This window comes from Tasmannia lanceolata, unplaced genomic scaffold, assembly GCF_043159265.1.
Source record: "Tasmannia lanceolata isolate RefF3 unplaced genomic scaffold, GAP_Taslan_0.1 ptg000015l, whole genome shotgun sequence".
NCBI lineage: Eukaryota > Viridiplantae > Streptophyta > Magnoliopsida > Canellales > Winteraceae > Tasmannia > Tasmannia lanceolata.
In genome coordinates this window covers 41516507-41586580 of record NW_027518692.1, presented here as the reverse complement: position 1 = coordinate 41586580, position 70074 = coordinate 41516507, and the positions used below count along the sequence as shown (strand labels likewise).

Below are 70074 nucleotides of genomic sequence, written 5' to 3'. Positions count from 1 at the left end.
TCTTTGAGGCCATATAGAGCATGGTTCAACCGGGCCACCTATTGATTGTAGCAATTTAAGGGAATTGTTACCAGCATAACTATATTTTGATATTTGCACAAACCTAGCTGTCTTTTCTTTTTTAATTGGCTCGTGAGAGCATTTTGAGAAATGTAATAATCTTTTGACAGTTCTTTAAATGCTAAAAGACAAGATGGGTAAGAGAAAATATCAAAATTTGGTTGTGCTGATATCATTTTCCTTGTGAGTATGGTTTGAATGATTGCTAGTTTAATGACATGACTGGAAGTCTCTAAAATATCAACCCCCTCATTCTAGTTCGCAGCCTTTTGCAACCAAGCAGACATTTTATCTTTCCAAGGACCCGTAATCCTTCAAAATGTTTTTGGCCCATTTACATCCTACTAGATTCATATGATATTATGATTTCATGTATTTCTTTTTGCAGGAGCATCAATCACTTCTTGCATCGCAGCCTTTCATTTTGGATCTGCTTAATCATGGATGAGGAAAGAGAATAATACTTCGGATTGGATCTGCTTAGTATGAACGACAACTTTGTCAGTGGGTGGTGGAGTTGAAATTAGCATGGGAGTGGTGGGATTATCAAGGTCTTGATGACTAATTGTTTTCCCAATAGGCTGATTACAATTGTCAACCAACGCTATAACAAGATTATCTCGACCCTCCATCATAGGAGCACCCATCTTATCATGATGGTGATCGTTCATTGGATCACTTTGGAGCTCTCATCCCCTTTACGGTAATGTGGGAGATTTGGTTGGAAAGGAATGCGCGGACTTTTGAGGAAAAGTCTTCATCATCTTTTATGCTAGATTGGAAGATCAGATCCAATGTGGCTAATTGGGCTTGACAAAATAGAGCCTTTTGGGGCTACTCTTCAGATTTCATTTTGAGGAATTGGAAGACGATCATGATGGGTTCTATTCCAAAGGAAAAGTGGTTAGTGACTTGGATATGTGTGTTAGAGATAGTAATGGTGACATCATCTAGATGTTTTCTGGGCCGGTAATAACGCACTCTACTGAAGCGGAGGTTCGTGCTCTTCACTTACGCATGAGCTTATTTAGGGATCAAATGGAAGCCAAGATGGAGGTAGAAGGGGATTCTTCAAATTTCATTTCTTGGGTTCAAGGCAAAAGCATTGGTCCATGGAGATTAGCTAAGTTTCTGGATGATATTAGTTCTATGATCAAATTTCCTTTCTTTTGTTCATGTTCCTAGGAGTGCCAATGATCTAGTGGATCGGCTCGCTAAATACGGAGCATTGAGGGAGTCTTTTTATTCCAGCTCCACTCTCCCCTCTACTCTCCCCTCTGATGTGAATATGTAATCTCATATTTTATCATAATATAGTCATCTTTCTTTAATAAAAAAGTAAAAATAAACATAAGCCGCAAGATGAATATCGAGATTTAACTTGGTTTGGTGTATATGCCTATGTCCACACAAATATGCAATCCACAACCCTTTTCCTTGCCCTCTCAATAAACACTGCATAAAAAGAGTTATCGAGAAAAAAAGCTGAGAAACACCTCTCTCTCTCTCTCTCTCTCTCACACACACACACACACCCAACCCTGTAGCCGACACAACTTGATTGTGTGATGATGAATATTTTTTATGCCTAGGTTTTCCTAAAAACCTAAAGAGTCTTCTCATTTTTAGCTTTCCAACAGCAACCTATTTTAGGTAATAGTTACATCAGAAACTGTTAACAGATCTTGATTCCCTAAGTTTCTTCTTCTAGCACTATACAATATCTTGCTGAAATTAGGATATTTAATTGTTTGTAATTATGTAAACTAATTGATTGTAATTATATATATATATATATATATATATATATATATATATATATATATATTGATTTATTGTAATTACCTTATTCCAGTAGCCAAAACAAGAGCAGCTCGAACTTTATACAATGGAAATTCTGCAGCCTTGCAAGGCAAGCAGCTCTGCCGTCAAATGTCTCCTTGCTATTCCTCTTCCTCTCTTACTGTTCTTCTTAGTCTTCTTTCTTCATGTTGGAATTTTGAACTCAAAATTTTGGAGGGAAGATTCCAATAAAGAATCTCCCTCTTGCTATTGAAACCTCTTGTCTTTTAGTCGTGCCTTGAGACTTGAACCCAAAACCAAATGTGTTTGTGAGTGGGATTGAAATCCAATGCAAGGTTTTTGAGTCCCACATTGGAAAGTTGAAGAGACTTTTGCCTTCATATAAGAGGTAGTGTGGAGACAAATGCTTGGTCCTTTTATAAACAGATTCTTAATTGTGTCCTATAAGTTTATTACCATTTTGTGACCTTTGTAGTGAGGTTTGTCTTCTCCAAACAACCACAAGAAGTGACTGTTGGAGAGAGACGTTTCCACTTTGTTTTGGGGCCTTTCTTCTCTATAAAAAAAAGTGTTGTTCCGCCCAAACACACAACACAACGCACTGTTTTACAAAAGAAACATACATATTTATAGAGAAATATTCTAGTTTACAAAAAACCGCTTTCTCCTTTAACTTTTCTCATGTTCCCACCTTCATCTTTCATTCCATGTCTGAGCACAGTCCTAAAGTAGTTCGATGTTGATCAGTAAGCGAGTGCACGTCTACTGGAGCCTGTCAGGGTTATTTTATCTTGGAGTGTCGATTCGCAGATCCCTGTTGCACGGCTGGGGGCTAATACGATTCTTAACGATAGTGACCAAGAAGGCACGACTCAGCCGTTCTTCCTTCTTCCTTCAACAATCAAATTTTCAAAGGGGTTTTATCTTCAAATCGATAAGTACAATATGCCTTCACAACTTCATTTTTATTCTGATTTTCAACCGTACCAAAGATCAGTTCGCTTTATTATTTAATTATTTTTTTAATACTTCTTACAAAAACAAGGCAACTTGAAAATTTTTGCAGTTGCACCATCTGTCTCATCAGTCGGATTCAACCGATCATTAAACATAGAGATAACATGCAAGAATCATGGAGCGGAGTCGTTGTATCCTGGATGCATACGTTGGAGACTCATTTGTACCTTCGATTCATCGATATTTTCCTTTCTTCATTCTTAGGGGCCGTTTGGATACGCGGATTTTAGAATCCGGGATTTTTTCAAAAAATGTAGCTAAGAAACAAGAGAAGAAGCATACCAGCCGTCGTTTTCACTCGTTTTTGACTTCTTGCCCTTCTTTCCGTCAGCAAGAGAGAAGCAGATCCTCCCATATTTCTAGGTTTTAGAAATCTCAGGATGCAAAAGAGATTTTTAAAACCTGAATTTCTCACTTAAAATCAAAGAAACGTTGTCGGGACAACATACAACAGCTTGATAATGAACCCTCTTTTACACTGTTTTCAAACTAAAAACCTGGATTCTAAAATCCGCGTATTTAAATAGGCCCTTAATATTTCTATTATTGATGATTCGGTCTCTTTGTTCTACTATTTTTAATGTCATTTTATTAGTGTAATCTGAAATCTCAATGCATGTTTTTCACTAACACCTCCGACACCATATTGGCTTGCTGAGAGAACCCAAACTCCAATGAGGTTTTTAACGGCGATGACATTTCTTCCTAAAGGAATTAGCTAGGCAATTTCACAGAAAACCATTTCACATCTCACTTTTGCAGGAGAGAACAGCCACACACTCACTTTTGAGCAGATTTTGTCTTATTCATCTGAGGTGGCTGATCTCTCTTGCAAAAGTTAGCCGCGCAAAATTGCCTAGCAAATCTCTCCTTAAAAATATTATACCTCAAGTAAAGGTATTATTAGGGATTTACTAGGGACTTTCACGGTAAGGCATTTCGTGGGTGGCTGTTGCACGAGAGAGCTAGTCTCGTGCAACAGCCAGCCGGGAAATGCCTTTGCAAAGTCCCTAGCGAATCCCTTATTATTCTTTTTATCATCGTGGAAACACTGATTTGGAACTCTACATTTGTATCATTTCTACGGTCAAGATTGAGAAGCACAATATTCTTGTTATCATTCTGGGGCACAAAATCTATAATTATTTTTAAAGCGTTGAAGCTCTCTTTAAATAATTGAATTTATTTTAATTATTCACTTTGGAAAAGACAAAGGTCTAATTGGTCAAGCAAAAAGTCCTTGAAGAATTATATAAAAAAAAAAAACATTTTAAAATCATCACTTTCTTTTTCACCTTTGCAAGGTAAGATTACACTAACAAATGTTATTTTATTGAGTAGCCAGCCCTACTAGAATTGGAGCCATGTGCCCTAGTCCTTAGGAGGGTTATAGGATATATGGGTTGGATCCCAACTTACCCACATGTAAAAACAAAAGCACCACAGACCCTTACTTTGATATTGGCACTTTTGTTTTACACTTAATTGACCAGATAATTTTTTTTTTAGCTCTATTCTATATTACTTGGTTCTGTCAATACCATGCTGTACCATACATAATACAGTTCATTGCAGTATGCCAAAACTAACGAACGAGTGAGAAAGAGATATTTTATTTGGTGTGAAAGCATGAAGTCCAGTAAATTATTTTCAGAAAGTAGAATGGGGCTGACTTCTTAGGTTGATCCAAGCAGTTTATTTGATGCGTAAACAGGTTGTACCTTGTAAATCAGGATGATTCTAACCCATCTAACCCTCCGATCTTTAATGGGAATGTACATTATAAAAAACTCTACCGATCGAAGGGTTAGAACCAACCTATGGAGCTGATTTAAGTGGGGTGCAAACTATTTACATTGTGGCCCATCAAAAAATGGTTTGGATCATCCTAAGAAGTGGGCCCTTCTGAAAAAATAGCTTCACTTGTACACATTTTATAACGGGAAATGATATCAGCACAACCACATTTTAATAATTGCACAAATCTAGCTTGTCGTTTCTTTTTTAATTGGCTCGTGAGAGCTTTCTTGGAACTGTAATAACCTTTGACAGCTCTTTATATAATAAAAGACAAGATGAGTTAGTGCTAATATCAAAACATAGTTATGATGATTTCATTTCCCAATATAAAATCCGCCAAGAAAGATATTTGACTTGATGCCTCTTGTCCACTTTGAACTTTCATATTTCCATGTGTATGTTTAGAGTATCTACTTCTAAAGTTACATGAATATAGGCATGTGAGAAGGATTTCAATGGTTATCCTAAACATAGTTATAGATAGTCCAAGAGTGAACCAAATAGGCCCACCCATAACGGACGAACTAGGTGACACAAGTACTTAACAATTTCAAAAGACACTAACAATGAATTTAATAATGTGAGGAGTGTGATGCCAGAGCAGGACAATAGAGACGTCTGGAATCATGATGTGGGAAAGTAAACATGCATTTACATAAAAGGTTAATGTATGTGGTTCTTTGTGTAGTAAAAAATGTTTTTTAATTGTTTAATGTAAAAAGCAATAGCAATTTGGCACGCTATGCAAAAGGGAGATGATTTTTTCACCCCTCCTGTACGAGGGATGCGCCCCCCTTTAATGTGAATTGTGGGCAACTTTAATGCCTTTTGAAGTCAAAAACATGTTACAAGTGGGGCGCATCCCTCATACGGAGGGGTGAAAAAATATCGCCCTATGCAAAATTGTATGTGTAGAAAAAAAGGTCATCTAAACCTACCCGTTAGAACATATTACAAATTTCTCCTTCTGTAGTACTTAATTTGATTGCATCACTTTCTAATAAAAAAGATCGTAGAAACTGACTTTCTTACCGGTCTGAGAAATGAAAATTCACTTTCTCTTTCTTGGTTCTATTCAGTGTTACAAAAGCTGGGATGGTTTAGGAGTTTTGCTTGGTTTTTTTGGTGCTACATCATCAAAACCCTTTGTTGTTCAGTTGCCGTGTAGCATTGAAATCTCTGAATGAATACTGTTAGGTACCTTACCAATACATTAAAAGCTCTAGAGCTAATGGAACGCATTAGGAAAGGCCCTTTAAATGTGTCCAATACCAAGATGGGTCCCACGTAGTTCCACACCTAGGAAGCCCCCACTCAAGACCATAACATTTCACAATGTTTCTGCATTTGCTATCCCTCAGCAACCTACTCTGCGACGGCTTTCACTCTAGCCTTTTTTTTTTTTTTTTTTTTCAGGTAGCCCTTTCTACAGGTCGTCCCTATCCGGTGGCTCACTTTTTGGCAACTTCACTATGTCAACTTTCACTCTGGCTTTTTATCATGTAGCCCTTTCCAGATAGTCTTCTGCACAAACACATGTTGCCCCTTCTGTGACTCAAACACAGGACACGATGGCTGCTCTGATATCAAATGATAGGTATCATACCAATACGCCAAAAGCTCTAGCTGATGGAATGTGTTAGGCAAGGCCCTTTAAACCTATCCCATACCAGGCTGGATCCCACCTAGTCTCATGCCTAGGCGGCCCCCTCACTCAAGGACGTAGCAAATACTACCAGGGATATCTTCTAGCTGTCTCCTTGTCTAATGGTATGGCATCTTAGGAAACTCCCAACAAAATCCAAACAAAAAACCATCAATAATGCTTAGATTTTCTTTAGTATTATGCTTTTACTCTCTCTTCACTCGATATTGGTAATGACTCCCGTACCACAGCTCTACAAAAATAATTCAACCAAAGGGACAAAATTTATTCCGGTGTCTTCTCCCTTTTTCCTTTTTTTTTTTGGGCTATACCACCCGCCTTTTGTGTTCATTCTTAGGAAATGAAAAAGGGTCAAACAATTGTCCAGATTTTCTTGGACGAGCAGAGTGATTGGACATTTAGGCTCTGATTGTGACAACTTATAGTGAGGGCCCCATCAGAAACGAACAGGGCCTGAAGGTTGTATTCTTTTATTGGGGCCCATTGATGGTAGATGGAATGGGCCCCACAAAAGGTAAGTTAGGTCACTGCTCATTGCGGCAATACTCACTTTGCTTAGCTATTAGGGCATATTTGTTTGAGTAAATCAATTAAGCTTCCATTGTTGGAAAATAATGAGAGCCACGTCTCTTAGGGGGAGAGTAGCTACTTATCCCTTCATCTTTTTTAACAATTATTTCTAAAACAATCCTACGCATTTAGATTACATTCCAAATATCTTGCAGAAAGTCACATGTATGATAAAAGGCAATTTTTGGATCCCACAAGAGAAAATAGGTCGTATGTAATAGTGAAATCAAGACCATTTAACTTTCAGATTGAAATCAACGGATCTGATCACGTAGATGAGGCGGAAGTGGGGCCTTTATACATTGATTTGATTATTACCTTTTTGTTTTCTTCTGCAAGGTGAATGTCACGTGCCTTTTCAACTCGGCCTCTAAAAAAGAAAGGAGCTTTTTCGTATACAAACGACATACTTAGAAGTTAGAACCCCTCAACCTCAAGTAGTTAAATACCAGACTTAAGGGCTCCATCTTACTCGTGCCGTAAGCCAAGGGATCATCCCGATCGTTGTAAGCCACCTAATCCAACGATTGGAAAATTTGGGCATAAACCAAAACATAATAATATCAGGGAATTGTTAGTTGCACTCCTACTTTTCAATAATGGCACTCTTTTCATCTAGTTACTCTTTTCTAATGTGCTAATTATAGTTCAGAAATGGAAAAAATTGTAGGTAAACCAATGACTAGGCGTCACGTGCAAGTATCAATTCCGGGACCACTATAATTGTAGTGGGTCCCCACTGAAACGAATAAGTGTCATTTGCCGGGTGCCAGGTGCCAAGTGCCAAGTGCCTCAGGGAAATAATATGTGCATTCCCTATCAATAACAGCTCTCTTTCCTTTTGCTACTCTTTTCTAATGTGGAAATGTGGAATTAAAGGTTGCTATATGACTCCCCAAAAGCTATCACCGACCCTCTTAAAAGTGTTTCATAAATTTCAAACTGTATCAATAATAAGGCTACTCATATTCTCACTACCATGATTTGATAATTACACTAATTCTCCTTGTCTTTTATTATATAAGTATATAACCGGCTGACAAAGTTTATTACAATTCTAAAAAAAGCGATTATATTTTCATGTTAGAAAATTGATGTGCAAATCTATAATTTAGGATTCGAGAATACCTTATAATAAATTAACTTCACAACTTGAAGACAGAGATCAATAATACTATTTTCTGCAATAATAATTTGTAAAAAAAAAAGAGAAATCATTAGATCACTTATCGAGTTGAGGCACGAAGAATCTTCGCTGTCCTTAAGGCAAATCTCGCCCCCCTATGACGAATCAACGGTGCAGATGGGCGTCTTGGCGTATGCCTCCAGGATACAACAACTCTCGCTTCAGAGGTGTGCACTCACGCAGCCCGGATGCCTAAGAACTCGCTTATATTTGCCAAAAGCCTTGAGCAGAAAACCAGAGAGAAAGCCAGAGAAGAGAAAGAGCAGAAGAAGAATCTGTCAATGATGTCTTTCTATTTTCTCTAAAAACCGATTTTATAGAAATGTAATCAATACGTTAGGATGAAACGTCGCACTTTTTTAGTGTGTGACGGTCACTAAACAACGATTAAGAAATCTCAAACGGTAAAAAAGAGTTAAAACAAAATAAATAAATTCTTGACCGTTAAAAGGAAAAATAAATAATGGAAAAAGAAAAGCCTTAGGTCAACGCGCACGACCGGCCGGTGCACGTGTGTGGTAAGATCAAAAGCCCACTGGACCCAAGTGGGCGATCCGTGCGCGTAGGATCCCCATGACCTCTTGCTCATTCACAAGGCTAAGAGAGTGAAAGTATATATATGGCCATTCTCATCCTCTCACACTTCCCATCTAGGACTAAAGTTTTCTCATGACTTTAGTCTTTTTGGAGGGAAGCCCAAAAAAACATACATATAATGACTAAAACACCAAATTGTAAGTTTGAATTACAAAAAGACTTTTTTTCACATAAAAAGCCAACATTCACCCCCTGCATTACTCATACGCTCCCCTTATAAGATGATTTGACGTGAAAAGCGGACAACTTTAACGCTTAATGCAGGGAGGGTGGGCAACTTGAACACGTAAATCATCTTATAAGAGGAGCGCATGCATAATGCAGGGGACTGAAATTATCATCTATAGGGCAATTAAAGTTAGTGCAATTATCAAAAGAGGGAAAAGTTTTTTTTGCCTCCCTGAGCTTATTGGAAACGGTAATAACCATTGCATCTGTTTAAATTATAAAAGACAGGGCGAGTTAGTGCAATTATCAAAGCACGCTAGTGCCAACATCCCTAACGAAAAAACAGAAAGACGCATTCGCCAATCAATTCCGAAACAGGGAGATTCCAGTCATTTCAGCCCCAACAGTACGGACCGGCCCTTCTCCACACGAACCTCACCCACGGTAGCAAGTTAACCGGTCATGTGGGCCCACAACCAGTCCTTTGCACCTTATACCTGGAAAAAGGCCTCACCACCTCAGAAACAGTGACATATCATATCTCTCTTCCGTGTTTATCAAGATAAAACCCTAACCCCCTCTCTCTCTCTCTCTCTCAAACCTTGAGAAAAAAGAGAAAAAGCAAACCCATTTTCCCATCCAAAATGAAGAATCTCTACACAAAAAGCAAAGGTAAAATCTACCCATCTCCCTCTTCATCATCCTCTCACCCTTCAGACGTTCTCTCTATCCTAAACCTTCTCCCATCTACCATCCTAACCCTAGCTTGTGTTCTTGGTTCAGATGACAAAGAGGTTTTAGCCTACCTTATTCTCCGTTCCATAGAAACCCCATCTCTCCAAGAAAAAAAGTGCAAAAATCCCCACAAAAAACCCCTTTTAGACTGTGGCTGTTTCAACTGTTACACTAGTTTTTGGACTCGTTGGGATTCTTCACCTAACCATGATTTAATCCACCAAGCTATTGAAGCCTTTGAAGACCATTTGACCAATACAGAAAAACCCAAAAAAAACCCAACCGGAAAAACCAAGAAAAAGGACCGGAGTCTCGCCACCGGTAACTCGGAGAAGAAGAAAAGTTCGCCGGAGAAGGAGACTAAGAAACCGGAGAAGGAGAACGAGGAGGCGAAAGAAGAAGAGAAAGGTGGAGTTGAGGAGGTGACCGGATACTGGCTGGAACCGGTCGCACCCGTGCAAGAGCTACCGGTAGGAAACAACGGTGGTTTGGTGAAGGACGTGATGGGTTTATTAAATTCCCGTTTGTGGAGCCTTTGGAATCCGAATGCATAAAGGAAGTGCTAAAGAAAGCATCAAATATATATATCATGGGATTGGTAGGTTTTATTCGAACTCTCGAATATATTTTTATTCCTTCTTTTTGAACTTTTTTTTCTTGCAATAGAAATCCGAAATCGTCACCTTTTTTTTAGTTTTTTTATTTTATTTTTGGGTTAGTGCATGTTTTGATAATCGAGCTAACTCATTTTGTCTTTTGTTATTTAAGCTGCTGTCAAAAGTTAGTACTGTTCCCAAAAACTATCACAAGCTAATTAAAAATGAAAGGACAAGCTAAGTTTGTGCAACTGTTAAAGCATGGTAGTGCCAATATCATTATAGTTTTTTGTTCGAATCATATGTCACGTCTTGACGGGTGTCACCGTAGAGAGTGTGTCTGACGAAAGGCGGTGGAAATATCAATTCCCAAGAATTATTTAGAAATTTTAAGGGGAAAAATATTCTTGGTAAGCGTTGATAATCTGGGAAGGTAGCATTTGAGGATGCTTGACCTATATGGACCAAATGACGAGAATGGCCTTCGAAAGTTTGCCGAGTGTTTGAGATAAATTGATGGATATTTTGGTAAATTTATGATGAGGGGCATTTGTTTATCTTCTTTTATTTTTGTTTAGTTTAATTAAGTTGGATTATTTGAATTTGGTAGGGTCTTTTAGGGAACAGTGGCATTGAAGGCATGTACCCTTTTCGATTGCCTCGTAGAGGTTATTGGGAATTGTAAATGCCAAGGACGAAAAAACTAGGGGTGTATGTAACAAAACTACAGGTTCAGATATCAGCTGCTTATTAGCTAAATTGACTCTCTCTCTCTCTCTCTCTCTCTCTTTTTTTTTTTACTAAAGACACTCCCTCTTTCTCTTTTGCTTTTGCTATTGCTATTGCTATTGCTATTGCTATTGCTAGTTCTTCCAAAAAACAAGGGATCAACATCCAAAATCGGAGTAAGAGTTTAATAAAGTGAGAAGTGCCGTTATCAAAAGTTAAAACACGGAGTAAGTGCATCTGATTTTAGTGTCTATTAAAGAGCCTTGTAAAGTTTGGAGGGTTAGGATCATCATATGGAATTGATCTTCAAAAGGATGGCCTAGTTAGGTCGGAGTCCAATAAATCGAATGATTTTGATCACCAAGAATGCGGGGTCCACTCTCTTTTTAAAAATATTTAGACGGCTTATAAAATCAGTATTCTTTATAGGAGTTTAATATGCTACATTACTTTCCAAAAAGAATCGTGAGGCCTAGTTCATAGGATGATCCAAACCCTTCATTTTCTTTGCCACATTGTAATTAGGACGTCCACGGTAGATCATCGCCATAGGGTGTTCCTTACCCTCTCTTCTATATAGAGGTTTGTATAATGTGGAGATTTTATACGGTGCCCGATCGGTTGGATCAAGTATGAAAGGGCAGATGCCCTGCTAGTGTATGTGCCCGAGCAGAGCAGGCACCATATAATTTCTCATATGATGTACCGTCTCTCTGTTAATTGGAGGGTTAGGATAATCATATGAAACCACATAATTAAAAAAGGATAATCAAATGAAAATAATCCATGCTTGTGGCTCAAGAAATGAACGGTTTGAATCATCCTCTGGACTGGGCCCCACTTGTACTTGTATTTTATTTTTTTGAAAAATACAAGACTTCACACGCACACAGCATATAAAATCTCTCCTTGTAGATACAGTGGGGCCCGCATGGTTTGAAGATCAAACCCGTTATGCTATGTTTGGTTGCCGGGTTTTTTTTGTGCCTGGGAGTTTTGTGGGAGAGTAAGTTAAATTTTGGTCCCATCCCATGTTTGGTTGCCTTTTAGCACTAGGTTTATTTTAATCCCACTCTTGTAATGATTACTTGTGGGGTGAATTTTTTATCCCACTTTTGTAATGATTGCCTTTTCATCCCATCCCAAGATAACCCCAGGAACAAAAATAAACTCAGGAACCAAAAATAAGCTTGAGAAGAATTTTTTTCTACCCAACAGTTCAAGCAACCAAACAAAGGTTTTTTTTTCTCCCACCATATCTCCCAGGGTATTTTTTTCTCCCACATAACCAAACATGGGATTTTTATTTTACCAGGATACTTCCAGGACTTTTTTTTTCCCACCTATCTCCCAGGGTATTTTTTTCTCCCACATAACTCCCAGGAACAAAAAAAACCCGGCAACCAAACAGAGCATTAATTATCTGGGCCCCATGTAGATAAGCTATCTCCCAAAATTCATCTACATGGAGATGATTTTGGGGGCAAAGCCTATTGAAGTTAGGGTTCGAAAAAGAATGGGTTTTGTCATTAAACTATGCGGGTCCCACTGCATTATTTGAAAAATGTTTACACCTGCATCCGGACACCGTATACCAACTCAGCCAGTTGGAATAGATGAATAGGTGGGGCCCATTACGTCCATTCTCCGATCCATGAGTTCGAATTTTCTAGCCCAAGAGAGTGCGTCTAACGCGAGACGCCACGTAGGATATTTGGGTCTTGTCACAAACATCCAACACCGATAATTGCATGGCTGTGAGCTTGTTCTTTTTGTTTCTTGTTGCAGTATCGGTGTGTATTGGCCTCACAAAGCTTACCCATCTCTATCCCTCCTTGTTTTGTTTTGGCTAACAACTCACCTTCTCTCTCTCTCTCTCTCTCTCTCTCTCTCTCTCTCAAGGATTTACTGAAATAAAACTCAAGAAATGAAAAATGTTTTGAGAATATTTCTGGGCAGAAATCTGAGGGATGATTGATAGATTAAGGGCCTAAGATTATCATATTACTTAAGTTTCAAAGGCCCGTAAAAGCACATTCCTTCTAGAATTTTCTAATGTAAAACAAATTTCCTAAATTAGAGAGGTTTTTTTATATTTTTAATATTAACTATTTTTTAGGAAAATAGAATAAATGAGGTTATAAACTTGCAACTTTTAAAAAATTAGCTGGAAATGATTTGAGTTAGTTAAAAATTTGTAAGTTGTATGTGGCCAAATATTTGAGGTAGTTTAGGAGGTGTTTCGATCTAGGAAACAATTATGGAAAAAAGTTTTTAATTGTAGGGTCTAGTAGGTTTGTAATTTCCCTTGAAAACTGGAGAATTTATGATTTTTGAAGAATTTTTCATGGGAAATAAATTTATCAGAATTGGGAGATTCATTTTAGATAGAATAGTTTTTCTTAAGAAAATTCAAAGCATCAAAACAGAAGCAAAAAACATGAAAGTTCAAGGCCAAATATTATTTATTTTCAATCTCAAGCAAAACCTTGAAAATCAATTGATATTCCTAAAAAAATGCTTGTTATTGTTACCATTGCCCCCATATATTCACTCAAAACTCTTACAACCCTCGCTCGAGAAGCAATTTTATCCACAGAAGTAGAGAAAAAGCTTTTAATGTACTTCAAACTCTTTGAATGACCTTCACACACGACCAAAGTTGTTCTAAGGCTCTTTGTGTGACGGCTGTAAATAGGAGGCGTGGGAGAGAGAGAGAGAGAGAGAGAGAGAGAGAGATTCTTCTCGGGTTTTCTTGGATTACTCTCATGTACAGTCTTGTTTAAGAGGGCAAGGAAAGGGATTCAGTTAACTTGTTCGAGGGTTAATCCTGTTATAATCTTTGTATATTGTTTTCTCGTAGTGGAAGTGTTGGGGTTCCACGCATAAGCAAACAGTCCCACATTGGATAAGTGAAATGGATGGGGATGGGCTATTAGGGAATGGGCACCCTCCCTCTAACGGCTAGCTTTTAGGGCTGAGTTCTACCCGGTTAAGTTCCCTATCAAATGGTATCAAAGCTCAGGACGTGGTAACCCCGGTTGCCTCCAAAGACGGGAATCTCCCTCGAAGAAGATCTCGGAAACCCTGGTGTAGTATCTCGTGGTTCCCATGTTGCTACCGCCTTGGATGGGCGAGATTGTCCACGTTGCTTCCGCATGGATGGAGAGATTGTTGAGGTTCCACGTATGCAAATAGTCCCACATCAAATAAGTGAAATGGATGGGTATGGGTTATAAGGGAATGGGTAGCCTCCCTCTAAGGGCCAGCTTTTAGGGGTGAGTGATTTTGTTCTTGTTGTTTCTTGTTTTAGTTTTATCACGTTAGATATTATATGCTCTACTCAAAATATCCCTAATGTGTAATCTGCAGGTGAAAAATTGAAAGATATTTCCGTAAAATAGCAACACATACGGATATCAGACACTGCGTCAGACTTTTTTGGTGATGTCCAGGTCTTATCAGATTAATTAATTAAAGGAAAATTTGTTATGAAAATACAAAGTTATAGTTATATTGTTAAGTAAGGGTAGAGTTGCCGAATTTGTAAAAGAGGGGTTGTCAGATTTTTAAAAGACTGAAATACCCCTCTTTAGTTTTACTTTTACTGACCCATTATTTTTACTTTTTAAAAGTCAGGTTTGAGAGGAATTTGCTAGTCACCTTCGCCGATTCCACTTGCTCGGCCTGTGGCCCGTCCTGATGCAAAGATTTGAAGAAGTAAATCGGTGAAAAGGTCGCTAGCAAAAGTAGAAAAAACTATAGTAATCATTACGGTTTATTAGACCTGCTATAGGAGTGGTAAGTTTTAAATGAAAAATTACCGAAAAATGGTAATAAAGAAGGAAAATTACAAACAAAATATGACAATTACCAAAAAAACTAATCATGAAAAGTTATAAACTTATGACAATTACAGAAAAATTAAAACACTACTGTATTTGTGTTTTGATGGGGGCACTCTCGCTTTATGAAAAGTACGGTATGTCCCGCGGATGATCCAAACTGTCCATTAGATGGGCTACAGCCTAAATAGGTTGTGCCCCAAAAATTCATTTCCATAGGTTGATCCTAACCCTCTGATCTGAATGCTAGAGGGTTGATCCTAACCCTCTATAGATCGGAGGGTTAGGATCAACCTATATAAATAACTTTTGGGGTATAATCCATTTAGGCTGTGGTCCATCTAATGGACGGTTTGGATCATCCTACGACGTGGGCCACACCGTACTTTTAATAAAGTGAGAGTGCCCTCATCAAAATACAGTAGTGCTGATAACATTTCCCAAATTAAATTTGCCGAGAATTTCTCCCCTTTTTCCTTCAAATTGGAGAAATTTCTCTGGCGAGTTTTGAGGCTGCCACGTCACCGACAAGCGACAAAAATCCACGGCGGTCAAACACCCCATTTTGTTTAAATATCCTACCAAACACACTCGGGCGAATTACTAGAATTACATTCGCTGCTATTTCTCTCAGAATAAGAGAACCAAACAGAGCATTAGGGAACCACATTTTTCACCCCGCAACTACTAGGGAATCACATATTATAAGCCGAAACCACTACGGAACCACATTTTCTATGGCGGAACCATTACGGAACCACATTTTATACCTCGAAACCATTAGGGAACCACATTTTTCAACCCGGAACCACTAGGGAACCACATTTTTCACAACGGAACAAGTAGGGAACCACATTTTATAAGCCGAAACCACTACGGAACCACATTTTCTACGTCGGAACCATTACAGAACCACATTTTTCACCCCGAAACCATTAGGGAACCACAGTTTTCACCCCGGAACCACTTGGGAACCACATTTTATAAGCCGTAACCACTACGGAACCACATTTTTCACCCCGAAATCATTACTGAACCACCTTTTTCACCCCGGAACCCCGAAGGATGCCTATTTTATAAGCCGAAACCACTACGGAACCACATTTTCTACGTCGGAACCATTACGGAACCACATTTTTCACCCCGAAACCATTACTGAACCACTTTTTTCACCCCGGAACCCCGAAGGATGCCTATTTTATAAGCCGAAACCACTACGGAACCACATTTTCTACGTCGGAACCATTACGGAAACACATTTTTCACCTCGAAACCATTAGGGAACCACATTTTTCACCCCGCAACCACTAGGGAAGCACATTTTATAAGCCGAAACCACTAGGGAACCACATTTTCTATGGCGGAACCATTACGGAACCACATTTTATACCTCGAAACCATTAGGGAACCACATTTTTCAACCCGGAACCAGTAGGGATGCCCATTTTATAAGTCGAAACCACTACGGAACCACATTTTCTAAGTCGGAACCATCACGGAACCACATTTTTCACCCCGAAACCATTAGGGAACCACATTTTTCACAACGGAACCGGTAGGTAAGCACATTTTATAAGCCGAAACCACTAGGGAACCACATTTTCTATGGCGGAACCATTACGGAACCACAGTTTATACCTCGAAACCATTAGAGAACCACATTTTCAACCCGGAACCAGTAGGGATGCCCATTTTATAAGCCGAAACCACTACGGAACCACATTTTCTAACTCGGAACCATTACGGAAACACATTTTTCACCCCGAAACCATTACGGAACCACATTTTTCACCCCGCAACCATTAGGGAAGCACATTTTATAAGCCGAAACCACTACGGAACCACATTTTCTATGGCGAAACCATTACGGAACCACATTTTATACCTCGAAACCATTAGGGAACCACATTTTTCAACCCGAGACCACTAGGGAACCACATTTTTCACCCCGAAACCATTATGGAACCACATGTTTCACAACGGAACCAGTAGGGAACCACATTTTGTAAGCCGAAACCAATACGAAACCACATTTTCTATGTCGGAACCATTACATTACTACATTTTTCCCCCGAAACCATTAGGGAACCACATTTTCACCCCGGAACCACTAGGGAACCACATTTTATAAGCCGAAACCAGTACGGAACCACATATTGTACGTCGGAACCATTACAGAACTACATTTTTCACCCGAAACCATTAGGGAACCACAGTTTTCACCTTGGAACCACTAGGGAACCACATTTTATAAGCCGAAACCAGTACGGAACCACATTTTCTACGTCGGAACCATTACAAAACTACATTTTTCACCCCGAAACCATTAGGGAACCACAGTTTTCACCCCATTAGGGAACCACATTTTCTATGGCGGAACCATTACGGAACCACATTTTATATGGCGGAACCATTACGGAACCAAGGCCTAAGTAATAGTTCCAATAAGTTTTAAACACAAATGATAGGTCTATGATGACTTTTAAAACCACTAAAATACTGTAATAATATATCAAACACTAGTTCGACTATTGGAACTACAATTTTCAGTCTTGGAACCACTATGTAACCTCTCGAAACCACTAAATTGTGGTTCCAAGGCCTATGTAATGGTTCCAATATGTTCCAAACACTAATGATACAGTCATGATCCCTTTCACAACTAATAAAGTACTCATACAATATACCAACCACTTGGGAACCATAATTTACAGTAATGAAACCACTATTTAACGTCCGAGAAACCACTAAATTGTGGTTCCGAAGCCTAACTATTGGTTCCAAGAGTCCAACTATACATACGAATCCAATCAGGCTTCTCTCTACACACACAGAGAGAGAGAGAGTTATAGAGAGAGAGAGAGAGAGTTACAGAGAGAGAGAGAGAGATAAACATGGTAATATCCAAACAAATAAGCTGCTAGACCATGAGAATATGAAAAAACCTCACAAATAACATGAAAAAAATGAAAACCCAAGAAATCATGAAAACATGAAAACAAAAGAATATGTAAACCCTTTTCAACTAGAGGAGAATGGCCATACTTGGAGTTTGATTATCAACCAAGAAGAAATAATGGTGTTTTCTTCCCAAACGACTGTCTGTTATTCACGTTGGACGAGCTACCAAGGTTTCCAACAATGGTGGTATTTCACGTTGGAACTTCATTTGGGAAGAAGAAAGAAAAAGAGAAGGTGGTAGGTGAAATAGCATAGGGAAAATGGTGTTTTCTTCCCAAATGACTTTCTGTTATTCACGTTCTCAACCTACCAAGGTATCCAACAATGGTGGTATTTCACGTTGGAACTCCATTTGGGAAGAAGAAAGAAAAAGAGAAGGTGGTAGGTGAAATAGCATAGGGAAAAGAGCTTCTCAAAAGGGTGGGAAAAACCAAGGGGTATATATGTCCTAAAGACAAAATTTCGTACCCTGACAGCCCCTTTCCTATAATTTTGAAAACTCTACCCTTACTTCACAATATTTTGAAATCTTTGCATTTTCGTCAGAAATTTTCCTTAATTAAAAGCTATGCCTTTATCTCCATGAGACACTTCAAGGGACCCACATCATCTGTCTATATCGCACCTACACATTCCTTTTTTTGGTGTGTGTTGATGACGTAGGATGTCCCCACCCCCTTCGGGAGTAGGACTAGTCCCTATGGATACATGCAACGACCCACTCCCCACGTGTATCAGGTAAGTCGGGGGCGGGATTCGAACACTCGTCAACAGGGAGCAAACCCGTGACCTTATGCCGAAGAGCCAACACCTCGGCGAGTCACACATTCTTTTGACAAGCCTAAAACAAAATGTACTATAAAATTGGAGGGAATTGGTATATGCACCCCCTTTTTTTTCTTATAAACCTTGTCTTACACATTTCCTAATTAGCTATAAGGGGTGCTCTAAATCAACTTGGATGCTAGGAAAGATAAGTATTTTTGGAATTATCACAAAGGATGAGTGACTTGGGAAAAAAAAAAGGAAGGAAAAAGGGTATTTTAAGGATTCTACCATGGGAGTCCAAACGAAAGGGGCACCCTCTATCTTCCTCCTATTTCTTCCCATTGTGGTCTTCCATGAGTCCTCCTTGGGGTTTAAGGATTATATTTCTTATGCTTTGAAATTATCTTTTCACTTCTCATGTTGGTAAATTAGCTATAGGAGTTATTTCTTTTCTCTTTACATGTAACCCGTCTCTAATATAAAATGAGAGTATCTGAGCGTGAAGTTTAACTTCAGAAAAAATATATAAAAAATTTAATGACCACGCTTTGGAAGCAAAAATTGAAATAAAGACTTAGTGGAATATTCCTTAGTCTTTGTGATTTCTTAGCTGAGAAGGAAAAGTTTGTAACCCTAAATAAAAATGGTGAAACTCTTCTCCTGTGTAAACGTAGGGGCACTGTTAATTGAACCATGTAAATCTTGTGTTCTTATCATTTTGTGATTGTGTTTCTCTCATCTAATCTCGCTGTTTTGCTTCACATCAAGCGCGATACTATTTGAGAAAGTATTTCTCGATCGGTTTTCTACCATCTCCTTCTCCTATTATTTTTCTTTTTGGTGTTGCATACCTGAACTTTTCGTTTCGAATTATTGGATATCCTTCGTTCACGTCAAATTCCTAAAGGGTGATTAGGGACTCCATTTCCTTCTGAAGTATAGTTGTACATTTCTTTCCCTCTACTCTCAGCATTTCTCTTACGCCTGTCTTTCTCTACTCGAAATACTCTAAAACACAAACCAAGTAAAGAAAACAATCTTTACAATCTTGGGAGAAATCCCATTTGGTATACAAAACAAATTGCCCTCACAAGAAAAGTTAAAACATATCACAAAGAAAAACTAACATGACCCATTGATTCTTACCATTGCTTTCTTATTGACTATATTTTACAAGGAAGCTGAAATTTGCACCCGCCATGTTTTGTTATCGGAACCCTTCTCTTAGAGAAGCTTAAAATAAAGAGTGGAAGTATCAAAACAAAGAGGGGTGTAGAACAAGTTCCTTTCACAAATGGTTCGTTGTCCTCCTCTTTCATTGCTACCATATACAATTTAAAAAGGAGGGGTTGAGATTAGTTGAGAGAATTTATTGTGCTTCTGATGACTAAAGTGTGTATTTAATTTATTTTTTGCTGTGATGAGTAAGCAACAAAGACAAAGGATTCCATTTCTTCACAGGAAATGGAATCTAAGAGGGGATTTCAACCTTTTTGCTCTCAACAATGGGTTCTTCCTTTTTAAATTCTTTAGCGTGGGACTACTAAGCAAATCATTTCCTCTGTCTTTGTTTTTTTATATTTTTTATTGGGTAAGCTGGGGTTAGGCAGGACCCCGACTAGATATATTAAAAAAGACAACGAAAGAGATTACATGAAGCTCGAGAACAAACCATTGGAGCTTAAGCTTTTGGAGAAGTTGGTAAGTTAACAGGGTGGAGGCGTGACGAGGGATGAGAGATAGCATACAAAACACCCTAAAAGCTAGTGAAAAGAAAATACTTTCTAAAATTGGTTTTTCGTTTTCCTGGTTTTTAGGAGCGTTTCATGTTATCCGCACTCCCACCCTCTCGAGTCTCTCCATCTCCTGCACATCTCTCACAGCAGGGCCCACAAATATTCCATGGAATACCTTTTCATGGTTTCCAAACATGCGCTAAATGTCTTTGGCGACGGATTTTGCGACAGTTATCTATCCATGCATCACTAATTTTGGATAAATCATGACGGATAATAAATGCCGCTAATTTATTTATTTTACAAAAAAAGTAATTAATTTTTCCATACGGATATAACTGTCATGAAAAAAACCGTCGCTATGAAGGACTTTTAGCGACAAGTTTTTCCATCTCGAATTTTATTTTCAACCGATTATAGAGACAGAAATGGATTGTCAACTAATTAGTGATGGAAAAACTTTCACTAATTGTTTTTTTTTTTCAATATTTTTCCCTTATGGAGTACCTGTTACATCTACACAATCATATTTTTAAAATTAAAATAACTGTAAAAAACACATTTGATTACTAATACATCCGCTTGATCATGTTTTCAAAATCTGAAACCTAATCACGTGGAAATTAGTATCTAAGTCTACCACTTAATTTCAAATACAATAAGATCAATTCAAGCTCATAATTAAATATTACTGTTCCAAATGTTTATATCTGTGATTTGTGGACACAGACACGGAGTGTCAGACACGGCAAACCACCAATTTAATCTAGCTCTCTTCGCTCTCCAGTATACAATGAAAAAGAGAGATTGATATAATACAATGAATATAGTATTGGGACAAGAGTCTATTTAGGGGAGGGGATATAACAACAAATATTAGTTAAATAAGAGTTTATAATAAAAGAAAAGTTAATAACAATAAAAGCGATAAACATAATATTCAATAATAAAACAGAATATTAAACTTGACACGGCACAAAAACATGTCTTCACATGCACATTCAGTTTAACACAAGTACATTTAAAAGTGTCTAAAGGAGTGTGGACACACAAGTCGTGTCAGACATGGCATGACACGTGTGTCGACAATAAATTCAAAGTGTCAGCTAAATCATAGGTTTATATGTTTCTTTGGTCCGTTAAGCAGATTGTGAGTTTGATTAAATGAAAATTGCATCGAAAACTGGATGTTGAGAGAGTTTAAAATGATGAGCCTATTGCTAAAACTAAACTTACATCAACCCTACTCTCTCTCTCTCTCTCTCTCACACACACACACACACACGAATGTAATAAAACTTGTTGTCAATATGAAGTCCCATGTATAAAGATATGAACTGGGTTGTCCTAACTATGGCTGTCTTGATTTTCAAGCTATATTTTAACCAACACAACTACGGCATTGATTCTAATAGATTCATCAGTCTTTGTAGCTGAGCAGAGTACACAAGGCAGAACTCCTACAGTTGGTCTGAGCATGTGACATGCATTGTTGTGCTTTGTCCAAGTTGCAAAGCAAGCAGCATAGGGAACAGGCATTTGGTGGCAGGGACTAAGGGAGAGCTAGAAGCTTTAGCAATAGCGTCAGTAACAACCAGAGTACAGGCACTGTTTGGGAGTTCATGGCATCCTTCCTGTTGTGAAATGTTGTATTCCAGTTTCACTAGGATAGGTTTTAGGCTTTAAGAAACTGTCAGTGCTTTTAGGTTTTAGAAAAATTGAGTATAAAACTATCCCTCCCATTTCTAGAGTAGGATGGATCTCCTCTAAATACCCCTTTTAGCATAGTAAAGAGAAGATAGAAGCAGAAAATGCAACCTTTCCCATTGTTGCTGGGGCAAAGGAAACTGTTCTGCAATCAAGCAAAAATAGGCAAAGTTTATCCTTGCAAGCAACATGTGGAGTCGATGTGATTGAATACATTTAAGTGACATTTGGGAGATTGCTGGTAATATTTTTGTGGTCAATTGGGTATTTTTTTTCAGCATATCCAAACATGCCCAAGCTGTAAAAGTAGTTTATACTTGCAAGTTGCAACATGCTTCCAAACAGCTTATTATTGAACTATTCAATATAGTAAGGAGACACGCACTGCAACTATATTGCCGTCTAAATTTTAGACTTAAATTGGCTTTCGGCATAGCTCAGTCTTTTGGAACAAACTTGCCTCAAAAAGTATATAGCTCCAAAATCTTCAGAAAGCTAACCTTTACCAGTTTGATTGTTACCATTTCTTCACGTGAAACTATATCCCCGATCCCTTGTTTTGATAATGCTACTCTTCACTTTGTAACACTCTGATCTATGACGAAAAATTAAAAAGGGCAAAGGGCAATGTAGGGCGAGGGCTGGGTTGGGGCCAAACCTTGCCCAACCCAACGTGGCATTACCTCAACCTAATCGAGCCAACCCAAGCCTCGGGTCAACCCTAACCCAACCCCGCCTCTAAATCTTGCAACTCTAACCCAACCCATCTAATCTGATTTCCAAAATCGGGTCAGGTTGGCTGGTTGGTTGGCGTTGGCTTGCGGCAAAAAAAATAAATATAAAAGAAATATAAAAGAAATAAAAGAAACCATGAGCCTAAGATTTTGAAAATTACAATAAAATTGGGGGTAAGGGGTCAGGTCGAGTTGCCCAAGGCCTCAACCCTAACCCAACCCGAAGCTAAATTGAGTTGGCTTTTCCCAACCCTAACCCAACCCAACCCGGGCTGAAATCAGGTTGAACCCATCGGGTTCGGGTGGAGCCCAACCTGAGTTGCCCCCCTAATCTCAATCTGTCAATAGTTTGGTCAATGCAAAGTAGTCTGAAGGAAAACAATCAACAATAAATCATATCTATGGTACACAATTTTTTTTGGAAGCCATTTTAAACCCCCATTTATTTTTCTTTTCCTTTCCTTCATTGAATCCCTTCCAAGTATGTGTAAAGTTCAGCTTGATACAACACCAAGCAAATCATATGCTAATGTCGATAAAAGAAACTAATAATCTACAAAAATTCAGTGCCCAGTCCTACCATATCCTATTTACTGGAGCACTCTGTGAGGGAATGCAAAAAGCAAAAATATGACAATATTCCCACCTGAAATAGGATAGGAAAACCAATACAAAATCAATGAGAATGTATTTGGTAGGGTCTAGCCGGCTTAACTGCTATTTGAAGTTGGATGTAGCGCTGTGGGTTCTTGTAAGAAAGGACGTGCCTAGGCCAGAAATGTTCCATCCAAACAGACCCGAACTTGAAGAATTTGAAGAACCAGATGAAGACCCACTGGCTACTGGTTCTTTTGCGAAACGGGTTCCATTTGAATCAAAATCAGTTCCCTTGATTGGACTTGAAATTCCTTGTACCTCCTGCAACAAGTAGCGAGTGTTGGTAAAGAAAGATAAAATTAGTTTAAAGAATGGGAAATGATATCAGCACAACCATCCTTTAATAATTGCATAAACACAGTTTGTCTTTTCCTTTTTAGTTGGTTTGTAAGAGCTTTTCGGGAGCTGTAATAACCCTTGACAGCTGTTTAAATAATAAACGACAAGATGGTTTAGTGCAATTATAAAAATATAGTTGTGCTGATATCATTTCCCTAAAGAATTCATGAGGAGCTGAGCAGAACCTTTAGGCCCGATGCTGAAACTGCTGTCTGCAAAACTCGTGAAACCTGCCGGAATGAAAATCAGTCATATGCTACTATTTGTGGTTTATGAAAATTTGTTTACCAAATATATGGAATTTACAAACCCTCGGAGTTTCACTGGCAACGGGAGATGATGGTTCCAATAGTTGAACAGAAGGTGGCATAGATAAAGTCTGCAACAGTTGCAAGAAACAAATGAGAAACTGGAGAATAGGAAATAGCGGCTAAAAAGAGCACGAGCAAATGCTGGGGACTTACCCTGGATGCGGATGCGATCCTTGGAGGAGGGAGAGGAGATTCAATAGCTGGCTTGGAATAACTAGATAGTGATGCCTATGGAGTTCAAAAATAGAAAGTCAGAAGGAAAAAAAAAAGAAGCCTACAAGAGCTTTCTTAGTCCCAAAAATTCGGCTAACTGTACATCATAACATCTCTCTTATTTAATGAAATCAAGCAAACTAAAATCAACCATCAGACTACAAACGATAAACTAATTTTGGAGGTTAAGGTCCATGCAAACTACATTATGGATCCAACTTACGATCTACATGACGAAAACAAGAATACTGTAAAGGATTAAGAAGTTTGTTGCCTGAGTACTCTCTGCTTTTCCACTTTGCTCCAACTTGTATGCAAAGTCAACCAACTGACGAACACCTATATTTGTAAGATCCTGAAGCATATTTCAAATACCATATCCATCAATACAAAAAGCCATAACAAATACTAAAAAATCCAATTGCTATTATGTTCTAATGTCAAATTAAATGGTACCTGTTTTCCTTCTATTCGACCAATTTTTGTTTCCTGAGATGCAGCAAAGGTTAAACTCATTTTTCTCTTTTCCGGTGAAGGATCATTTTTTTTTTGAATGGTCCGGTGAAGGATCAGTTATTCTAATTGATAGAAAATCTATATATCCTACTAAGTAGAATGAAGATACATCACCAGATCTTGGACTTGACGATGAACCTCTTCAACATCGATGCCAAACCCTTGTAGATCTCCTCGCAGTTGAACCACCTATAAAAATCGTTATATGACCTTCTGGAAAGGTTGATGACCTACCCAAAACCGAAGTAATATCAATTATGCTAACCAATCCACCTCATCTTTTGTAGCAGCATTAAGCACAGCACACTCATCTAAGTTATTATCCACACGATCAATTCTTGAAGATAAAGTTCTCTTGGTAGCCTGAAAAGGCAAAAGATATTTGATCTAAGAAAAACAGGTAAAATGCATGAGTTCCTAACAGAGCATATTATGGGTATAACAGAAACAAGTAAAAGCATCTAAATTGTGATGGTGGATGGAATATGCCTTTTATAAAGCAATGCGTATGACAAGTGAAGACAACATAGTGGCACATGACATGACAATTTCTAGTAGGTATTTGTGCTACTTGACAAGCAACTATGTTAGTGTTGATTAATCCCTAATTACAATTTCCAAGATAGGCTTGAGAGCATATTTGACATACAGTCATACACTAAATAAATTCAAGTGAATTGTCCATATCAATTCAATATATACAGAAGCCTATCAATTCAATAAGTCAGTTGAAAAAGAATTTTCAGCTACTATTTTTATTGAGCATACAAGATTTATAAAAGCTTCCCACATAATCACGCATTACTAAGGGATTCCTACATGAAACCCCTCTGTCTCGAAGGAGCTAAACCAACATACATGCCTATGGATAGGTATCAAAAGTTGACGTTATCAATTCAGGGGTGGCAGCTCCAATAGTCACCTGAATTGGGGAAGTATCTTGAGGGTAGAAATTCTTGCAGGTACGAAGTTGAACACCGATCAAATCTTCCATCGCAATGCAGCTCTAGGGGAGGGATAATTGTTTTGTTCTTGGTAGGTAAGCTAGGATTGAACCTCTGATCTAAAGGTTGGACAACATAGCCTTAACCATGTGAGCTAGAGGCTCAACCCCGGGGAAGGATGATTGTTCCAAATAGGAATGCCTGAAATTTTCCTATGAATGAATCTGGTGTAGAAACACTTAATCGAGAATCTTCCTAAAATTTCTGTAGTCCAATAACCTCATCATGGAAATCTCCAGTAGAAATAAAAGACAACGAAAGTCTAGCTGATGTAAAACCATGGGTCCAGCATAAGCTTCTTTGGAAGAGATAGGCTTTCCCAGACCCAGAGAAGCTAGCCATGCTAACTGGGCCCATAACAATTATTTCTTCAGGCCTAAGAAGTTGGACGTTAACCATGGGTCCAGCATAAGCCCTTGTGCCAGGACCACAGAGCCTGGGCTGGTCGTTAATTTGGTTTGTTCTAAGAGCAAAATACAATAAGTCAAGTGAGGGAGGCTATGTATGACCGCCCGGGATGATTTGCCACATCCATGTATTCCCAGACAGTTATAATAAGAGTTGCAACTTGGGTCGGGTTTTACCTGACCCGTATCAACCCGACCCGAAAAAACCTTGGGCCGGGTTCACATATTGTGGGTCTTGGGTTGGGTCGGGTTCCATTTTGAAAAACCCGAAGCAATGGGTTTCAAGGGATAAACCTGACCTGAGCGTCCTTACGTGAATCCTTTATTTATCTCGAAAGACCAGTCAGACTGCAGGAAAAACCCTACTTTCCAAGCAACCTGAGAGAGAGAGAGAGAGAGAGAGAGAGAGAGAGAGAGAGAGAGAGAGAGAGAGAGAGAGAGAGGGAGAGAGATGCTTGAAGCAGCATTCACGTGTTCTTCAAACAGTATTCGTGGTTTTCTTGTTTCTACTGGCAACAATCTTTCATCCATTTTTTCAGACATCTGCATGTTTCTGCATTTTTAGTGACAGTGCTCATTAAACGTGTGCTTTTGGGTTTCTATTGCCAAGCCTGCATTAGGCATCATGATCTATTTGTGTGCACCACTGCATGTGTTTCAATTGATCTCATGCATACACTTCACAATCTGCTGAAATATTTAAATCCTACTTTCTTTTAAAATTTTATATTCAACTCATGATACACTTCAAGGAAAACAGTACCAATTTTCTATTGTGGATTTTTAGTTTTAATAAGAGAAAAAAATTGACACATACTTTCAATACCACAATGTGGAAAAACCCTACCCAACATGACCCAAGATAGTTTCTCGGGTAGGAAGGGTTCTAGAAAAGCCGACCTGCCCGACCTGAGTTGCAACCCTAGTTATAATTTTTCAAACTTAAACTTGGATTTGTTCTTAGAGGGCGAGCCTTGGCGCAACATAAGGTTGCTCCATTGTGACCTGGTGGTCATAGGTTCGAGTCACGGAAACATCCTCTCTGCAAAGCAGGGGTAAGGCTGCGTACATCTACCCCTCCCCAGACCCTGCAATGGGGGGAGCCTTGTGCACTGGGCCGCCCTTTTATTTAAAAAAAAAAAAAAAAAAAAAACTTGGATTTGTTATTAATGCCTATTTTAGCAATATGAGTTAATTAGCTTCAAGGCATTTTTTTAATGTTATGCTGGTGCTGGGAAAATGACCATTAGGCATCTGGCAGGACATCCTTTGGAAGAATATCTGACCAGTGTCTGTGCATGCAGGATCAACAGATAAATCATGCCGAAACTGGGTCACCATAGACTGACTACTACGGAGCAATGTGCTGACCACAGACGACCTCCAATCATGCAGGAAGTGCAGGGCAGGGAATCTCCACTCCCAAATCAAAACCATCATCAAATCCCTATCCTAAGTGAACATAAATTCTTTCCACTGGACAGATCGTTCGATATCCCAACAGGGATGATTCCAATGTGTAGGAATGTATAGCCCAGAGATCCCATCTTATTCGCAGTGCCTCAGATGCTGGGGTTTGGCCATGGTTGTAGGGTGTGAACTACCCCATAACTCCATGAATGCCATGAATGCCATGAACACCTTACCTTAGTATTCCAGTCGGAGATCTACCTTGGGAGGAGCCTCAGGATCCATTTCGACCCATACCCAAGTGTATTTAAGCCATACCAGGCTGGCAGTGTCTGGGAGGATCCATCTGTGCTGTCAGTTCTCTCACCGTCGCAGAGAAAACATTCAGTGACTAAACTGTACTGGCAGCCTGGAAATATTTACACATCTTAGGATCAAAGTTGAAATCTCTTGGTTGCCCTCCGATCTCTTGACAAGCAGTAACCTTTTTCCCTACCCTACAAATATCTCTTTATGCTATAGAGTTGGCCTCCTCCTGAAATTGTAGGAGGAAGGAGCCCTGTCCAAGGTTTGAGAGGATAGGAGTGTTTATTCAAGACCCTCTTTGCCCACTCAAATAAGAACCTGAAATCTGTTGTAGAGGGATGGATGAAATCTAATGACCAAACTCTATACAGAAGGCGGTTATTCACACAGCGCCTTATATATAATGGATATGGATGGTTTGAAATGCTATAGGGTATTTCATAACAAGTATATTTTCTACTAACGAATTACAAAGTTACACTACATACAAGTGTTATGATTTATGTATCATCGTTTTTAATAACAAATGTATAGTTATATAATATGCAATAGTGTGTGGGAAACTGGGTGTTCTCTTGTCCTCGTCATGCGCCTGGCATCTATGTTCCAGATGTGAGCTAAGCAGTCGAATTCCCATAGTTCATGTCAAAGATCCCTCATAATAGTTTGCAATGAATGGATGTGGATCATTCCCCCGTATCCAGAACTATGAAAGCAGAAGATCAGAATTTATTCTGGTAGAACTTCATTGATTAACAGAGAGAGACCTACTACAAAGTCAACTAACACGTGAACATAAGACTGATATACTAATTAGTAGATGTGGCAACTCAAAGATTCAGACCACAATTCAAAACAAAGAAAAATATCAATGGTCAGGTCAATATTTAGTGTGAATTAGCAAAAAAGTTGATATAGAGATCTCAAGAATGAAACGAAAAACTTGCCGATATAGACAAATGAACTTGCTCGAGCTGTTTAGCTACAGTTGTGCAAGCATCAGATAAACTGCGCCGTGTCGCAAACATCATGTCAGAAAATTTCCAACCCTGAAAAAAATGTTAGACAAGCCTTTACTTTAAGAATTAGCCAACTGTAAAAGAAACAACTAACAAAAGAAAGCTTCTGCAATTAAAATTGCACTAGCGGAAAAACTCATTAGACATCTTACCCTGCTAAAAGAGATTTACTTAGAAAATATAGGGCCCACAGTTGTGATTCTGGATAATTCATTTGAGAAATAATTAGAAGAATGCTAATGCCCCTAAAGAAATCTGATGAAGGGGCGCCCCCATTGGTTGAACTTTACCAAAGTGCATTTAATGCTCTTTGACTTTTACGTTTTATAAATGCACTTTGGTGAAGTTCAACCAATGGGGGCGCCCTTTCACAAGATTTCAGCAAGGGCGCCTTTCAGTTTAGAATTCCTCAAAAAAAAAAAGACTTTTAGAGATGCAACAAATCATGAAATTTAAAAGTTCCAGTATAAACAAAGTGAGCAGATGGATTTCAACAAATAGGTCTAAGCGGCCAAGTCAGTGGAATGTATCCTAAGGTATATGCAAGAATATCAAATGTATTAGTACCAGGGGCTTCAATAAATACAAAAGCTTAATCCTACTGAGATCCCTATTGGTTTAATCTGAACCTCCACCTTGTACTGGCTTTTGAGAATAAACAGCATTTTCCTCGTTTAAATATTAAGATATTGAAAATAAGACATGCACTTGGAAAGAGAGGCTATTCGGTTTTGTTCATATTTGAAATAAGTGGACACAGTATATACGACTAGTAGAGTATTGAAAAATGAAAATTGATCATTAACATCAAAATTCCATAATAAATAGAAGAATCTACAAATTATAAGCATCAGTTCCCCTACTAGTTTTCCGTAAATGATATTAAATTGAAAACAGGGAATTTTATGAAAGCCTGGCAACATTTTACAGACATGTTGATCCATTAATGCTGAATCATCAAGATCCAAGGGAATGCAGATGTCACTTTTGCACATCCATTTGATCCAATACCCATCCCCATTCATAAGCAGGTTTATTACATTGAGGATGTTCTTTAAGTTTTCATAATTTAAGCTCTCTCATTGCCTCACTTTGAATTTCATGAGATGCCTATGCAGAATATAGCTATGGCAAATTTGGTACCATTTTGAAAAAAAAAAAAAAAAAGCTCTGGTAAATGAATAAAAGATTACCTTCCACCATATATAACCATATCCAACAACTCCAACGACAACGACAACTGGCATGCTATAAGTGATAGTACCTACACATGATGAGGAATGATTAAAAATGTTCCGAAGCCACCATGTACAAGATGCTGTTTCAATCAGATCCATAGAAATGAAATTACAGACTAAATGGCATGCTTTGGCACAAATTATGACAAACATTAATATAATATCCTTGAATATAGTTTCTTTGATGATATAAAAAATATTTAGTTTCTTTGTTATATGGTATATTGCAGTTAATGCATATATTTCCATTTTAATTGAAAAAAAAAAAAATCCGATGTAAGCAAAATTCATGAAGCTCATATTTTAGCAAAGATGATGGATGAGCAAATGAGGACCAATCGAGATCTTAAAAGTAGAGCCAAAGGTCCCCAAAACATCAAGCTAGCATCAATAGTGGGTCCCACAGAGTTCAGTTCGTCATGAAAATTGGCCAACTTAGCAATAATAATTTATGATTATTTCTAGTATTTTATTTATTTTTTAGGCAAAGTTTAAGTAGATTGTGGTGGTCCCTCTGTAGTGAAAATGTGAACAGTATTTTTCGGACAGCAGCATCTAATACACTTTCTATTTTATTTTGAGCTAATATAAAGTAGAAATTAAAGTTTATTTATGTTAACCTAAGGGATGAAATTGATCTTAGACGGATTAGGATTAAACAAGGGTTTAAGGCGTTTTGTATCTACGTATAAAGTTTTGAGGTACTTTTCAGGAGTTCAATGAATAGTGATGAGTTTTCATCAGTGTAGGGATGTGCCTTTGTATAACAACTCATCTGAATCTCCTCCCAAAACCTGTAGCAAGTAGCAACCAAAATGCCCCTGAAAATAGGGAGGCTCGTTGCCCGTTGGAAAACCACGGAAAGGATTTGCCTTCGAATGTTGGGCGTACTGCTAGAAACTCCTTCAAAAAACTCTCACATTCCTTTCCATCCAAACTAACTAGAGCAAAGTAGCAAGGAAAATGGTCCAACCCAAGCCTCAAAAAGAACTAAACCCAACTAACTCCGAAAAGACTAAAAAAGAAATATCAAATCTCATGCATGAATCTACAATGGATTAGGGTTTCGATCAACGGACTCGGCATCAGCGACACATAACACACAGTGATTGTCAACGACGATTGGTCAATGACGAAAATGGTCAACAATGAGAATCTTATCAAGACACGTGGTCCAACAGGAAGCCTTTACTCTTTGAGGGGCCCAAGAGCTCCAAGCTTTCCACACCGGAGAAGGGCAAGCCAAACCAATCAGGTGATCATAATAAGAGTGGAGACAGAAACTCCCTGTCACAACCTATCTCCAAACTCTTCTATCTGTTCTCTGTCTCCTAATGTAGAATGAGTTAATTCTAGACAAGAAAGAATTAACTGATTGGTTTATCCTTTTTTAGAGAGCATTCCATTTTATTACTAACATGCAACAGAAAAGTATACAAGTTACCAAAACAATATTATATAACATAATTCACTCCTGTCATACAAGAAACAGAATATTAAATCCCCAACCTGAACTACTTCCAGTTACAATTGTAACCGATCTGGATGAGGCCAGCAGTTGCAGCTCCTGCTGTAGGCTATTAACCTGTAAAATAGACCATAATTCCACAACCAAAATCATTCAAAACAAACAACAAATAAATTCCAACCCCATCTGCACCCATCATTTTCAACAGAAGTTAACAAAACATAGAAAAAAAGAACTTCTACATCTGTTTGTGATTGGAACAAGCAACAACTTGAAGAGGCACTATGCAGATACAAAACAGACTAATGATTTACAAGTACGAACTAGTGAAACTTAATCCATTTATTACTATAATAGAGTAACTATGCAATGCGAGGGCACGATAAGTGTTTAGGATAAACGTGCACATGGGTGATCTTACACACACGAAACACAAACTAGAGTATAAAAAAGTATAAAAATTCAAATCTGTACTTTTTTTTTAATGGAAGAATTCAAATCTGTACTACCATTAAAAAAACTTCTTGATAAGAGCAGCAAAATAAGTATAAGTAAAGGAATTCTACAGGAGTCTAGGTAGTGCGGGACTCATCAATTTTGGAGTTGGTTGAGAACTTGATAGGAAGGTACTCTGCATCAATAAAAGTGAAGGAACAATCAATTTGGACCTTCACAGGAGTCTATGGCCTGATCCCGAGAGCAGAGAGAGCGAGGCTTTGGGAGGAATTAGATAACATAAGAAGCCAGTGGTCCGTTTGTGATGCATATAGGGAGACTTTAACGGGATCAGAATGATAGAAGAGAGGGTGGGAAGAGGGGAGGGTGGGGTGCAGTAGGATTGACAAGTTCATTATCTGTCAAAGTTGCCTTGAAATTCTACCTGAGGTAAGCCAGTCAGCATTACCTCATTCTACCTCGGACCATTGTCGTCTTTTTTTTTTTTGGATCCTAGACTGGGTCCCGGGGGCACATTGTATTTTAGTTCAAAGTTCAAACTGGCTTGGTTGGAGGAACCTAAGATGGAGGAAAAGCTAGCTGGGTGATGGAATGAGAAGGCGTTCTCGAGACCTGCAGACGTGGTAATAGACAATAAGCTCTGCTATATAAAGATAAGACTGAAAGAATGGAATCAGGATAGATACATAAGGGGGTCGGAAAGGAAGGAAAGACTAATAACAAGTACTAAGGAAATTGCAGGGAAAAATGGAGGGGCAGCAAGTGTTGACGAGGTAGAGGAGATGGGAAACTTAAAAGAGGAACATAAAAGCATTATTCTTAAGGATGGAATTGCATGGAGGTAGAGGTCCAGAGTGAGATGACTTAGGGAAGGAGACAAAACACAGCATACTTTCATGCGATTGAAAGTGCGAGAAGAAGAGGGAACCGAATCGGTGCACTACAGGCGAATGGAAGCCTAATAGAGCAGAAGAATGCAATAGCGAATGAACTAATAGCCTTCTTTGAAGATCTGTGTACATTTGAAGGGGTGATCGGACTACAGCCAGAGGGGGTACCATTTAGCATGCTGTAATGTAGAGAGAGCGATTAAAAAACCTTCGAGAGGCCTAGGACAGGGTGACCCTCTATCTCCGTTCCTCTTTGTGATAGTGGCGAAGACCTCGAGTAGGCTCATTGAAAAAAAAGGCCTTGGGTCTGATTGAAGGCTTTAGGCTGGAAAATCAAGCGCTAGAGGTGTCTCATCTTCAGTTCACGGATGGTTGGGTAATTACGGGAACAAAGTCAAACTTTCGCAAGTCTCAACTTTTGGGTTCACATATCCCATCGGAGGAGGGGGTGGGCCTGCCAAATAACAGTCGAACAAGATCATTAAAAGGGTGGAAAAAAGGTGGTACACATGGAAACAAAATTGGGTTTCATTGGGAGGGAGAATAACTTTGATAAAGGCAGTCCTTGCTAACATGTCAATCTATCAACTTCCAGTGTTCAAATGCCCAATGAGTCTGGTGAATCACATAGAACAAATCCAAAGAAGATTCTTGTGGTGAGGGTCTGAGGACAAGAGGAAGATTTATCCATTTTGTTGGGAAGAGGTGTGCAAGCCTAACAAATCGGGGGGGCTGGGTATCAGAAATCTTAAGACTGAAATCGGATGATAGATTCAGGCACGGAGGTGTCACCAGACACGATAAAACAAAACAAGAAATTTGAGGAAGGTATAAGATTCAGAGTCTATGCAGGGGACATAATCAAGTTTTGGGAGGATAAATGGTGTGGAGAGAATCACCTTATAGAAGCCTACGCAGACCATCTCAAGGGGTGGGAAATTGTACTAGTCATAACGGTTAGATCCACCATTTACTCTTATTACTCTTTGCCGAATTCCATTTTCCGGAGTTGCAACTATCCATTGCAAGCAATTAAGTTCTTACAGGTAGTTTATTATTAGGAATCTTAGGTCTTTATTGGATAACAGGGTGGTTATGGTTTAGCAACTGACCTACAGGTCTGGTGTGGAAATACTTGAGCTTTAAGTTTATTATTAGGAATCTTAGGTCTTTATTGGATAACAGGGTGGTTATGGTTTAGCAACTGACCTACAGGTCTGGTGTGGAAATTCTTGAGCTTTACACATACAGACCTGAGGTTCCGCGGGGTAAATGAATTAAAAAGGGACAAATTTTTGCGGACGGTGTGGCTACAGTTGGTGGTGAACTCGCTTTGGGAAAAAAACGTATTAGTGTCTTATATGCCATGAGAAGGCTACAATTTTGAAGGCGCGGCAAACTCTATCGCATCTTTCACCATTGTAGGCCAATAGTATCCCATTCTCTTTACTTCGTCTTGAAGCTTTGGTCCCGACTATATGAATTTATTAATCTCTCGTGGTTCCTTTGTCGTTTTCTCATTAATTGGATAGATGTTCACACAAATGCCTCTTGGCAATTTCCAGATATTCGAGGATATGTCACAAAATATCAACCAACAGTCTAGGACATTTCATGGAAAATACTTGGGTTTACAAATTGAATAAAAGTCCCACTATATTTTTTTCCCATCCTTCAAAAGAGTCTCATCTAGCTTAAATGCCAAATTAGAATTAATGACTACAATGTGTAAATATGGGATCTAGGGGCAAAAAGATGAAGAGGAAAAATCCATACCTGAGCCAAAAGCGAATCATCCCGCGGCTTGCTAGTTGAGGGAGCATCATCTTTCTGAATGTGCTTGAAAACAATCTGAGGTAAAACCAAATCATTTAAAGAATGGGAGGCAACGAAATCCATAATTTCTATACATAAAATGTAAGCCACGATGATTCTGAAGAAAATAACACTGCAGAGAAGATCCTTATTAAAAATTTCCCAGTATAATATGGTTAAAGTAAACTGTTTTTAAAAACTAAAAAAAAAAAATCTTAAAGAATACAATTAGATACAAAACCACTATTCTATAAGGCAAGTACAAAAACTATTGACTCAAGCGTATATCTTGCTGAATAGAAAATAAATACCTTGAAAGCACCAGAGAAAAAGTCAGACACCTTTGAGATGCGACCTTCCTGTGCAAGGACAGATCCAAGTATGCCTGAAAGACAAATACAATGAATCTTGCTACTGTTGTACTACTTCGTAAGAACAAGGAACAGAACCAATCAACAATTGAATGCTAAATTATTTCTTAAAAAACTCAGGACTAAAGAATGCATCAAAAAAAGTGAAACAATTAAATCAACTGAGATGCCTAATGCTAACTAATTGTTAACTTGAACCAGTGCGCATAAGGATGGGGCATTTCAATATCACATTAAATACAAATCTTTAGATATGTCGAGAAAATCTGCAGGCAAATCCAATCCGATCGTGCACAAATTAACAGAAAAGTAAAGAAGAAACACAAGCCACAAGATGAAGACCCATATTTACGTGGTTCGGAGAAGATGTCTACATACACGGGCGAGAACAAGATCTTTTTTTTTTTTTTTTTTTTTTGAATGTCTACATACACGGGCGAGAACAAGATCTTTTTTTTTTTTTTTTTTTTTTGAATGTCTACATACACGGGCGAGAACAAGATCTTCTACTATGAGAAAAACAATATATACAAGGATTACAATGGATTAACCCAAAACCGACAAACCCGCAACCCTGTCCTTGCTTCTCTCACCCAAGACTATATACACAAGAGCAACCCAAGAAAAAGCCCAAGAAGAAGACTGAAGGGGAACCCAAGAAAAAACAAGAAGACTACCCAAGAGGAACTCTCTTTCTCTCTTCCCTTCTCCCTCTTGTCTCTCTTTTCTCTCTCTCCTCTCTTAGTTTGCTGCCCCTCTCTTCACATTCAAGAGAGCCTATAATACATTGGTTTACCCAAAAGTATATGGAGCATCAAAAGTCAGAAGAAGTAAGCACCGAACTCAGTTGCTACAGAACTTTAATCAAGCAAAGAGGAATAAGTAAGAAAGTGACAGCTGCGAACGGCTAAAGAACTAGTATGCATAATCATACTTAATAACTAATAAAATATATGCAGTAATTTAATTGACAAAAATCTAGTTGTTAATAGGAAATTTTATTAAAAGATAAATAACTAGTGCAAAAGAAGCTATAGAACAAATATCTACCGTAAGATCTTCCCTTGTTGTTCTCCTTTCTTTCCTCAATAAAATTCAAAATCATTAAAAAAAAGTGTTCCCCAAGCTTCCAAATGCAGTATTATCAGGCAAAAATTTAATCATTTTCAGATTGTAAAAAAGAATCTATAAAAGCTGTTTCAAGAGAAGAGAGATAAATAAATTCTTCATTCCTAATGCAACGGGAAGATCATATTAAGAAATATATGATCAAAACCTTCAGTTTTTTACCTTCTTACTTAAATTTTAAAAAAAAGACAGATACTCCCGAAATGTACTAAACCCATATTATCGACTCGTTTAAAACTTAGCCAAAACCCTAAAATCTAATCGATTTAGAAATTAAATAGAATCAGGTCGATTTTCCAACAAATTCGAAGAGTAATCTATGGAAAGAAAGCTAATTACAAAGTGGAGAGAGAGAGAGAGAGAGAGAGAGAGAGAGAGAGAGAGACCTGCTCCGAGGAGGACAGTGATCTTCCCAAGGGCAAGAGACATGGCCTCTAAAATCACTTTTAAGATGCTGAGAATCCTTCCGCCATTTCTCTTCTTTCTCTCCCTCTCAATTCAATCGAAGACTCTAATCCTGAAATTGGGTTTTTTATTTTTTTCAGAAGCTCGAGCACTCGCTTCTTCTCCTGCGTGTATAAACCCAAACGGCAGCCGAACCCTACGAAATAACCTTTTTATAGTGTGCTGATTTTTTCGCCCCCGCTATAGGATTATGTGCTCCACTTTCAACGTGAATTGTGGGCACGTTAACAGGGGGGCGTATAATTAGTAGGGTGAGAAAATCATCGCCCTATTTATATGTTTGTCGTGGCAGTTTGAGGAAGGCTACTGATATTGGCACTACCGTGATTTGATAATCGCACTACAAATCATTTTCCACTGTCAAATGTTCAAGGCATTTCGCAGATGGGCTGTTGCATGTGAGAGCAGCCATCTCAGATGAAATAAGGGCCCATTTGGATGCTAAGAAGATTTTGATTTGGAATTTCTCACATTTGCAGCCCTTTTTGTGTTGTGATTTGGATCAGGATGAAATCCTTTGATTTCCAAATCAGCGACTGATATTGAAAAAAATCAAATTTCCAAATACGCTGTGGAAATAAGTTATTAGAAATTCACAAATCTGGCAATTTCCTTCACCCTTTTTGTTCCTCAACCTCTTCCCTCCAGTAGGAAGTACCCCCTCCTCTCTCTCTCTCAACATGAGCGGTCAGATTTATTCATTTTGTATTTAAAACTCAATTCCAAATCCAAATACAAATTATGACGTATCCAAAGGGCTCTAAATGAATAAGAAAAAATCTGCTGAAAAATTAGCTCGTCTAGGAAAAATGTACGAGTCTATGGGACATTCAAGAGTAGGGATTTGCTGGACAATTTAGGGGCTCACTATTGCACGAGAGGAGCCACAAATGCTCACTTTTTAGCAAGTTTCGTCCTATTCATTTAATTCATGGAGGTGGCTGGTCTCTTTTGCAAAAGTGAGCGGCCAAATTGACCAGCAAATCCCTCGAGCTAGATTTTGGGAAAAATTGCCAACGGGGGACACCCATTTGAAAAATTGTTAGAGAGGGATGAAATAGGGGTTATCAAGTCTCTAAAAGGGGTTATCAACCCTCTAAATAGGGTTATCAACCCTCTTCAACAATTTTTCAAAAGTGTGCCCCCCCTTGGAATTCTCGTATTTTCATGTCTCCAATTGGTAATTATTCCTAGATTTTATATATGTTACACATGGGGGTGTACTTCCATGGAAATGCTAAAAAACTACAGTGGGCCCATCTCCTTGGACAATCTAAACCATTTATTTGTTGGTCTGCTTCGTGGATATATGGCAGGTCACATAAAATTTTCCCAATACAATAATCCTAACCCTTCAATTTGTGGAAGTTTTGGTACTCTTGTTTTTATTTTCTTAAATTGAGTCTTCCTTCTTACACCAAATATATTAATTAGAGGTTTAAATCATCTTATGGAGAAGATTTTTTGGGGCATGACTCTTTTATGTGGGAATCAATAATAAATGGTTCAGATCATCCAAATAAGTGGGCCCTACTTTATTTTTCTTGCCTGTGTATTTCTAAGGAAATACACTCCCAAGTATGATTTTATATGATGTGTGCATGTCAAGTCCATTATTTTTTAGGAAGTACAGTGTGGCCCACCGATCCAAACTGTTCATTTGATGGGCCACGGCGTAAATAGGTCGTACCCCGTAAATCATCTTCATTGGATGATCTTAACTCTCAGATCTGAAAAGGGACGGTACATTATAGAAACCTCTACAGATCGAACGGTTAGGATCATCCTATGGAGATGATTTACCGGGTGCCACCTATTTACATTGTGGCCCCTCAAATGAACATTTTCGGTCTTCCTAAGAAGTGGGCCCCACTGTACTTTCTAAAAATACTGTACTTCACGCCACACACCATAACAAGATCCTGTTGGTGCACCCATTTAGATGAGGGAAGAGGAGTCACATGCTCCTAGTCTCCTACTGATGTTCCAATTTGGGTTGAGAGAGAGAGAGAGAGAGAGAGGTTGTCTACAGTTTGGTGTGCTTTGCATTAAATCTAGGAGTTTTTTTTAGGGACTTAAAGGGTGCTTTGATTAAGGTTTGGGCATGTGATTTTGGTATTTGGGGGCTAAACTCTTGGAACTAAGTAGGATCGTTGGTTGGTAGATTGCGACCTTTGGTTGGGATGATCCTATGGCCATTTTTTCAATCGGGACTATCATCGTAAGGCATATGTAAAAACAAATTTATCTGCATGGTTCATCAGGGTTAATTTGAGCGGACTTAGTATATTCTTGATCAATATTTAAGTGTATTGAAGTCATTAATGACCGTTTATTCTTCTTCTCATTGATCGCCTTTACATTTTGTGTGGGTCAAGTGCTTTGGTTCTGACCATGGTCTCTTGATTGAGGGGTCATCATTCTCAAATTGTGATCTATGCTTAATGGAAAATGAGGGCATGACCCATTGGGTTTATGTGTCATGGGTCTCTGGCCATGAGTGTTTGGAGGGGTATTATCCATTCATCTTAGATGGCTTTTGTTATCTTGGAAATCTTTCCTGTTTGGTGTCCTAGTTGGCATTCTTTATTTTCTTACTTTCCAGTGCACCTTTTGTTCTAGAGAAATAGGAGCTTACGTGGAGGCAAACTTGTGGGTGTCAATAAGAAAGCAATTTGCTAATAAGGCCATGTTTAATTGCACAAATATAGGGAAAAGAAGAACTCTATTCAAAATAGAGTTTTGTTTTTCCTTTTGTTTTTTTCCTGCTAATTCACACCATGCCCTCTCCATCAATTCTCCCCATCTCCTATTCTCCCTACTCCTCTCTTTGATTTATCATGTGTGGCGACAGAGGTGAAACGGCCTCTAAAATTATTTGCATATAATATTACTAGCGTTCTTGTTCCATTCATGCTATGCATGAGTAAAAGAATGGGTTCCATCCAATCAAGACGTAGGGTGTATAATGGTGACCCCACCCTATGCATGGGATTGAGTGGAAGTAGTGGGACTCACCTCATCAAAACATGAGGTAGAATGGAAGGCCCCACCCAATTCATGAGTTTGAGTGGAGTTTGTGGAATCCATCCCATAAAAACATGGTGACAGATGATAGGGCCCACCCTATGCAAGGATTTGGGTGGAGATGGTGGGTCCGCTCATGTGTGTAAAATATTGGAGAATGTTAATTATTAGAAAGTATGTCCATCACCACTTACCCTTCATTTCTTTTTCTTCACCCTAGTAGCATTTAATGCTAAGGTTTGGATAGAGAGTGGTAAAAAACTTGGCCCCACAACATTGCGGAGGAACTTCAACCGCCATATGCTCTAAAAGCAAGGGAAAATGAGAAATTATATGGTGGCCGACCGTCAAAGTAACAGCCCTTGATTTTTGATATGGTCAAAACACCTTTTTTGAGTGTTTTGACCGGATAAAAAATCAAGTTTGCCACCTAGCCATTGTGAATCTCACGGTCGAGCATCATATAAAAACTCTGGAAAAATAAGGGGTGTGGAAATATATATATATATATAGAGGAAAGTGTTTCTAGTCCGGCCGACTAGAGATCATTCTCTAGTCCGCCACCCAAAAACACATGGGTCCCACATATTTGGGTGATGCAAAGCATTCATTTGATGGGCACTGACATAGAGACGGTGTCCACAAGAAATTAGCTTCATAGGATCATCCCAACCCTATGATTTGTGGAGCTTAAAATGGACGGCTATAAACCGCCACAAATCTGTCCATTTTTTAACTCCACAAATCGAAGGGTTAAGAAGATCCTATGAAGCTGAATTTTTGTGGACATCCTATCTATGATGAGGCCTATCAAATGAATGCTTTAGATCACCCAAATATGTGGGACCCATGTGTTTTTGGGTGGCGGACTAGAGAATGATCTCTAGTCGGCCGGACTAGAAACACTTTTCTCATATATATATATATATATATATATATATATATATATATATATATATATATATATATATATCAATTAAAACAACAGACCATGGAATTGATATTGCCACACCCCATGCTAGTAGTGCATCGTGGATGAAGTTCTCGGCCACGTTGTGTGGGAGAGAGAGAGAGAGAGAGAGAGAGAGAGGTAGCATAGCATGTGTTGACGACGATGATAATCAGTAACTACTGAATCAATGGATCCATCATTGGGCAAGCTGCATGTGCCGCACCAAGAGGCCTTCAAAACCATTTTCCATGAGTGGAGATTGAGGCTAGCGTGCAGGATCAAATCAATAGAGAAAAGTAAGGAATGTGGGTAATAGTTTCGTGCAATTACGGATTTTGGGTAATTTTTAAAACAATCATCAAACATGGGTGATTCTTCAAAAAGGGGTGGGGAAAAGATCCCAATACCCTTCTGACGTCAACAGAAATCTGAAGGAGCTTCTTTTTCATTAATATCCATTAAATTGGCGCGCTTCACAAGGCTTCTTTTGGTTCGTCTGAATGTGTATTTGAACCGACAGAACCTTTAGTTCATTTCTATCTTGGTTGTCGGAAATAACTAGAGACGGATGGATGCTTGACACGTGTTGAAATATTTTTTGGAATGCTGGCGCCTCTATACACAGCTTGTTTGGTTTGGATTTAAAATCTTTCTTTGAAGCCAGAGTCTCTTGGGTTCGTTTAAAACTTGGCCGTCACCAATATGCATAGACGGTCGGATCCACGTCACGTAGACATCAATATAGAACGGTAACGCCTTCTAATAATACCGCCTCTCTGTATGAGATTCCGCCGGCGTACCCATTATTTACGTCGGCATACTCATTATTTATGCCGGCATAAACTCTATTTCCGCTTACACCCTATTTCCGTCGGAGTACCCCTTGATATTCCGGCGGCGTTCTCTAGAATCCGGTGGCGTATTTGATATTCCGGCGGGGTACTCAATAAGTTTGAAACACATGTTTGAACCCAGAAAATCCGGCAGCGTACTCGATATCTTTGAACAATGGATGTTTCTTGAATCCGGTGGCGTACTCAAGAATCCGGCTGCGTACAAAGCTAAAAGAGACGTGTAAAATAATAAAATGTTCAATAACGTCGTCGTTCTAAGCCAGAAGAGACGTGAGCTGCTCCCCTAATTGGACGTGACAAGTGGGAAGCTTTAACGCTTTTTGATGATATTTTCACTCCCCCTGCATTGACGTTCTCATCCTTTAAAATTTTTAAAGATAATGATTGACGTTCTCATCCATTACGAAGGGCAACATACGAGGACTCTCATCATGTCAGAAGGGTATTGGGATCTTTTCTCCACCTCTTTTTGAAGAATCACCCGTGTTTGATGCTTGTTATTTAAAACGTACCCGAAATCCATTGCTCCAAACTATCACGCACATTCTGTACTTTTCTCTAGTAAGTTGTTGCTCTGTCAACTTATAAGAGTCTCGTCAAAACAAAAAACTTATAAGAATAAAAAATTTGTTGAACCATCCTGAGGTAATTGATGCACCCAAATCTTCGTGGATGACGAACCTTTAGCTGAATCTACAGTAGGAGTAGAGTCTTGTCAGGAGAAGAAGTGGTCAGTCAGGAGAAGCAGATGATGATGATGATGCAAGTGACATGGTACCAGCTGAGCTTCTTTCGTCCTTGAGCCTTGTGACAAGAAAGCTTGATGAGGACCCCGTTGAAAACAAAGCGGAGATTTTAAAGGTCGCGATGTGATGTTTGGGAGAAGGATCAGGAGCTCAAAGCTGAACAATTGATGCAAAAGGACATCCACGGCATTTTTGCGTTAGAAACATGCATTTAGCATATACACGCCCTCCAATGTTGTTAGAATGTTCGTGGTATATAATACTATTGCGAGCCTGGGATCTTTGAATTTTGACACTTTGTTTTCTATTTTATTTTCTTTTTCTCTCCCTTCTTCTTCTATATTGTATATATAGTATTGTACAATATGTACTTTGAAAGACGTTTTCTAAGAGAGTAAGGGCGGTCCAGTGTAAAAGCTCCTGCCATTGCGGGGTCTAGAGAGAGCCAGAGAGAGCTAGATGTACACAGCCTTACCCCTGCTTTGTAGAGAGGCTGTTTCCGTGACTCGAACCCGTGACCACCAAGTCACAATGGATCGAGCAACCTTACCGTTGCGCCAAGGCTCGCCCTCTATGTTTTCTAAGAGAGTAATCTCTTAAACCTTATGTCACTATATTTTTTATGTTGAGTATTAGAAATAGGAGAGTATAAATTACCAATGTAGGAACAATGTTAGTTTCTGATATGAGCAATAGGATATAACAGATTATAAATTTATGGAGATTTAATTATGAGAGCTCCAACTGTATATTATCGACATGCAAATGGTTTTGAATTTAAATAGAATCATTTGCAGATAATGTTCCTAATGGTATTCAAAATGATAGCTAATGATTTTCAAAGAGGCCTTAATGTTCCACTCACTCAAGTTAGTAAATGTGAGTGCTCTCTCTCTCTCAGAAACTCTTCCTATATGTGTTTTGCAACTTTAGAGATCATGAAACTGAATTGCAACCTAAGACCCAAGATTGATATCTCTTCTGCAAGTGATGTTTTTTTTGAAATGTCTTCTGCAAGTGATGTTGAGTTTCTTTTTTGTCAGTTGATGAAGTACATATTGAAATGTAAACGGAGCTAAGTCAATATGATGTTTTGTCTTATGAGTATTAATATTTGATAGGAAAATCACTCGTAAATTGAAAAAGAAACGAAAAGAGAACGGTATCTAAGTCACTTTTTTGCATGTTTATCACCTTTTTTTTTAAAATCACTATACTTACAAAGCATATGGTCGATGTCAATAGAACTCTTGGTGACCAAGCAACTATGGTGATAGTATTTAATGCTGAGAAACACAAAGGTACAAGCAATCATGGAAAAATCATGATTAACTACTACATACACATCCATTGTTCAAAGAGGAATGCTTGTCAAATATTTTGTGTGTAGATCACTCGGCAATCCTTTCTGAAATAGTAGTCTGTGTGTAGAAGCCAAACATAGATATTAGAATAAGATATAGAGATCAAGTAGGAATACGGTCTCAACTTGATGAATGAAAACAACCATATATGACTATTCCATGTTTGGAGATATAACAACAGTATGTTTTATTTCATGTTTTATCACTAATCTCAAGTTTTTAATTTCTTTACAAATGATGGTTCAGTTCTTCTTATTCGAACTTCAAACATTTAAAATTTTGAGTACATTTGCACTTGACTCAATATATGTTCAAAGTCGTCTGTTGATTTCTCAACTAGATGTGTATGCATCCCTTCATAAGTAGTCACCACAATCCCTTCATCCTCTGATAGGCGTTGAACTTGTTTTTTTACACTGCAGCCTTGATGGGTGCATCGATAATAGCTCCTGCAAGCAAAGAGAGATTAAAATCAGCAACAATACAAATATTTGACCATTTGTAATTGAAGGAAAATTGTAGCATAAGATCGATGCCATTACTTATAACTTCCCAAGAAATCTAGTGATTAAGAACATGCATATGAGGGCAACATGATTTCGACTGTTCCATCTGTTCATCACTGTCATGGATATGAAATGCTGTAGCCAGAAATTCATGTATAGGTGGCAAATTGTAAAAGTCCAATGAGATGCCATCTGCCTATTTCCTTTACCTTTGCTCTTATGCATGACAATGTTGCAAAATAGATATATTCAATCTAGGCCAACATTGGGGTATCAGAGCCACCAACATGTGGTCTTGAAAGTTCAATTTAAAAATTTAAGCAGATTTTATTCTAATTTTTTTTTTTAATATTATATCAGTGATAACGTGACATATTATATACTGATAGAACGATTTTTTACTCTAGTTTTCAACAAGAAAATAGTTTGTCAATCAAATTTTTCTAGAAAAAAATTATTGTCCAAAGAGTGAAGGTCTGTCAAAGTCGACTTTTTTCCGAATTCTGATTTTAACACAATATTTTCCTTCATGTGTTTTAGTTTAGAAGGATGATCTTTTTAAAAAAAATTTAAGGATGATTATGGTCTAAATTTTTATAAGTTTATGGGAGAGGATTTGCTTAGAAATTTTTAATAGAATAGAGAACAAATTTCTTCCCTAAATCTACTTGTGTGTTTCCATTTGTGAAGTGGTGCAATTTTTAGTGATTTGAGAAAGATAAAAATTTCTTCTCTAATTAATCAAGAATTGATTATTTGGACAAGTGTCCTCCAACAATTATGATCGTTGTTTATGTAGATGCAACATGGAAACCATTTTTTGACAAGGCTTCATTAAAAGTATTTTCAAAAGGAAGCTACTGGAAAATTGAATCTAACTACACACCTCTCGTTTACAGTATTTGGGAAGAAGCATCAAACTACACACCTATTTTTAAAGCTATAGTTAAAGTTAGAAAGAATAGAATTTACAATAAGTTTTTCGAAAATGCCGCCAATACAAATAAAGAAGCTGAAGAAAGTGCAGCACAAGTTGCCATTCATTTTTTGTCAGAATGTCTTTCGTTGATGCAAACTACTACAATCTGATGGACGAAACAAATTAAACAAGTGAAATCTTTTTTTTTTTTTAAATGGCAAATAATATTGAATAAAGGTTTTGGGGGGCGGGGGGGATACAGAAAGAAAAAAGGAAAAAAAAATAGAGCACAACGAAGAGGACACCTCAAGGAAGAAGATGATCAAACCATCTCAAAAAATCGCTCCCCACCCCTCTCCTAGCCATCATATCCACCTTCTCATTTGCAAACCTCCTAACATGGTTCATTGCAATATTTGATTCCGCGATTATTTCCTCCATTTCATAAAAAAGAGCCAAGAATCCCCAAGGCGGAACTACCCCACCCTTCAATCATCGGATCACATATAGAGAATCCCCTTCAACAATTAAGTTCTTCAAACTATCCCTCCTAATCTTTTTAGTCCTTGAAAAGCCGCTTTGACTTCCGCCCCCGTAGCATCACACTCTCCAATCGGACCGCAAAAGGCCCTAAACAATTGAAATCTTTTAATGATCACATCATTTTTTTTCCAAAGGCAAAATTACCAAATTGAAGATGAAGATTCCATTATTTGCAGATGATGATCCGGCAGATGATGATCCGACAGATAGTGATTAGAAGTTTTTGATTTTTTTGGGATTTTGATTAAAGGGTGTTCGAATTTGTAAATCAAAATCAATGTTCATTGTTTAGTGAAAAGTATATAGACACAAACATACAGGCTTCTGATATTGGCACTGCTATGTACGTTTTGATAATTGCACTAAATCACCATGACTTTTCGTTTTTAATTGGCTTTTGAGAGCATTTTGGGAACTGTAATAACCTATGACAGCTGCATAGATGATAAAAGAGACCGTAGGTTAGTGCAATTATCAAAACATGGCAGACCCAATCTCTCTAAAAAACCAATTAAAAAATAAAAGACAAGGAGATTTAGTGCAATTTTCAAAGCATCGTTTTGCAAGTATCAATTGTATTAAGCTTTCACAGCTGGTTATATAATAAAAGAGAATGTAAGTTAGTGCAATTATCAAAACATGCCAGAGCCAATATAAAGAAATTAAATTTAATCTATAACTGGAACTCATTTAATATAAATAAGTGATTAGCTCTAATTAATAGCTAAAACAGTTGCTACTTCACATGAAAGGTCCATGAAGGACAACTTTGAAGCCCATAGAACTAAAGAACCCACATGAAACATGTTAAACTAATTTCTACATAAACACTTTCAATAGACTAAAACTTAATTTATGAGATTTGCTGTTCCATCCAAAGATGCATGGCTCATCCAAGTAAATCTGAAGGTAAATGTTATAAGTATAAAAAAGTAGACAATTGTCGATCCAGAGAAACCCAACAAAGAAACTAGCAATTGCACCAAACCTTCCTTTTCCATCCATTGGTTCTTCTAGTGGAACTATATTTTTATAAATAAGTTTTAGTGGTGTCTAGCTTTTTGAAAAGTCATGGAACGAAATGGAAGTGATAATGGTAAAGGAATAGAAGATATTGGTGGGGTTATATATTGTACCAAACATGCACCAAAAACTACAAAATGACCAAAGAAGAAAATAGCAACGGAGAGAGCTTATTTAACTAACCTCGGATATTTGTTATTCTTCACAGCCTTTTGCCCATATTTCCTCCATCGATAACCATCATCTAGTATATCCACATGACTCCTTGTTTGAAAAGCACATCTAGGCTTTCTAACCTTCTTTTCACCCTTCTTTTTACCTGGTTTCCCATCATTCTCAGACCCATGAAAGGTTTCCATTGAGGAGGGGTTACTAACATTGCAATTTGAACGTGGAACTTCAATCTCTGTCTTAAATCCCAAAAACCCAGATGAAATATCTTGTGGGTTTGTCATGTGGCCAGTGTTTATCATGTTGGATGATGATGGAAAGAACATTTTGGGATAGTTTTCCATGAGGGTGAAGAGAGAATGAGAAGAAGAGAAAAAAAAATTTATGTGAATAAATATGTATATGTATAAACGTTTGGAGAAGGATATAAAGGTTATGAGTGCAAAGAAAAGTGAGGCGGCAAGTGGACAAAGGTCTAAATTTTACCTAGGAGAATGAAGAAAAATACCTGCCGTAAACGGCACGTAAGAAGGTTAAGATAGGTTTTGAAAAAAAAGGTTAACATAGGTTTTGAAAATGATATTTCCACCCCTTTCCAACGTTTCAACCCCCTTCGGTGGGTTTGGAGAAGGATTTTTTATTGTTACGAAAATACCCCTCGCATAAATGAAAGGAACGAAAATACCCCTCGCATAATCCGACTGAGCGTCCTCATCTTGTATTCGGATCGAGGACCCTCAGTCGGATTTTCAGATTTTGTGGCTATCTCTAGGTCTAGAGAGAATATAATTTTAAAACCTGTCCATTAACGTTAAGATCCTTTGGATCCATCAGGCCATCAGTGTCCATTCTCAACTCAACTCAACTAAGCCTCTGTCCCAAACTAGTTGGAGTTGGCTAATGAATGCTTTAGTAAATTTTCATGAAGAAGGTGAGAGAATCTACCCGGCTCAAATTGACTAAGTCTAATCCTTGGGTTCGTCTACATTGATCATTTTCTTCCATTCTCTCCTCCTATCCAAGATCATTTTCTTCCATCAGACCGTCAGGGTCCATTGACCCCCTAATTACAAGAGATTTGCTAGGGACCACTGCAGAAGGCATTTTACGTACCAGCTGTTGCATGAGAGAGCAGACACATAGGCTCACCTTTTGTCTTACTCATCCTACGTGGCTGCTCTCTCATGCAACAGCCTATCCGCAAAATGCCTTCTGCTATGGTCCCTAGCAAATTCCTAATTATAATGTAGAAACTATGGAAAGCGGCTGCATGATTCAGATTAAGAAAATAGTTTTTTTCCCAGAGAGAATTGGTAGACACCCACAAATTTGAGGAACTTTCCCCATGTCAGCTCGTCTCGATCGTGCGAATTCCACCACTTTGGTAATGCAAAACCATTCCTCTTAGGTGTGCTACATTGAATGGGCCACAGACTTAGATATCTCTTCCATCTGATGTTTATAGCCGACAACTCCCATCGTTCTCAATTCCATTTATTTGCAATTCATTATAAGAACGGTTAAGATCATCAAACAGAGTAAATTTTTTGGGCAAATCTTAATAGTGAACATTGCTTTTACTTCTAGTTGTTTTGCATATAAGACAAGTTGACATGGGGGGCCATACCTAATTTAAAGGGTGTCTCGAGACTTTACGTAATGGGAAATTAAACTTGTCTGGCCTTAAAAGGTAAAGGATCTTCTGTGGCCCTTTATTTAAAACCTTATAATTGTAAAGTTTACTTTAACTAAATATCTTATGTAAATTTTTCCTAGTTATTAAATATCTTACACTTGCCAATTTTTCTATAGCTATTAAACATTTTAGAAGGAAGATTCTTTACTAAACATCTCACATTTTTAAGCTCTAACCTTTTTTTAAATGATACAATTTTATTAATGATAAGAAACTGACTCACGTAAAACCGAGGAGGTTGAGAGAACATAGAGAATACAAGGAGTAAAAGACGATCCAACAATCAGAATCAAAGAGGTGAAAAGTCAAATATTCCTAGCGAGGGGTGATAGCTGCAACTCAAGCAAGACAATCGGCCTCTTCATTAGCTGACCTCCGAGTATGTGAAAAGTCAAATATTCCTAGCGAGGGGTGATAGCTGCAACTCAAGCAAGACAATCGGCCTCTTCATTAGCTGACCTCCGAGTATGAGGGTACAGAGCTGGGTGGCCCTCCCCTCTATCCAAGGTCTTGTCTAACATCTGACCTCCGAGTATGAGGGTACAGAGCTGGGTGGCCCTCCCCTCTATGCAAGGTCTTGTCTAACATCTCGGATAATCTCGAAGGGTGCGGATGCTCTCCATCTAGCTACTTGATTACTTCTTTTTTTTTGGTAGGTAAGCTAGGATTGAACCTCCAACCTCCAGGTAGAAGAACAAAGCTGCCATGACCATTGAGCTAGCTGGTTGATTACGTTAAGCTATGACCTTGTTCTTAAGCCATGAAATTAAAATACGTGATTATTAAACAAATTTTGTTCAGAAATTAGCGCTTGTTTTTTTTAGGGGGGGATTTTATCCATCAGGAGGAATAGCACTGCCCCTCTTTGTAAAAGGGATCTGGTAGGGACCATCGCAGAAGGTTGTGGAAGGGCTGCTGCATGGGAGTGCAGCCACATAGGCACATTTTTTGTCTTATTCATTTAATTCATCTGAGCCTCGGGGGAGAGCTTTTATCCATCAGTGGGGAATAGCACTGCCCCTCTGTGTAATTGGGGTTTGGTAGGGACCATCGCAGAAGGTCGTGGAAGGGCTGTTGCATGGGAGGGCAGCCACATAGGCACCTATTTTGTCTTATTCATTTAATTCATCTGAGCCTCTGAGGTGGCTGCACTCTCCTGCAACAGCCCTTCCGCAAAATGCCTTCTGTGATGGTCCCTAGCAAATTTCTTTTTTATATTATTAAATGGGAAAATTATAGAAAAAATGCAAAGTTTTGTCTAAATTGTGAATAAAGGGTATTGATTTGAAATTTATAAAAATTGTGTTGTCAGGTGAGAGAAGATGGCTTTTAGGACAAATATACCCCTCCTACCTCTTTTTTCTCTCCACCTTTTTTCACCTATCCCTATGCACTTATTACCTTCTCACCTACCACCTTCTTCTTCCTCAAGACTTTTCTAACGTGGAAAAATCTATGGAAGGGTTTTGAAGGTTGCCATTTACAACATGGTTTAGTAATCATGAGGGTTTATTCATGATAAACTTATCGAAGCAGTGTTACAAAATGCAAAGAAAATAAATTTTAAGCTTAAAATTGAATTTTGTTGTTTTCCCCATTTTCAAGATAAATCCATTTTCTTTGCATTTTTTTATTCTAAAACATCAAAATCAAGCTTCAATTTATGGTTGCCTACATGACATTAAGATCACAATGTATATCCCTATTATCCTTCGAATTTTTATTCAATTTGAAAATAAAAATATTTGGAATTATCCCTATTCTACTGGCTTCCGTCGGAAGTCCGAACAAAATTTCGGACTTCCGAATGGAAGCTAGTATACATAACCAAACTATTGGTTCCATTCGGAAGTCCGAAGGCTTGTTCGGACTTCCGACGGAAGACAATCAAACTTTGTAGTTCAGTAATTGTCATATGTTAGTGCATCCTTTTGGTATTTTTTTCGTAATTTTAATACTTTGCTTCTATTTTTTCGTAATTTTTCATTTAAAACTTAGCACTTTAGCCACAAATCCGTAATGATTACTATTTTTTGCAAGTAATAATTACTATTTTTTGCAATTATGCTTTTGCTAGCCACCTTTGCACCCATATTACTTCTCCCAATCTTTGCATCAAAGGATGGGCCACAAGCCGAGAAGTTGCATCGGCAAAGGTGGCTAGCAAATTCCCATACAAAAAAGGGAAATGTTATCCACACTACTGTATTTTGATGAGGGCACTCCTCGTTTAATTAAAAGTACGGTATGGCCCCCCATAGGATGATCCAAAGCGTCAATTAGATGGGGCACAACCTAAATTGGTTGTGTCCCAAAAATCATTTCCATAGGTCGATCCTAACCCTCCGATCTATAGAGGGTTAGGACCAACCCTCTAACATTTTAATCAGAGGGCTAGGATAAACCTACGGAAATGCTTTTTGGGGCACAACCTATATGGGCTGTGGCCCATCTAATGGACGGTTTGGATCATCCTATGGTGCGGGCCATATCGTACTTTTAATAAAGTGAGGAGTGTCCTCATCAAAATACGGTAGTGCGGATAACATTTCCCAAAAACATCTTAAAAAATACGGCAAAAATACGGGTGACACGCGGGTCGACCCGGCCCGTACGGGCCCGGCGTGGGAACCACATTTTCTACCCCGGAACCATTAGGGAACCAAATTTTATACCTCGGAACCACTAGGGAACCACATTTTATACCCCGGAACCACTAGGGATCCACATTTTATACCCCGGAACCACTAGAGAACCACATTTTATATGCCGGAACCACTAGGGAACCACATTTTATACCTCGGAACCACTATGGAACCACATTTTATACCCCAGAACCATTACGGAACCACGTTTTATACCTCGGAACCACTATAGAACCACATTTTATACCTCGGAACCACTAGGGAACCACATTTTATACCCTCGAACCACTATCAAACCACATTTTATGCCTCGGAACCACTAGGGAACCACATTTTCTACGCCGGAACCACTAGGGAAACACATTTTATACCTCGGAACCACTAAGGAACCACATTTTCTACTCCAGAACCACTAGTGAACCACATTTTCTACTCCAGGACCACTAGGGAACCACATTTTCTACCCCGGAACCACTAGGGAATCACATTTTATACCCCGGAACCACTGGTGAACCACATTTTATACCTCGGAACCACATTTTATACTCCGGAACCATTACGGAACCATATTTTATACCCCGGAACCACTAGGGAACCACATTTTATGCCCTGGAACCACTAGGGAACCACATTTTATACTACGGAACTACTAGGGAACCACATTTTATACCCCGGAACCATTACGGAACCACATTTTATACGCCGGAAACACTAGGGAACCACATTTTCTACCCCGGATCCACTACGGAACCACATTTTATACCCCGAAACCACTAGGGAACCACATTTTCTACTCCGGAACTACTAGGGAACCACATTTTCTACCCCGGAACCACTACGGAACCACATTTTATACTACGGAACCACTAGGAGGGGTATATTTGTCCTAAAAGCCATCTTCTCTCACATGACAACACCTTTTTTATAATTTTCAAATCACTACCCTTTATTCACAATTTAGACAAAACTTTGCATTTTTTTAATAAATTTTCCTTGTTAAAACTCAAAATTCTACCATGTGGTGTTTGACGTAGAGAAAATCAACCACATTCGAACTCTATATCCTACAATATTCTCTATAGCTCACCGTGATTCAATATGGCCCTACAGGGTCCACATCTATAGTGACAGCTGTCCTTCTCCCTAGGCCTGGAATCGGGGAACATTCGAGCATTGATTATGGGTATTTTTGTAATATGAAAATTACATAACTTCGTGTGCTAGGGTGAAACTTTTATTTTTTTATGAGTAAGCTGGGGTTAGGCAAGAACCTGACCGGATATCATTAAGAATAATGAAAATGTACAGAGATTAAGGAGGCTCAAAAGCCAGCAAAAGGGAACAAGCTCCCACATACAAAAGAGAAAATAAAACAATAACCCAAGAACCCGCTTTGGCCAGAAGAATGCACACTTATATATGAGCATATTTAACTTCGTTTCGGTCCTCTTCGATGAGATGAAGGAGATGGGGAGTGGAGAGCTGTACCGGAATATCAGGTTCCTTCAAGGGAAAATTTACCTTGGAGAGCATATCGGCAGGGCTATTTCCTTCCCTCCAGGAATGCGATATTCTCCAAGCCTCGCAATGTTGAAGAGATTTGAAGATAGCAGAGACTATATTCAAGCATTTCCATGGAGTGTTTGTTTTCATGAAGATGATGTCAACTGCGAAAAGGGAATCTGACTCAATCCAAATCCTAGGGAGGGGGGGGGGGGGGGGGATAGCACTGCCCCTCTTTGTAATAGGGATTTGGTAGGGACCATCGCAGAAGGTTGTGGAAGGGCTGTTGCATGGGAGTGCAGCCACATATTTTATCTTATTTAATTAATTCATCTGAGCCTCCGGTGGCTGCACTCTCCTTCGATTTGTGTACTTGTTTGACTCCTATGGCATTTGGTCTTTCCGTGTTTGTGTTAATCTTCGATTGAATTTTTTACAACAGTCGCCTTCTTGAATCCCTATTTCGAGCATGTCTGGTTCCTGTCATCACTATCATCTGATTATGAATGATTATGAAGAATTGCTCATTCCATGAATTACTCCTCTTTTCCTTTCATTCTATTCAGTTTTCAAAAGGAAAAAAATGACATTATTGTGGATTTTTTTACCGTCACCCTCTTATTTTTGTCGTTTCCAACCATCTCTCTCTCATTCATGTATATACCATTCAAATGGTTTGAATGTTCGGCCGACATCAGCCAATAGAAAAGAAGGCTAGTCAAATATTTTCGATGTTTCTAGTAAGAACCACAACATGGGATAGTAATATACTCACGTGCTTCTCTTCTTCCTTTTCTCAAAACCCTAACCTTATGAAGCTTCCTTTGCCCTTGATATATAGACCATGTTTGATCTGATGAAATTGCCCATACAGAACGTTCCTTGAGGGCGTATATGGTGCAGTTGTTTTTTTCTTTTGGTTCGATTTCAGTGTTTCAAGAAACTATTTTTTTTTGTCAAAGAAAAAAAAGAGGAATGCTAAACTCAAAGGCGCCGTTGTAAAAACCCAGCCACAAGGGCACCCACTGGATCCATATCATCCAATTGCATAGATTAAGGTACTGAATGTGTGCCTGATGAAGTCCAGTGTCTTTCAAAATGTACAGTGGGGCCCACTTCATAGTATGATCAAAGCCTTTCATTTGTTGGGCACAAGAAATAGGTTGTATTGTACCCTGTAGATCATGTCCACATGATGATCTACGGAGAACATCCTATCCACGCACACACAACATTCAAAATCTCATATAAAGGTTTGATGAATGCAATTGGGTGGCGTGGATCAAATGGAACACCCTCGCGGCGGCGGGATTTTTGCAAGGGTGCCCTTCAATTTAGCATTCCTCATAAAAAAAATAAACAAATAAACCAAATGCCACATGGCCGTCCTGATCAAGACTTATGCCACTTGTCGCGAAGGAGGAGTGGTGCAATCAACAACCAGTGGCAGCCTATGGCGTGGGTCAAATGCCATCACCAATTTCAAATCTACTTAGGAGAATAAAGGGGTCCCTTTCAGTTGCTAATGTGGTGGGTTTTCTAATACTAATAAGGCAATTAGACTGACGTAATGTGGGGGGTTTTCTACACCATAGCTTTTTGTCGTTGGGAGAAACATGATAGAGTTCAAAACGAATCCTTTTAACATATACGTATTATAAAGATTACAAAAGTTGGTTTACCAAGAGGGTATCCGAGATAAATAAACTAAAAGACAAAATTGCGTAGCTCAAGGGTTTGGTGAAAGCATTGGCGTAGCAATGTCACTTATCATAGTATGAGTGTAAAATGTCACTTATCATTGTATAAGTGTAACGTGAAGAATGTGAAAACAACGAATTACTACAAAAGCTTAAGCCAATGGAGAAGGCATTATTTAATCTTTTGTACTTTAACACTCCCCTTCAGATGTGGCCCTCTTTTTAGGGTCGGCCTACATGTGGCACATGTGGCACTTCTTTTTGGATCGGCCATTACATGTGAGATTTTTAATATCAAGGAGTTTTGAAACCGAGACATTTGCTCTGATACCATGTGAAAACAAACAAATTACACCAAAAATCTTAAGCCGTTGGAGAAGGTTTTATTTAATCTTTTATACTTTAACAAAGAAATGTTCCGTTCTTCACCCACAATCTTAAGCATAGTTCCATTATTTAGGGATGGTCGCTCTAACCACAAACCAACTACGGTTTCATCCACTATCAGTGTTTAAAAACACGGATGCTGGTCAAAATGTAGCAGAGAGAGAGAGGCACGTGGTGTTGGAGCCGCTCATACAAATGCATGTTTCTTTGAAGAATATTTTCAACAGCAGCCAAAGAAAGTTTTTTTTTTCAACATGTGACATGAAACTGTAGGCCAGATTGTGACCGACCTCTCAAAATCCCGAGTCCACAACATAGAAAGTTTCCTTTTTAATCCTTGGAACAACTAAAGGCATTCATGGGGCGTACATCTGCCAAAAAGCTTGCACAAGCCAATTAAAAGGAAAACACAAGCTGGGTCTGCGCAATTATTAAAACATGGTTGTCCTGATATCGTTTCCATTTTTGCTATCACGATAATGGTAAAAAGGCATTCTTTAGTCCTAAAGGGCATAGGGATGCAAGCATGAAAATCTAGACTCTTGATATTGTACGACGTCATATGTTTGTCCAATTAGGAACAGACATACAATGTATCTATAAGATAAATGATAGCAAAAAACAATGGTGTATCTTGACAGAACCCGAATGAGGTTGGTCAACACCGCCCTTATACCGCCCTTATAGGCAAGTGGCTGTGGAGATTTGGGAAAGAGAAAAACCAGTTATGGACCAAAGTATAGGAAGAAAGTACAAGTTTTCTAGCAGGAATTGGATATCAGATGATAGATACAGAAGCAGACCACTGCCTCTATGGAGAGACATATTAAAAACTTAACAAAAATTTATGGACAGCATTAGATTCCGAGTGTAAAAAGGCAATAGATGGTGCTCTGAGGCTCCCCTCAACAACCTCTTCCTTGACTTGTTTTGGAGAACGAAGTGTTTGTTAAAGACTGTTTTGAAAGAAAAGAATGTCGAGTAGATTAGATCGTCAATTTCAGAAGGAATAGAGATAGATAGAGTGGCTCAATTCACCATATTCTCGAGTACTCTACCTGCATCAGCAAGACTGAAAGTGATAAAAAGGGTTTGAATCTGGAGCATTTCTGACATCTTCAGATAAAAAATTTCTTCGAAAAAATTAACCCTGAAAAGGATTCTTCCAGTGTTTTGGCTAACTTTGTTCCATGGATTTTTTTTTTCCATAATTTTTTACCAGGTCCAAACAGCTTCTTATAGAAAGAAGTTTGAATGCGAAACAAAAGATGAGAGAATTAGAATGATAAGAAAGAGAAAACATACATTAAAAATGAAATCTGCAATGTTGCTAACAAATAGCGATCAACTAGTATCATAAAAACTGCAAAGCTATCAAAATTCGACCAAGGAAAGACAGCTTTTTCATCTCCAACAAAGTCTATAAACGATTAGAGCAATCTATAATAAAAAAGACAACCAACGTCAAAGATTTTCCTATCAAATATAAAAGCAATGAAAATTCTACTTCAGGTTTGAAGAGGGCTCCTTAATTGACTTGACATTCGTAGTGGACTGAGCTTCTTGTGTGGGATTAAGCTCATCCCAAGCATCAATCCACGTGACCATGGCATCTGCAAGCTTTTGGAAGTAGGGGTCCACATGGGCCAACTTCTCGTTCACTAGTTTGGAGAGCTCAAGATAGCATTTTTGCACAGTGGTGCATTCCTTTGGGAGAACAACAGATTGAAAGAAGGGAATCAACTCTTCTTGCCAGTAAATACCCTTGTATTCCTTCTTCAAGTTAACAAACGGGTTGCTTGCCTTGCTATGCCATATGTATGGCAAGCCAGTCTTCACCCCCAAACCTAGATGGTCACAGATCACCTACAAATCAAATGAAAGTAAAAGAGATAGAATTAATCAGTCAAGAAAGCGATTTATGCTTTAATAGAATATATTCAGGGGCACACATTAGTGTTTGTTAGTATAGCCTTACTGATAGAGAGGGGGGGGGGGGTGTGCGGGCGGCGCACTACCCCTATTAGTGAGGGCGAAGAGCTGAGATTGTAGGCAACAATATAGCTTCATACTCATGCGAAGAGCTGAGATTGAAGTAACGACAGGGGAATTAGTAAACTTTGAATAGGGTACCATAGGCATTGTTCTAAATTTGGAATCACTAATAGGGGTGTGCGGGCGGCGCACTACCCCTATTAGTGAGGGCGAAGAGCTGAGATTGTAGGCAACAATATAGCTTCATACTCATGCGAAGAGCTGAGATTGAAGTAACGACAGGGGAATTAGTAAACTTTGAATAGGGTACCATAGGCATTGTTCTAAATTTGGAATCACACATATTGTCATACGTACGCATTGCTCTAAATGTGGAATCACACCTACTGAAGGAAGGTGAAATTTCAGCTTCTGAATCTCGGTTAATTGAATCTCCCTTTTCTGGCATTATTTCAAGAGATGTTCCATATATGAGCTTCTTTAAATGGGGCTTACATAAATTACATAGAGAAACACCCTGCATGAACTATTTCTAACTCTCCAATTGTTTTCCTCCGAAAGGTAACTTTCCAAATGCACGAGCCATTTTCACTGTCCAAATGGTTTGAATCAGTGTTTCAAAACATGAATGCGGGTCAAAACACGGCCAAAGTAAATTCTAGTTGGATTGGCACGACAAGGCCAAGTAGTCGATTGACGTGGTCATAACTTGGGAGAGTCCAAGGAGTTTTGATTGACTTTGGTGGGCATAACGCAGAATTGGACAGGAACACGGCAAAGGTAAAATGGAGTTGACTCGGGGGAGTTTTGAAACTACTGTATGGTTTGAATGCACATCAATTTTGGGCACCCAATCAATAGGTAACTCTTGGATCGGTCTTATGCTAAAAATCAGTGAGTGGATGTTCATAACCACCAAATCAATTGCCAGCTCAGTAGACTTATGGACAATGATCCAAAATACATTGATTGGAGATTTTGTTCATAATAATATTCGATAGCTGCAATTTTTGGGCTGTGATTCATTTAGGAGGATATATCCATAGGACAGTGGAGATGATTTGAATGTGGAACAGCAGATACTGAAACTTTATGCATCAATTTTGGTGATTCATTCATACTCAAGATCATTCATCAAATGTAAAATTTAAAAATGAAATAGATAATGTAAAAAAATAATTCGCATGGTAACAAGGATTGGAAGGGCATCCTCTCAAGGTTTGGAATTTCTTGGGTTTTCCCATCTAAGGTTGGTTTTGGGTGCCCAGGAAGAAAAAAGGAAAAAACCTTTGGGAGGTATGTCTTTTAGGCACTTTTTGGGTTCTTTGAAAAAGAGGAATGCAAGAGTGTTTGAGGGTGTCTCCAAATCATCCTCCTCCTTATTCATCGAGGTAATAGCCTTGACCATTACCTGGGTAAAAAGCCTTCCTCCTTTCCGTTTTATCTCGGCTTATGATTTATGAGTGGGGTGGAAGGAAATTTGTTTTAGTGTTGAGAGGCACCCTACTATAGTGCAGGAATGGCAACCACCGTCTCAAGGGATGTTGAAGTTGAACTTTGATGGATCCAGTCTGGGCAACCCGGACCCGCTGGTATAGGAGGTATGCTCAGGGACAATGGAGATGGAGTTTTGTGGGAGTTCTCAGGGCCCATTGGGACAGCGGACGCCAGTGAGGCTGAGGTACGAGCTGTTCACCAGGGGATTAAAAGATTGGGAAGGGATGACCTAAACAAGGTAATAGTGGAGGGCAACTCTCTCAACACAATCCGTTGGCTCAGAGGATCCGTTGTTCCCTCTTCGCGTTTTGATCATTCTTTTGATGAGATTCAAGATAAAATTAATAAATGGTCTGTCATTTTTATGCATGTTAGGAGATCAGCGAATACTGTGGCTGATTGCCTGGCTAGGGAAGATGTGCCTGGCTAGGGAAGATGTAGAAAAGCAAGCTTGGGATTTTTTTATTTTTTGCCTCCATGAGTTTAGGCCTTTGTTATTCAGTTTTTGTATTTTCCTTTCTTTTTCTTCATTCACTGTAATTTTGGGGTTGACCTCCCCAGTCGTCCTTGTTATGAATGAAATTTGCAACCATTAAAAAAAAGAAAAAAGGAGAAGACATTTGTAAGATACCTTGCAACACCATCCTGCCCACATGTCATCATATCTGCCAATGGGTTGGCCATCTCCCATCAGCCCAAAATACATAGCAGGGCCTATGAGCTCCCTGTTAAACCCTAGGTTCATCCCACACATTGGAAACAGTGTGCCTTTTGGTATTGTCAGCACAGCATCAACATACCTGTATCAAGGAGAGAAATACATAAAAAATGCTCCCTATAAATGCCCAAAGTCAAAGACTTTCTGAAAGTCCTTAAGCCTCCATGGATTTTTAGAGTGGATTTAGTATAACAATTTTACAGTTTCTGGTTTGTTTTTTTTTCCTTGAAGTAGGATTTAAAAAGTGGGTTCATATTGAGACTAAGTTGGAAAACTTCTCTATAATGTGTTGGACATGGTATATTTAGTGCTGATTTTGTTAAATAACATTTGATTGCCAGTTTGGCGTTTCATTTGGGAGCTCTACAACATGAAACTATGTTCTATGAACTCCACAAACATGTACATATTAATCTTCTAAGAATATGGTGAGCCGTTCCACATTTGTGACAAATTACTAGCAACATGATTTCAACTCTGTGCTTCGAGCAGGTGAACTTTTAGATGAACGTGGGCTATCAAAACATCTGACAGATGGTGGCACAGTTTTTCCAACCATCAGTATTAGAGTGATCAATCATTATTTCGAGAGATACAGTCCAAAGCTGAAAAGCTAAGTGGGCTATTGGGTAAGTGATCTAAATATGATTCTCAAAGTTGCACGATTCACCTATATGTTTGTGATGAAGGTGTTGATTGGAATTCAAAACCGAACCAGTTTTCATGCTTGATTGGAGGTACATGTGCTAGGGCATATAAAATTGGAGCTCCCTCAACAGTGTAGGAATAACAAAGTTATGCAATCTAACACGAGGTTGATTGGAGTGACACAGATCCAGTTGGGGAGATCGTGAAAAACATGCATTTTAGAGGGTATATAATGCAATGCAGGTGATTGGGATTAAGAACAACATTGTCACAAGGAGAGCAATTCAATGGTTCACAACTTTTAACTTATTCTTAGCAATGAACCATACAAACAGAGAATGTTGACTTATTGTAATAATTAGCCCTTGCTAATTCCTCAAACTTGAAATGTTAGCATTTTACCTTGGTAAGTTCATGATACTTGTTGAATCGAGTGAATGATTCTAAACCTTAGTGAGTTTGAGGTTGTACTGTAGGGTTAATATGGTGACCAAGCATCTGTATCAGCCTAGATCCTCTACAGAGAAAATTAAATAAACAGGGCCTACATAGGGGTTTGAAGCCTCGCAGAAACTCTTGTAATAATATATCGGTAAACAATATGGAATGATTAGATTTCCTTTACAAACTAGTGAAGTCATATCGTAGTTCGAGGGAATTGCCATGAAGTCATGTCACAGTTGTATGGAATTGCCATAGTAATCCTGATGTCTCAAGAACAATAACAACATTTTCAGCCAAAAAACATCTTTGCATAACTTGTAATGAATAATTAAGCTAAAATTTCTTGAAGGAGCTTAAAGAAGATCACCCCATCAAAATGAAGTAGATAATAGATGTCAATTCATAAGAAAATTCTAATTTAAGAACGAGCAAGCCCTGCTAGGTTTGGTAAAGTTGATTTAAAGTAAGCATTCACCCAGTGTTCCTATGTATCTCATTTAAATTTATTCTTTTTAGCACATGGGGTATGGTTTTATATTTCCTACTTCCTACCAATCGCCATTAATATTATTTTTGGTGGATTTATAGTCAATACATCCTACTGGACATGAGATATTTCCAGGTGGATATTGTAAAGTGCCTAAAATTTTCCAACAACTAAGCTAATCCAAAATAGGGTGAATAGGGTTTTGTCCAAAAATATAAAGATAAGTTATCCAAAAAAGGTCAAACTCGCATTTTGTTAAAAAACCTGCAAATTCATTAGGTAGTAGCTTATGAGAGGTAGACCAACACAATCAAACTAATCTTATTACTGAAAAAAAAAAAAAAAATTAGACCAAGAAATATTGTTGGCACTTGTGAACTAGATTCAAAATTTATATGGTATAGATGCAATATCTATGATTTGTGGACACGGACACGAAGTGTCGGACACGGCAAATCCCCAAACTTTAGAAACGGGGACACGGCTAAGATAGAAAGTACAAGTAATCATGATTTGTGAATATGGATTCGTGTGTCTAGTTTCGACACGGATACGAGTTGTCTAAATGAGGTAAACACAATATTCAATAAAAAAACAGAATGTCACACTTGACACGGTACAAAAACATGTCCACACACCCACATTAGGTCTAACAATTTCAGGAATACAAGTAAAAGTGTCCAAAGGAGTGTTGACACGTGTGGACACGCGTGTCGTGTCGGACACGACAGGACACGTGAGTCGGCAATAAATTCGAGGTGTCGGCCAAATCATAGTGTAATATCATACTTACACAATCTAATGAGGTTAATGGCAGTGAGATGATTCAGTAGGGAAGAGTGTGGCGAATAAACTCTGAATAGTAGTGAATGCAACTGCATCATTATCTCAAGGAGATGACCCAAAATAAGCTTTTCCGAAAAAAAAGTAGTCAGAAGTTGGTCGGAGCTTCTAGTAGTGATTTTGGAACAACATTTGAATGAGGGCTATGATGTTACATCATCAAGTTGACAAGTTCAATATCCTAGATTATGCTGGAGTTTTGGTATTATCTAGCATCTGAAATAGGCTTTATGGATTGGGTTTGCATGCAGAAAATTTCTAACAGCTAAAAGCAGGTTATTGATCAGACAGAGAGGAGCATTCCATCTGTACGACTTTAGTTACGATCAACCCACGTTTCCCATCAATCAGACAAAAATAACAATACAGCAATTGGACACCAGAGATGATTTATGCACTGAGTTTTAGTGTATGTCTAGTACACAGGTCAACCTTAAGAAAAAAACTTCATAAACGATCAAATGAGAAAAAAAAATGAGGCAGAGTGCCACCCTCCCAAACCAAGACAAGATACACAAAGGAAGACCAACCATCAGAGAAAATGCAGGAAATGAAATCAAACATTCAAAACCTGAAAGAAAGGGGAAAAAGAAAAGAAAAAGAACATACAATCGAATCTACCCAATTCCATTTCTTTTGTTAATTATTTGTTTCAAACTCAAAAGGCCAAGATGCAGTAATAAAGCCCATGAAGCCTAATTGCCCAAATCCAAATCCAAACTCCAAATTCTTGTTAGGAATTGTAAATAAAAAAAAATGTTTATGGATTTGTGAAAAGTCTTTGTGTTATTCTAGGATAGTTATTATGTGTTGAAAATGTAAGTCCTTGTATGTATTCTAGAGCTCACTCTTAATGTCTAAACAAGGAGAAGAGCCTAAACAACAAGCACAACCACATCCAGCCAATGAAATCAGATAAAATAAAAAACCCAGATCAAGGATAAGATCAAAATCAGAAATACCAACCTGGTATCCATAGGTATTAGTCCCACTCCCGCCCTAAAATGGGGTGGGGATACCCTATATCATCATCAAAAAAAAAATACCAACCTGGTGTTGCGTTCGAGTGGCTTGACGAGCTGTGTGGGAGCATCGTAGTCAGGGATATTAAGCCAAAGGCCATGTGATATGGCTGTGGGAACACCTTCTCTGAAGCTAAAAGGGTATCCTCTAACGAAATCTGCACCTTCTCGATATGGGTCATAGAGTGTGTTGAAGAATAATGGTGTTGATGGTGTTAAAAGATTACGAATGTGCTGTGACAAGGCATTGATCTCCTTCCCGCTTGGATCCTTTGCAACCTGTTTTTGCATTCCAAAAAAAAAAAAAAAAACCAGAGTCATCCAACTCTGCCCCGACTCGCCATAGAAACCGGGTTGACTCGGAGCGACCCAAACCGACTCACCTTGTAGATATGGTGTTTTTTCAAAAAGTACAGAACCGCATACCATAAATAGGTTTTGCCCATAAAATCATTTCCATGGGATGATCCTATTACGGTGTGGCCCAACAAATGAAGGGTTTGGATCATCCTATGAAGTGGGCCGTTCAGTACTTTTTGAAAAAATATTGGACAATTAGGCCACACATCATATAAAATCTCCACCTTGTGGGTCCCAGCCTATGCCAGAAAAATCTATCAACCGGATTTTCCTGCTGAATCGTGGACCGTTGCTGTTAAAATCCAACAGTCCACGTTCAGCTCATGTAGAGCATGGAGAGCCATGGGCCCACTTTAGATAAAAAATAATTGTACGGATCAAACAATCCTGACCGTTGCTTCAATGGACTACTATCTAACAAAATCATTTTTTGCCACTCATTGTGAGACTAGTGTTCAAAATGATCCAACCGTCTGAACAATTCAATTTTACCTAAAAAATGATCCTAGACGTATAAAATACCATATCGTCGTGTAATGTTGTTTTTAATCATCCCGTTGCAAAGCTGCCACTTGGACGGCAGGGATTGTCCAGGCAGAGCAAGATGGGATTAAGATTATTGATGCCACGTGGCAAAACAGCTATGCAGCTCAATGTTACAAAAAGTTAGGTTGTCGAAATTAGCAAGATTTACGGGGTACGGTGCATCCAAGCTGGACCCAATACATAAAGATGTGGCATCAAATCTCTTCTCTATGGTGGGCCCCACCGTAGAGATCTGACATCAATGTTGAAGAAAGGGAAATGATATATTCTCCCCCATTTCTTCTCCAGGACACCTCCTTGCAGTGTAAAAAAAAGAGTAGTCAGAACGCAACTCATAAATAATAGAGAGGGCGCCTCAAGGAAGAAAGGGGGGAGAATATATAACGTAATGCCTCCCTGAAATGATATGGACACCCTTTTGTCATGGCCCCCACTGCCCGCATAAAGATTCGGCATCAATGTTAAAGAAAGGGAAATGATATATTCACCCCTTTTTCTTCCCTTGGCCACTCCTGCTTTGTAGTGTAAACTGTAAAAAGACTCGTAAGTCATAATTATAAGACAGGGGTGGCCCACGAAAGAAAAAGGGGACGAATATTATAAAGAAATGCCGCCAACTCGTAAGTCCCAATTTCCGAACGGCTGCGAGAAACCAGGACGATTCTCCGAGTCAACCCGGCCAACTCCAACCGAGTCAAATAAAACTGAAAAAGAAGAGAGAAAGAAGAAAGCAGGAAAGTATACTACTCACAAAGCAATCATCATCAATAGTGTAGATATATTTCTTCTTAGAAACCAAGAACCCAAAGCAACGGCAAGCAGAATCCTTGAAGGAGATACAGCTGGCCTTGGGTCCCAGAATGTTGTTCACATCGTTCCTATTATACAGCTCGTAATCGAACCCATCAGGAACTCGGACCGTCCGTGACGGATCTCCGTCTTGGACGATGATAAGATGGTAGGGCTCAAAAAATGGCCTCCACATCTCTAAAAAATCTAAGTTTCTTATAGTGGGGATCACGATGTCGAGTTCGTCTTTCAGTGGGGGCACGATCTGGCTCGAAGGGGTTGCCATGGTGCGCACGATAAGAAGATCTGGGGTGCGCACGATAAGCAGAGGAAGAGAGAGGGGGTAAGAGAGAGAGAGGGATGGGGGTGTGCTTTAATGGAGAGAGAAGGCGTGGGTTTCGTTTATTGGAAACGAGTAGGGAGTGAAGAGAGAGAGAGAGAGGGCACATGGGAGGCTTGTTTAGCTGGACTTTTTCTGGTTTTAGTAAGGGAAATGATAAATTGGCTCCCTTTTATTTCCTTGGGACAGCCCATTCTAGGGTAAAACTTAAAAGAGTAGTGGGCTGTCCCAAGTAAAAATAGGAGCGAATATATCACCACCCTTTTTAGTAACGGTGCTTTTTAAAGAAAGGTTAAAAGGGAAATGAGTTTGTGATGGGACGTGGGGGATCCTTGATCTAGGCCGTTTATTAAAGTGGGGCCCATATATGGGATGGTTTTAACTAGCACTGTTCCGTTTTTGTTCCATTTTGGCTGTTTCTTTACGTTACATTGATGCTATGATTATTGATTAAGGATCGTGTAATTGGGGTGTGAGTTTGTTTTTTTATTATGAGGTGTAAGTAGGGCCCACTGGACGGGTGGTCCCCACCAACACACTAAACATGTGAGGGCGTTGTGATGTGACAAATGGGGCCGAAAGAGTTGTGATGGCGGGCGTGAGGGGAGCATTCAAATCAAATGAAAGGCTAATCTTTTATTTTCACCCTTTCAAGGGAATTCTCCTGCTCTTTCCACTCTCACAACTGTGTTCACAAATATTCGATTCCATGGAATATTATTTTTTATTCTTGCGAAGCATGCTCTAAGGCTCCATTCAGTTGCATTCCTCGGGTTGGAGAACTCAAGAAAATAACACGGAGAGAGTGAAAGGATAAAGGGGCGCATTTATCATTTCCCAAAATAAAAACGAGCCTGACCACAAATGTTTAAAATTAGCTTTAATGAAATGTTCAAATTAACTTTCTCAACAGATTAAATTCTTCTCAAAGACATGTCCAATTAAAAGAAACTTTATGAAATCATGAGAATCATAAAACTGATCTTTTCTTTTTTTTGCTTTTTGTGAGAATATCTTTCAAATACCTCACACAAAAATCCTAGGGATGTACGTTTCTCAAATGATGGCTGAGAATCAAAGAAAATAAAAAAGAAGAATACAAAAGAACATGGAACAATAAGCTATCTGCCCTCGACCGACACACTGAAAATACCAAACACTTACAAAAGACTAAAATGGGAAATGATATCAGCACAACATGTTTTGATATTTGCACTAACTGATCTTGTATTTTATTGTTTAAAGACCTTTCAAAGGTTATTACAGTTCTCAAAAAGTTCTCATAATCCAATTAAAAAGGAAAAGACAACCTGAGTTTGTGCAATTATTAAATTAAACATGGTTGTGCTGATATTATTTCCCAAACAACTACATATTAAAGGACTCCGCTTACCCTTATTTTATAGAAGAGAAAATCTCTAAGATAAAATTAGATCTTTACGTCCATCTATGGGGTTTGCTAGGGAGTAGGGACCATCGCTTAAGGTATTTCCTCGACCGACTGTTGCATGAGAGAGCAGCCACATAGGGTCACTTTTCAACAGATTTTGTCTTATTCATTTAATTCATCTAAGGTGGCTGCTCTTGCTCATGCAACTGACGGTCTGCAAAATGCCTTCTGAGCTGGTCCATAGCAAATCCTTCCCCATAATATATATATATATATATATATATATATATATATATATATATATATATATATATATATATATATATATATATGAGGAAAAGGATTGTACGCTCGAGTGCCAAATCACATGGGTCCCACATTTTTTGAATTATTTGAAGAGGAAAGGAGAGAATTTTTTGAATTATTTGAAAAATTTGCCAATTTAACACGTCAATGTGCAAGGTATTTACGCTTTTTTGCCCGCCCACATATCTGTATATACTAGGCTATGGGAGGGTGAAAACGACATTTTCTTATTTCCCCCCAAATATCTTCTCCTTTTTTCACCTACTACAGATATTTCTCTGCTCCTTATTTCACCTACTACAGATATTTCTCTGCTCCTTATTTCTTTCTAAATTCTGTGAATTTAACATGTCAGTGTCATTCCCCTTCTTCCATCTATTACGATTCTATCAGACTAAATTTTGCCACTTCGTTATATAACCCTGGGATGTTATCCCTCTCTATGGCTATATAGAAGGGTAAAATCGTACCTCCACTCTCTTTAATATGTGTCCTCCATTTCTCTCTCTCTAGAAAGTCAGAGATATTTTCTCCTCAGCAACTTCTGTGCTTAACTCAACACGTGTCCTTTTCTCTCTTCCATCTGTCCCCAGGAATCCTAATATCCCCACTGTCCTTACTTTCAGCCAGAAGAGGAAAGCCAAACTATTTTCCCTATTTTTTTAGACACATCGATATTCATTGCTATTAGAGTTTTGAGAGAAGAAACCAATATATACTGGCCAAGAGATCATGGCCAATACTTGAGCTCTGAGGATGACTTCTAAACCATGTAAAGGGTTTAGAAAATAGAAATCATGTTTTCCTTTCATTCATTTACTTCCTTGATGAATGAAAGATATTATGCTATATTCTTTTTCCTTTTTTCTGTTCAATTTACAAGCTCTCTGCCTTGCTCAATAGGTTTTTTTTTGTTTAGCATTAAATTTTTTCACTTTTTTGTGACTAGACTAGAGATTAATCCTTTATTTGCTTGGCTTTTGGAGGGATTTCAAGTCGTCTATCTGACTAATTTCTTGCCTTTGTTCTTCTTTACAACGGATAACCATATATCATCAGCTTCTTCTCCATTTCCTGCGAAGAGACCGTTTTGGTTGTGCTATCACTCACAATTGTAATTTCCAAAAAATCTATTGACCTGGCACTATGACAAGCAATTTCTTGGAGAATGGGAGCATCGGGACTGATTCGAGTTGCAGTACTGATGCTACTCTGGTTTTATTGATCTTACCCATCTAGCCAACCAAAATTTGGTCGGTACTATTTTCTAGGCACTTTCTTCTTTTATGAGTTTTTGGATTAATATGTGAATTATTTATATTTCTATTTTGTGGATTTGATTTTACTTTTCAGTTGTGTTTTGAGTATAGACATTTTAATTTCACCTGTGTGGATTTATCTCTGCTCCTTTTATCTTTGCTCTGTGTATAACAAAGAGATCCATGGATTATGAACCACTTATACAAAGTCCAGTTATGGATTTGCTTGCATTTTATAAGTTTGTTGGGTCGTTGAGCATTTTTCTTGGATATCAAGAAAAATGCTCAGGCTTTAGCATCTGCTTCTTTGACAAAAAAAGTGCAGATTGGTCATTATACATTTTAGTATGGATTTATTAGATGCACGCCACCTATTTGATGGAATGCCTCAAAAAAGATATTGGTACACCAGATTCGATTATTATAGCAAATTTATTCATGCTTTGATCCATTACTTTCTTTCTTTTTTCTTTGTCATTTTTTACAAATTAATTTTTTTATTTGTTTGGTTAAATTTAGCCCATTTTAGGGACAAATTGATTTTACAAATTACTTTTTCTTTGTTTTCTTTGCTTTAATTTTGTCCCATCTTAGGGACTGTTGAGGATAATTACTTTCAAGAAAGGGATCATCTTATGGAAATGATTTTTTGGGGCACATCACTTTTTTTGACTTTTTTAACAAATGCACCCATTCAACCCACATATTTTCAATCCTACCCCCTCCTTTATGCTTTCTAACAAAGGTACTCATTAAAGCCACATAATTTCAATCTTACCCTCCTCCTTTATGGTTTTTTAATAAAAAATCTATAGGGGGGCTAGGATCAGCCTATGGAAATGATTTTGGGGCACAACCTATTTATGTTGTGTTCTATCACATCGACGGTTTGGATCAACCTACGACGTGGTCCGTATAGTTCTTGGTCGGCCCGTGCATCGCACTGGGTTTTTTACTAGTATATATATATATATATATATATATATATATATAGAGAGAGAGAGAGAGAGAGAGAGAGAGAGAGAGAACGGTTCCTACACACATGTGTAGATAAGTTATCTACACACTAGCTTAAAATACAGTGGGGGCCACATTATTTGGGTGATCCAAACCATTCATTTTTAAGGCCCTCACATAGATAGGGTGTCCACAAAAAATCAGATCCATAGGATCATCCTAACCATTCGAATTGTGGAGGCAAAAATTGGACTAATTTGTGAAGGTTTAAAGACATCCATTTTACCTCCACAAATCGTAAGGTTGGGATGATCCTATGGATCTGATTTTTTGTAGACACCCTATCTATATGATGGCCTTTAAAATGGATGGCTTGGATCACCCAAACAATGTGGGCCCCCACTGTATTTTAAACTAGTGTGTAGAGATATATATATATATATATATATGAGAAAACGGTTCCTACACATATGTGTAGAGAGTTCTCTACACACTAGTTTAAAATACAGTGGGGGCCCACATTGTTTGGGTGATCCAAGCCATCCATTTTAAAGGCCATCACATAGATAGGGTGTCTACAAAAAATCAGATCCATAGGATCATCCCAACCTTACGATTTGTGGAGGTAAAATGGATGTCTTTAAACCTTCACAAATTAGTCTAATTTTTGCCTCCACAGTTCGAATGGTTAGGATGATCCTATGGATCTGATTTTTTGTGGACACCCTATCTATGTGAGGGCCTTAAAAATGAATGGTTTGGATCACCCAAATAATGTGGCCCCCACTGTATTTTAAGCTAGTGTGTAGATAACTTATCTACACATATGTGTAGGAACCGTTTTCTCTATATATATATATATATATATATATATATAGAGAGAGAGAGAGAGAGAGAGAGAGAGAGAGAGAGAGAGAGAGAGAGAGAGAGAGAATGATATTAGCACAACCGCGAGGTTCTAGCTTGTTTTTGCTTCTTTAAGTGGCTTGTGAGAGTTTTTTTGGGAATTCTAATGACCTTTTGACAAGTGTCTAAATATTAAAGACAACATAAGTTAGTGCAAATACAAAAAACATGGTTGTGCTGATAACATTTCCCCCCCAAAAATGCCCATTATCATCGAAAAGCTAAGGAGGAATTTTATAAGCCTTAGGAGCTCTTTGGACCGCTGATCTTAGTGTAAAGGGAGGCCAAGTGCCATAGAAAACATTTTGATCGGATCATCCTTGGCCGTGATCTATCAATCCTTGTTCAAGCTTCATTTATACGTGCTAGTAAGAATAAATGAAGCTTACTAGCATGTATAAATGTATACATGTTTCTCACGGTGGTTCACATTCTAGTAAGAATGGAACCAATACAACACGGTGGTTCACCAATACAAACCAATACATTTATACTAGCATGTATGTATACATGTTTCTCACGGTGGTTCACCAATACAACACCCCTAGTAAGAATAAAGAACTAGCTGTATTTTACCCTCGGCAAAAGTGACTTTCCGAATAGCTGTTGCATTCCAATTTCTAACGGTGGTTCACTTTCTGACTTTTTGGGTAGTCTAAGCATAGTTAGCAAAACACCAGTTTAAATGGCATTTTTTTGCTTGAAAAAAAACTAGGTTCGGGTTGGACAGGGTTGAGGCCAACCCTAACTCAACCCGAGATAACATTCCCTCAACCCTAACCCGACCCAACCCAACTTGAGCCTCGGGTTGAGAATGGTCAACCCTAATCCAACCCGCCT

The 70074-nt window shown here is 38.5% G+C and overlaps 4 protein-coding genes across 4 annotated transcripts; 1 reads left to right on the top strand and 3 right to left on the bottom strand.

Annotated features, from left to right (window-relative positions):
* Nucleotides 1-9511: 9511 nt before the first annotated feature.
* LOC143891995 (uncharacterized) lies at nt 9512-10156 on the top strand. Its single transcript, XM_077396474.1, has one exon. The coding sequence runs from the start codon at nt 9512-9514 to the stop codon at nt 10154-10156; it is 645 nt and encodes a 214-aa protein (XP_077252589.1).
* Nucleotides 10157-23090: 12934 nt separating this feature from the next.
* LOC143847308 (uncharacterized) lies at nt 23091-36919 on the bottom strand. The gene is made up of 14 exons (XM_077356100.1): nt 36613-36919; nt 35039-35112; nt 34689-34763; nt 31608-31683; nt 30054-30124; nt 28789-28890; nt 24988-25077; nt 24829-24903; nt 24655-24687; nt 24473-24553; nt 24139-24213; nt 23985-24053; nt 23860-23904; nt 23091-23596 (listed from the first exon to the last, which is right to left on the bottom strand). Exons 1-14 carry the CDS (start codon nt 36653-36655, stop codon nt 23396-23398), a joined length of 1110 nt encoding a protein of 369 aa, XP_077212215.1. The 5' UTR covers nt 36656-36919; the 3' UTR covers nt 23091-23395.
* A 6839-nt stretch (nt 36920-43758) lies between these two features.
* Nucleotides 43759-47218, bottom strand: LOC143846650 (putative WRKY transcription factor 43). The gene is made up of 2 exons (XM_077355142.1): nt 46809-47218; nt 43759-44083 (listed from the first exon to the last, which is right to left on the bottom strand). The coding sequence occupies exons 1-2, from the start codon at nt 47138-47140 to the stop codon at nt 43906-43908; spliced, it is 510 nt and encodes a 169-aa protein (XP_077211257.1). The 5' UTR covers nt 47141-47218; the 3' UTR covers nt 43759-43905.
* An 8792-nt stretch (nt 47219-56010) lies between these two features.
* On the bottom strand, nt 56011-64534 carry LOC143847307 (UDP-arabinopyranose mutase 1-like). The gene is made up of 4 exons (XM_077356099.1): nt 64039-64534; nt 62410-62660; nt 58851-59019; nt 56011-56593 (listed from the first exon to the last, which is right to left on the bottom strand). The coding sequence occupies exons 1-4, from the start codon at nt 64360-64362 to the stop codon at nt 56231-56233; spliced, it is 1107 nt and encodes a 368-aa protein (XP_077212214.1). The 5' UTR covers nt 64363-64534; the 3' UTR covers nt 56011-56230.
* Between the last annotated feature and the right edge of the window lie 5540 nt (nt 64535-70074).

Coding starts and splice junctions, on each gene's coding strand:
- LOC143847308 (XM_077356100.1), bottom strand. CDS start 36,655: ATGTCTCTTGCCCTTGGGAAGATCACTGTCCTCCTCGGAGCAG. Junction 24,688..24,828: donor ATCGTCAAGTCCAAGATCTG/GTGATGTATCTT, acceptor GCTGCATCTCAG/GAAACAAAAATTGGTCGAAT. Junction 24,214..24,472: donor GAAAAGCAGAGAGTACTCAG/GCAACAAACTTC, acceptor TGAACTCCATAG/GCATCACTATCTAGTTATTC.
- LOC143891995 (XM_077396474.1), top strand. CDS start 9,512: ATGAAGAATCTCTACACAAAAAGCAAAGGTAAAATCTACCCATCTCCC.
- LOC143846650 (XM_077355142.1), bottom strand. CDS start 47,140: ATGGAAAACTATCCCAAAATGTTCTTTCCATCATCATCCAACATGATA. Junction 44,084..46,808: donor AAGAATAACAAATATCCGAG/GTTAGTTAAATA, acceptor CTTTGCTTGCAG/GAGCTATTATCGATGCACCC.
- LOC143847307 (XM_077356099.1), bottom strand. CDS start 64,362: ATGGCAACCCCTTCGAGCCAGATCGTGCCCCCACTGAAAGACGAACTC. Junction 62,661..64,038: donor CTATTGATGATGATTGCTTT/GTGAGTAGTATA, acceptor ATGCAAAAACAG/GTTGCAAAGGATCCAAGCGG. Junction 59,020..62,409: donor CCACTCGAACGCAACACCAG/GTTGGTATTTTT, acceptor TCCTTGATACAG/GTATGTTGATGCTGTGCTGA.